Source organism: Macrobrachium nipponense, chromosome 24, assembly GCF_015104395.2.
Source record: "Macrobrachium nipponense isolate FS-2020 chromosome 24, ASM1510439v2, whole genome shotgun sequence".
Taxonomy (NCBI): domain Eukaryota; kingdom Metazoa; phylum Arthropoda; class Malacostraca; order Decapoda; family Palaemonidae; genus Macrobrachium; species Macrobrachium nipponense.
Window position 1 is genome coordinate 64,023,079 of NC_061091.1, and position 72,089 is coordinate 64,095,167.

Sequence of the window (72,089 nt, forward strand, 5' to 3'; positions counted from 1 at the left end):
TAGATTCAACGTCAATCGTAAGGTCCTCCAGACATTTCTCCTTGGATTTGGCCCTGATAAGCCAATCGTCCCAAGTAGAGGGAAATCCTCACTCCCTCGAGATGAAGCCACTGAGTAACGTTCTTCATCAGCCCTGTGAATACTTGGGGGGCCGTGGAAAGGCCGAAGCATAGGGCCCTGAACTGAAAAACGTTCCCTCCCCACATGAATCTTAGAAATTTGCGTGAAGAAGGATGGATCGGCACATGGAAGTAAGCGTCCTGAAGGTCCAGTGGACACCATCCAGTCCCGGGACGAAGAGCTGCTAAGACTGATGAAGTCGTCTCCATAGCGAACTTCCTCTTCTTCACAAAGACATTCAGGCCGCTCACGTCCAGAACCGGCCTCCATCCTCCTGAGTTCTTGGGAACTAGGAACAGACGGTTGTAGAAACCCGCGGAAAGAGGGTCCTGAACCATCTCTATTGCCTCTTTCTCTAACATCAGCTCTACTGCTAGAGCGAGGGCTTGATTCATTAGTCTTTGTATTTGGCCACCAGTTCCCTTGGAGTGGTGGTCAAAGGTGGTCTCGAGATAAAGGGAATGAGGTATCCCCTCTTGATAGCGAGGGACCAGTTGATCCGACCCCCCTTTCGTGCCCAGAACATCTGCAAAGTTCAGAAGTCTGGCACCCACCAGTTGTCTGGAGGACACACAAGCTACTTCTTGGCCCTAATAGACCGAGAAGGAAGGTCCCTTCCTCTTCTAGGTGGGTCTCGAACCTCTGGAGGGAGAAGAGCGAGACGAAGGGCCTCCTTGAAAGGGTTCTTGCCTACTCTGAGTCTCTTCGTTCGTCTGTTGGAACGAAGGTTTCGGGATTCTAGCAGAGCGAGCCAGCATATCCTGCGTCGCTTTTGCTGACAACGAGCTGGAGATGTCATTAATAATCTTCTTCAGGAAGAGTTGCGGAGAAAGTTGGGAATACAAGAAGGAAGCTCTCTGTGCGTGAGAAACAGCCTTGGTAAGAAAAGAGCAGAAAACGGCCCTCTTCTTTACTACTGCACCAAAAAGTGAAGCAATCTCCCCGGATCCGTCTCTCACTGCCTTGTCCATACAAGACAGAACTGCGTGAAAGTCTTCAGGTGAAAGAGTGTCTGCTCTTGAGTCCTCTTAGCCAAGACTCCAAGGGTCCAGTCAAGAAAGTTAAAAACTTCTAAGACTCGGAACATTCCCTTCAGAAGGTGATCCAACTCGCTCATACCCCACGTCGTCTTCGCAGAATTCAGCGCCGAGCGACGTGCGGAATCAACCAACGAAGAGAAGTCCGAGTCTGCTGAAGAGGGAAGAGTCAGACCCAAGGGCTCTCCTGACTCGTACCAGAACCCATCTTACCCGTTAGTTTGGACGAGGAAAAGAAAAAACGGTCTTGCCTTTCTCTTCTTTTGATACCAACCAGTCGTCAAAGTTCTTAAGAGCCTTCTTCATCGACACTGTCGGCTTCATCTTAACGACTGAAGACTTCTTAGCCGTATTGGTCATTGAAAATAAGGACGGAGGAGACGGAGGAGACGGAGGAGCACGGCCGAAAGAGACTCCCCAAAATCTTGCAAGAGGAGGTCGGTCAGTCTCTTATATGAAGAAACCGAAGCATCCTTGGGCAAATCTTCCTCAGAATCCCCAATAAATTCTTCCGAAGAATGACGTTTAGAAGTCTACTGCCCGTAGGAGAGCTAATCTTGGAGAGCGCCTGTTCGGAGAGCGCCTACTAGGCGCAGCGCCTACTGGGGAGAAAAATCCCACTGGGAGAGCGCTTACATGGGGAGCGCCTACAAAAGAGAGAGCGGCTACTAGGAGAACTCCTACCAGGAGAGCGCCTACTTGGAGAGCGCCTACCAGGAGAGCGCCTCCTAGGAGAGCGCCTACTTGGGGAGCGCCTGCTAGGAGAGCGCCTACTTGGGGAGCGCCTACTAGGAGAGCGCCTACTAGTGGAAGCTCGCCTGTCGGAAACAAAGTCTATATCCACAGAAGAGCGTCTGGATAAGGGAGAGCGCCTATCAGGTCTCTGTGCCTGCTAGGCTCTTGGCGCCTGACATCCTCAATACGCCTGCCAGGCTCTTGGTGCCTATCAGGCTCAAAACCCCTACCAGGCTCTTGACGCCTGCCACGGGGAGAGAAAACATCCACAGGAGGATTCCCTGTCAGAAGCGCAGCGCTTACAAGGCTCTGAGCGCCTATCCAATCGGGAGTGATCCAACGGAGAAGAATGCTTCCATTGCCGCCTACAAGGCTCTTGGCGCCTACTAGGCTCTTGGCGCCTACTAGGCTCGAGCGTCCGTCAAAAGGAGAGTGGCCCACCAGGCGAAGAACTCCTCCGCTCCTGACGAAAAAGAGGCTCTTGACGTCTGTCAAGCTCTTGACGCCTAACTGAAGAGGAGTACGGAAATCCTGAGGAGAGAGCCTGTCCCGGCTCCTTACGCCTGACATGCTCACTAACTTCTTGCTGGGGAGAGAGGAGAGCCTACTCGGAGATTGATCCCGAACTTTCAGCCTGCACTTCTGACTTCCTGCTACGAGGCTCAAAAACTTCTCTAGCCGAGGAGATCTAGCAGAAGGAACGTTCTTAGACTTCTTCACCGGAAGAGAGGCGTCCTTCCGACGATGAGAAGTCCCGGCAATAGACTCCGCTAAAGCCGCAATTCTGCGCCTGCAGACCCGCCAGGATATGCGCAGGAGACCTCTTAAACTCCTCTACAGGAGACGAAGTCCGAGACCGCCCGAACAGGAGAAGGCCGTAAACAGACGAAATCTTGGCTCTCTTGCGCTCCACTTCTGGTTCTTCCGCGAAGGATTCGGGGCTGGAAGGAAGGGCGAAGGAGCTTTACAGGGCCTCTTGAGAGGGCAAGACGACTGCGAGGCGCTCCATCTACCGCTGAGGGAGAAGGCGAAGAAGAAGACGAGAAGCACTGGTGCAATAACTCCTTCTTGGCTCGATCCAAGGCAGCCTGGAACGAGCAACAGGATCTGCCGAGGGGACGCCTGTACCGGTGGGGGTTCTCCCTAACCTTCCTGCGGCTTTCGACTTTCCTCCTCCACTGGGTCTGGGAGTCTGGAAGAGGTCTAGGCCTGGAAGCGTTAGTGAGCGGTCAGACGCACCCTCCACTGCACTAGGGGCACTGCACTGATCACTTGCACTATCATCACTCTTACCTTGTCGAGAGCGAGCGAGGCTCTCCTTACTCCTGATCGAGGCTCTCCTTGGAAGCAACTTCTGAAAACGAATCTTCGGGTTCAAAGCTGGCGCAAGGGGCTGAAACCGGAGAAGGAACTACTTCTACTACAGGATTCTCAGCATCAACTTCACTCACCCTCGATCTACTAGAGCTTGAAGAAGCCTTGCGCGCCCTATCCTTCTCTAACTTTCTCACATAAGAGGAAAGAGCCTTCCAACCATCCTCATCCAAATTCTCACACTCTTTGCAAGGGTTATAAAAGAGCATTCATCCCTCTACAAGACGTACATACAGAGTGAGGATCTAATGCAGCTTTGAGGAAGCCTAAACTTTACATTCCTTCACTGAACAAACCTAAATAAACTAGGTTTCTTAACTTCAGAATCATCCATGATATATTCTAAGAGAAATCCAAAAGAAAAATCCAAATAACAATCCAAAAAGGTAAAAAAGCGTATGCCAAGCCAACAAAACAAAGGGTAATTCACGAAAATCCAAATCGTCGGCAACGAGAAAGAATTTAACTATTGTAAGGACTGAACAACAGGTGTTGTCCAGCCGGCGACAGAAAATAATCTGACAAGAAAGGGGGGGACTGGTTTGTACATCCGCCACCCAGCGGCAGGTAAGGTAGATCACCTGACCTACCTGTAGCGTGTGCCGCGAGTTTTTGAATTTTCTGTCGTGACGTCAGAGACCTAAGCTAAGTATATATCTGGCAGGGAAGTTCATGTACAAAAATAACATTTTGAGACTGAAATACTAACTCCAGGATCTCTGGAATCAATGCTTTCATTTGCTACTTAAGTACAGAGTAAAATCAATCCCATCACACTTTTTCATGTTTTTCTTTTCCTTAAGCATGGTACACACTATGCCATCATGTATCAGCTATGTGATGCAGTAGTGGTGTTGAAAAAAATTAATAGCAGCCAAACTGAACTGCAACACTGCTCACTTGTTCTCGCAGTTCAGCTTTCAACGGCAGGATGTCTGCCAATGATGTACTTTTCTAGGAGAGACTACTGTGGGGTGTAGTTGCTCTGTGTGCTGCAAAAAAAAACTTTTGAGGAAGAAACTTAGAACCTTGTGGTGTAAGCAATGGCTTTCTCGGTGACCTCTGAAGGGAAGCTTCAATGAAATATTTTTGGAGTTACAAGTAAAAAATCCAACAGACTTTGAAAATTATACAAGAATGCCAATTCATGCATTTTATAAATTGTTGGAAAAAAATGGAACCGTATATTTGTAAGCAGGACACCAGCTTTCGAGACAGCATATCATCAGGAGCTCGTTCTTGCAGCTGGAGGAGCGTATGCAAGCCTCCAATATTCAACCAGGATTTCAAAACAGAGCCTCGGTCTAATCATCCCCGAAACCTGTGAAGCCATCTATAATGTCCTTAGGGAGGATTATTTGGAAAGTAAGGTTCAATTATAGGTACAAAGTACACAAATATTTTTTTATTACAAGAAACGCAGCTCATCAAAACACCATAACTTCGGAGTGTAGAGATCTTTCGTGCCAGCTCCAGACTTCTGTGATGCTTTGATTGCAGACATTTCCCTGTAGAATTGTCTCTTCAGGGTGTGCAGCTTTTTAGTAATGTCTTCATTATGGTTTCCAAGCTTGCACTCCTGATGTTTCTCATCTTGTAATACTTGCATTTGATGTTCCAAACAGATGGATGTTCCTTCAGTAATTCAATAAAATGTAGTGTTAGTCCTTGTCCACTCAAGGGGTTTGGCGGGTGGTGGTGAGCGGACATCCTCCCCCTTTGAATGTTCGTGGATCACTGAGCTGCGTAATGAAATGGCTCTGCCCCATCAACACGTTGGTGATGCAGCTTCATGTTGAAAAAGTTGTTTTTTCAACGCATCCATCTAACACTGCGAGCATCATGATGCATAGTGTGTACGGGGCTTTACTGATTATTGTTTATATATTAATGATGTATGTGGGAAGCAAAATTTAGGGCTATGTACTATATGTATGATGCATACTCCAGTGAGACATTATTAAAGGAAACTGAATCTTCAAGGAAGGAACATTGTATAATATGACTTTCTCTTTATTCAGTTTTGTTAAGTATACAGTATACATATTTAACTTCATTTATGAGTGTGAATGTAGCTTTATTATCCTTAAATTTACAGATATATGGGAGAGGCATGCATTAAAATAAAAATATAAGAAGAGCAGTAGGCATCTTGAGTATTTGGGTAATTTTAGATAAGCATAGTGTTCATCTTTGGGAATCAAATACATTACATACACTAGTTAATTTTAAGCCCACATAGAAGAGGTTCTTTGCAATGACCCCCAGTTGTATTGCTTTCTATCTTCCAGTTCTCCTGTCTAACTTATTTTACCTTGAGTGAGATCCTTCACGGGAGATCTAGTAGTCTTGTAGTAAGACATCTATTTTACTAATACTACATAGATAGGTCTGTCAGCCATTGTAGTGCCATATTATCTATGTGAATCTAAAATTTCACTCAAGAGATTTCTCTACCATATAGTTCTATAAATAAGTCTTACCTGAGCACAATACAAAGTATGTATTTTACCAAATATGTCACCTGCATTTAAATTTTAACCATAAATATTAAAACTCACAAAATGATATGGCCTACCTGTACAAGTGCTCGGAGAACTGTGTCTAGGTTTGAGAAAGCTGCTCTGGCATTCACATAAAAATCCAGTTGTTGTTCAAAATCTCGACCAAAATCAACTTGTCGAATAAAAGTTGTAATAAGATGAGACAGCTGCCTTCTTTCATCATCTGTCGTGAGGGCACTGCAAAAATATAAAATATACTAGTGGACACTTTCTGTAATAAAAAAATTATAGTATTAAAAGTCATTAGTTTACAATTTGGGAATTACTGTACAGTTCCTCAGATTTAAGCTTAAAACAGATATTAGAAAATACAACAGTTTACTGGCTTTACATATGTGAAAAGTGAATATTAAACATACTTTATGGAATCATGGAGTGCTCCACAGAGGGTTAAAAGATGTTGGACTAGAGTAGGATCTGTGAATTCTCCGGGATGATTATTTAGCAAGGCTTCTGTAACACCCCAAGTAACACCATCACCAGCACCAACGGTATCTCGCTGAAACACACTCAAGATACCCTGGAAATTTGTCTGTAAACAAAAATAACAAAGTTGAATTCTTATACGGCAGAAGTTGGGGGTAACATTACAATATGAAAAATAACATTGTTATGCAAGGAGTAAGACACACTTTAGGACACTTCTAAAATTTACCAGAGATCCCAAAAACTTGCCAAGTTAAAATTCTGTAGCTGGTGAATGGTTATCTTACCCTGGGTTGGATATGCGTCTTATAGCAATCACAGGATTAAGAAGAAAACTCTTACACTTCATTTGAACATGGCTATGATGACAAACATCAAGTTAAAAGCTTTATCTATTCAAGAAATGACTTCCACATGGAAAGTTTTTCACATCACCTTCTTTTAATTTGGTAGATAAACTTTCTTTTATTGTAAATTTGTATAACTTATATACCTGCTAATCCTCCAGACATATCTTTGGGAGGATCACTGCAGTCCTTACTAATAGTTCTTAAAGCATATCTTTGGTTTTGCTACCACCTAGCTATTCAACTTGATTGTTTTCGGGCTGGCCTAGCCTAGGAGAAATCTAGTGACTTCTCTTCTGCCTACTTTATACGATACTAGTTTATCTGACCTGCCATAAGTAATGGCTACATTTTTATCTGACCTGTCATAAGTAACGGTTATATTTTCATCATTTTCATCACTGTACTACTTATATCAAGTAAATTATGTTGCTCTACATTTTTTCTCAGTCTAATATCTTTCATTTTGCATAACTGAAATTTTTGCCTTTTGCTTTCGAATAAATCCTCTGTGCAGACCCTATTGGTGTCTACAAATGGGACTCCGTAATCTTGTTAAACTACTAATGTGTAATAACACATCGATCCTCAATAGTGTAGCTTAAGACTAAGATAAGTGAGGAACATCATTTTAAGAGTATATAATAATAATAATGTATTTCAAGGATCAACCTAATAGGTACTACTGAATCAAGCACAAAGTTGATCTACACACCAGCAAGTAATGTAAATATAAAAACAAATGGACAAACTCACATTTTGCTCATGATGCTGACACAATCACACATACCACCACCAATGATGATGATATGAAAAATGCAATCAATATGGCGAGAGAGAAAAATAGAGATAACTGCTGGCTGACGTGAAGCATCCTCTTACTACTGGACTATGAGAAAACTGACAAGCTATAAAGTGTTCCTGCATTACATGATAGCACACTTGCCAACTGAAGTATATACTGTAGTACCACCTAAACAAACAACATATTTAGCTATTCAAAACACAGTAATTATTTTTTTTCAAAGGGTCAGTTTGAAATATGAAAGTGAAAGATTATGATATTTATTTCACAGCATAAGAAAACCTTCAAAGGAAATTACTGGAAGGTGATTATTGATCACTTACTGTGTATCACCAAAGCTAATCCTCCATTGTCAATATTTTTTAAAGAATATTCTTTCATTCAGAAGATTGCCATTGCTATGATTTTAAACAAGTGTCATTCTCCTATTACTTCATACAAGATATATGTGATGACTTATTCCTCAGTTCAAAATTTTGGCTTCTCATTTTTCATTATCTTTTAAATTGTATTTATGGATATACGTACAACAAAAACTACATACTGTATTCCAACTTTCTCTGGCTTTGATTACACCTGATATGTACTATTGTGCACAAAAGTCTGCTCCCTTAGCCACCCAGGGAGTGAACAGTAATCCACTGACTATGAAACACTGAAGCAGTTGAACAAGTAATTAATGGAAGACCCAAAAGATGTCACACTGTAAGAGCATACGGGAACAGGAAGGGTGGGTTGTGGGAAGCCATTATTTTTCTTGAGCCTATTCTAACATCATTAAGAAAGTGATTGTGAAGCTTTTGTTGTTGACCATACTGGGTTTGAGTGTATAATGTGCACTTAAGGAAATATGCGAAATAAATATGAAAATAAAAGTGCTTAGAAAGTCAGTATTCATGAATTAGTATTTCCTATAGATTATCGTATCTTATCAATAGACATGACTTCCACAAGATCGATACAAAACATTTCAGTAACAGTGTTTATGGTGGTGTTCTATAACCTGCAAGCCACCTCTTATAAAAAAAATAACATTTATAGCAGCAAATTAGCAAAATTTTGAGTTCACTTGTATTATTGAGGTAGCAACCACAAACTGCTGTTGGAGCATTCTCTGTATGAAAACATTCATAGATCTGTTATATTTAGTTCTATTGCGTGATTGGCCAACGACCACAGTGAAGGTGGGCGATATGGGTGATGAAAATTGAATACCAGTTTTTAGACACTAAAATTATGCCTATATGTAATTTTTTTGAAATACTAACACAATATGAAAGATTCAGATATATTAATAATTTTTACAGAGATAGAGACAAAAAATTGAAAGGAAGAGAGAGAGAGAGAGAGAGAGAGAGAGAGAGAGAGAGAGAGAGAGAGAGAGAGAGAGAGAGAGAGAGAGAGAGAGAGAGAGAGAGAGAATCTTGGTAAGTGGTAGTCTAATAGACGTAACTAGCAAGCGATTTATTCAGTATATGTACTGACTGGTGGTTTTGTTGTTGTGTGAGGTTTGAGCAACAAAAATGCTTTGTGAATTGAATAATCTTCTACCAATCCAATTGTGATTATTGTTAATGTAGAATGCCATGGTCATGGAAACTATTAATCAACAAACAATATTATGGGTTGACACTTTTTAAATTAACCAAAGGTTTAAGGATGACACTACCCATACCTGTGGTAAGAGGTATTCCTTTGGTAGGTGACTTGGGACACTCACAAATGCCAGTGACTTATTCCGCACCTTACCACCTATTGCTACTGACTTAAATCACTTGATACCCCGGCAGCAGGAAATGTAACATCATATTTACGGAGTTCTTTACCATTATTCACCCCTTTCAATTCTGATCAAAGCAAACCAGTGTTGTGTGAATGGGCATTGATCAGTGTTAATATTGCTTGAGCAATGACTAGCTAGTATCTAGAAACATTAAAACATTTAGAGCCTTAAACAGCTATAAGAGCTTTTTTTCTTTTGTGTGAGAAGGTTGCACATAGTTCTCTTCTTTATTGAACATTGTTACTGATATGTTTTGCATCAATCTTATGGACAGTCATGTCTATTGATAAGATATGATATAAGAAATGCTAATTCATGAATGGACTTTCTAAGCACTTTGTTCTCATTTTACACTCAAACCCACTATCGTTAAAAACAAAAACTTTACAATCACTTTCTTAACGATATTAGAATATGGAGAAAAATACCTGCTTCCACCTCCTCCTTCCCATTCCCAAGTCACTTTATAGTGCGACATCTGCTGGGTCTTCCATTAGTTACTTATTCAACTGCTTCGGTGTTTTGCAGTCAGCGCATTCATGTTCACTCTCTGGATGGCTAAGGGAATGGAATTTTGTGCACAATAGTACAAGATATCATAAGCTTTTGTGATTCTTTTGACTGGTATTGTAGCAAGAGTCATCCAAAACACAAACAATGCTTCATGAAAAAAACTAACATTCCTGCAGAGAATGATATTCCAAATTAGCTGTTCATACATAACACGGTGCCATGAAAATACAGGTAAAAGTCAATTCACTTGGTTCCATAAATGTTACTGCATCATAATAAAATCTACTTACCATTGGAAAAAGGGACTGAGGATCGGGAGAATTGGTAAGAGCTGTAGAAATAAGCTTTAAGAGGACAGGATAAGGCACCTGTTCTTGATTGTGTGCTGATCTCACACGTTTCAATACATCTCCAAGTAAAGTGTTTACTTCTGTTGCCTGCAAAATGAAGACCAACATTAAGTATAAAGAGCTAGTTATCGTTCTTAATACAAACTGTAACAACTTACTCTGCAGAGCTACAAATCTATCAGATAGGTTAACAATCTTACATTAGAATAAAGCAAAGAATGCCTAACATTAAATATAAAAATATTTTTCTAGCTTTAAGTTTCCTAGCCTAATAAAAACCTATTCAACATATTAAGGATAAATGAGAATATAACAATGTCCTATAAAATTTGCTGAAAAAAACTTATTATTTAGCAACCTGATTTTTTCAAGCATCTACTGTATGTTAGTAACAATATGATAAAATAAGCCCAGACAACAAAGCAGTTTGCGCTGCATTACCATGCCAATGCGTATCAGATTTATTTAAAATTTCAATGTGATGTATTTATGACTGCTAGCTTTCATGCTACTGGTGCCATGTATTGTTACATATTCTGATATACACAGGTAATTTTGTAATACAGTAGTACCTCGAGATACGAAAGGCTCTGGTACTTACGAAAAACTCGAGATACGAAAGCCAATGCGAAAAATTTTACTGCTCTACATACGAAAACTTTTCAAGATACGAAAGGTTGTTGCTGTAAAGTCCCACGAGATTCGCCGGACCACGAGAACAATTTTTAAAACTCCCGCGCTGCCAACTGAGTAAACTCGCCACCATCCTCCCGCTCTCATTGGTTCCTGATGCTAGTCACCCCATAAGGTCCTGCTCTCCTATTGGTCAGCATCTACCCCTTGTGCTTTAAGTATTCTATTGGTAAAAGGTTGCTGTAAGTTGAAAAACTTATTCATGCAATACATTTAAAAAAAAAAACATTAGGTAAAGATAGAATAAAGAATAGAAATGAATGGTTATTATACTGTTTGGTAGTTTCAGTAGTTGAAGAGAGATAATGAAAATTTATGGCTTACTGTGTAAAAGTGATTGCTTGGCGATCGTTCGATACTCGTAAGTGCTGGATGTAGACAGACGTTTGGAAGCTTTTTTTTTGTTTGTTTATTATAGTTAATGGTTACTTAATAATTATTTGAAATGAGTACATGCAATACTTTATAAAAAAAATTGTGAATTAGATATCATCAAATATAAAATAAATCAGACTGCCATCAAATACTACGTATTTTTTAGATTTCTTCTTCTTGTGTTTTATTATTACGTTACGTATTAGTATGTTTCATTATAGCTGGTCATAAACTCGGTATCTCCATTAGGTAAAGATAGAATAAAGAAAGAAATGAATGGTTATTATACTGTTTGGTGGTTTCATTAGTTGAAGAGAGATACTAATGACAATTTATGGCTTACTGTGTGCTAGGAAAAATGATTGCTTGGCGCTTGTTCGATACTCGTAAGACGGGTAGAGCTCAATGTAAACAATCGATTGGAAGGTTTGTTTTTTGTTTGTTTGTGTATTATAGTTGATGATTAATTAATAATTATTTGAAATGAGTACATACTGATTATTTATACATTTTATTGGCATATTCTAAGCTTTTAGCTCTTAGGTTTAGATGTCAGAATCATAGACTAGCTACAGTAGCAACCGCTAAACATAGGCTAGGCTTATTGCTAAGGGGACATATGCTAAAGTCCTAATATATGCAGTAAAAATGGGGTTGTGAAAATCATTACATCCAGTTGAATATTATTCAAGTATGTACAGTATTTTTGCCTTTTTGGAGTCATATTTCTTCCGTCGTAACCCTAGAACATGTGTTTTAGGCTGGAAATATAATTTACTGGGGTGTTTTTGGAGGGCTTGGAACGGATTAGCCATTTTACATGTAAAATGTATTCCAAGATACGAAAAACTCATGATACGAAGGCCGTCTCGGAACGGATTAATTTCGTATCTCGAGGTACCACTGTACATTTCATAACACTTGATGTTCAATTTCCACAGATCTCAAAATCACAGCAAAAATCTGAAAAGTTTTGAGATCCATTTTACAAGCTTTCACTTCATGAAATATCTGTACATATTAAGGAGACCTTTTACATCTACATTACAATATTTTCATAAGCAAGTGAAAAACTTTAGATGTATGAAGATGATTGAAGATTTTCACATTGTAAAATATTTTGTTTTCCCCTCATTCTAATATTTTATCAATCTATCATACATATGGCAACTGCCTTGCAAATGTGTAAAATACAGCATATAATCAAACTTTCTGTAAAAATTGATAATCAAGAGACAATTGATTTTATGCTACATTTATCAATACGTAGTTTGGAAAATACAAACCGTAAAGTGCTTGCAGTAATTCAAGCCAAATGCCAGCAGTGGAGAGATAATCCTTGGTAAGTGGAATTCTAGTGATGAGCTTCCATACAGCATTAAGAAGTGGCAAGTGCTGCTGTGGGGCTGGAACAGCATCATTCACACACAAACACCAAGAGCTGAAACCAGCTCGTGCTGACTCTTCCCTGTCAATATCAAATGAGCTAAACCTCTAACCACCACTTTCTAAATGAATACTTCTAATATGCATCATGTTTTAAACTGAGCAGTGTTTCTGTGATGCTTCACTTTTACGAATGTTACTCAGATACTAACCTGGGTAAGAACAACCTGCTATAAGGTGAGTGAGAGGCATAGCATTGACAGCAATGAAGCCATGTGGGAATGTAGTAAGTAATGCTGCAACTAACAAGTTCTGTCCGAGTCCTTCCCCTCCTTCACAATGCTGTAACACAGTCTGAGGAAAAATAAAAAAAAAGAGAAAAAATACTTTTAAAAATTTAGGTAAGTAGATTCACCAAAATATGACTTTTTTATGACAAAATAAGATTTTATGTATACTTACCAAGTAGTTACATAGCTATAGTTTCTAAAACCGTCAGCAACTAGAATTTTTGAAATTAGCGGAAGCACTAGTTTGTTTTGGTCAGGTGATACCCCCAGCCCACTATCAGGGGAGTGAGGAACCAACACCGTCCGAAAATCAGTTGTTTATGCCCTATTATCCATGTGAGGGGAGGAGGGCGGGCTTTGATCATGTAACTACTTGGTAAGTATATACATAAAATCCTATTTTATCATAAAAAAGTCATTTTTATGTATACAACTTACCAAGTAGTTACATAGCTGAATCTCACATTGTAGGAGGTGGGATCCATGGATATGCTCAATAACTTTTTAAAATTTAATATACAAAATATATTTATTTTGAGCTAGCATCCATGCAGATGCTTGTTGGTTCCTTACCTGTTAAGACAGCTGAACAGTTGATTACTGCCTCTGGAAGTCGCTCGTCTTAACTCTAAAACAGTGGGACCCATGCAGCTAAGGAATGTCCGTGGCTAGCATGGTCAACCAAATCATGCCCCTGCCCAGGGCGTGGTACCAAATAATCAAATGTTACCAGAGTAAAAAACATATCACCTCAACCATAACCATAAAATTCATATCCAACTCTACACTTGACTGCAGGGTACTCCTAGTACATACATAGTACCTCCAGGCTCCCGTAAAAACTCAACAACCTTGTTCAAGGTGAAGAGATAGGCGAGAAAGGTATGACTTCCTACACATCCTTACCCAATGCTGTGCCCGCCGCTAAATACGGACCTAGGGTACTGCAATTTTCATATATGTACTGTTTCAATATCACGCAAGTAATGCGAGGCGAACACCGATTTACATTTCCAACACGTTGCTTGAATAATCTAGTCCAAAGAGAGATTGTGTTTAAACGAGAGAGAGGTTGCCACTGCTCTTACCTCGTGAGCTTTCACTTTAAGTTTATTAAGGTCGGTTTCTTTCACTTGTGAATGAGCATCTACAATCACACTAAGCAAGAAGAACGCCAGGGCGTTTTTAGACATTGGGCGCGCCGGATTCCTTACCGAACACCATAAACGGTCGGACAGGCCCCGAACCTTCTCTGTCCTTTGTAAATAACATTTCAGAGCTCCAGGCAGAGCAACTTCTCCTCATCTTCCGGTCCTACCAAGTCCGTGAGGTTTTTTATACTGAACGAACGAGGCCATGGTTTGGACGGGATCTCGTTTTTTGCCAAAAACCCAACGGTTAATGCGCAAACCGCATTACCCTGTGCAAAGCCTATTCTCTTCTCCATGGCATTTATTTCACTCACTCTTTTAGCTGTAGACAGAGCTACTAGGAATAAGGTTTTCTCGTCAAATCTCTTAACGATGCTCTTTGCAATGGCTCACACGGAGTTTCCTGCAACCACGTAAGTATTACATCTAGGTTCCAAGATAATATCTTTGAACCTTTGGGTTTTTCTATATCGAAGGACTTAATGAGATCTGCAAGATCTCTATTCGACGACACTTCCAATCCTCTGTGCTTGAAAACAGATCCCAACATAGCCGTATAGCCTTTGATAGTCGCAGTAGACAGATTTCTATCTGTTCTCAAATATAAAAGAAAATCTGCTATTTCGGTTATAGTTGTTTTAGAAGACGAAACATTATGCTCTTTACACCAGGCTCTAAACACAGCCCACTTTGCCTGATAGACTTTACTTGGAGATTCCCTTCTGCACCGCGCAATAGCTATCGCCGCTTGTCTTGAAAACCCCTTTGCTCGTAAGAGTTGTCGGACAGTCTGTAAGCAGTTAGAGACAGAGTGGATAGTCCTTGATGGAACCTCCTGAAGTGGGGTTGTCTGAGTAGATCTGTTCTCTGAGGAAGTAACCTTGGCCAATCCACTAGAAGATCTAAAAGATCTGGAAACTATTCCTGCGCTGGCCAGAATGGAGCAATGAGAGTCATCGAAACTTTGTGATGCGTTCCGAATTTGTTGATGACTTCTCTCACCATCCTGAATGGAGGAAAAGCGTACAAGTCTTTGTTCGACCAGTCCAAAAGCATCGCATCTGTCAACCATGCTTTCGGGTCCGGTGCTGGTGAACAGTAAAGGGGGAGACGATAGTTTCTTGCTGTGGCAAACAGATCCATCATAGGTTTCCCCCAGAGTTTCCACAATTCGAGGCATACCACTAGATTCATCATCCATTCTGTGTGAAGCACTTGCCTCCTGCGGCTCAGTTTGTCCACGAGAACATTGAGTTTCCCCTGAACGAACCTCGGAATTAATGTGGTTTGATTCCAATTCGCCCATACCAGCAGGCTCCTTGCCGTCTTGCAAAGAGAAAACGAAAACGTGTGGTCCCTCCTTGTTTCTTTATGTAGGAAAGCACTGTTGTGCTGTCCGAGTGTATCGCCACTACTTTGATGCGAACTTCAGCAATCCCCAGTGGATAGCGGTCAGTTCCTTTCGATTTATATGCCACTGTTTTTGTTCTGCATTCCAATTTCCTGATACTTCTTTTTCCCCCAGAATCACTCCCCAACCTTGATCGGATGCGTCTGAAAAGAACACTAGGTTGGGGGATCTGCGGAAGGAGGGATCTCCCTTCCGCAAGTCTGTCTCTTAACTTCCACCATTGCAGGTCCTCTTTTATTTCCTGTGTGATAGGGAACACAAAAGAGTCCGGAAACTTCTTTCTGTTCCAATTCGCTCTGAGGAAAAACTGTAGGTTCCTCATATGCAGTCTCCCTAGTGTCACAAACTGTTCTATTGAGGATAGAGTGCCCAAAAGACTCATCCATTCCTTTGCAGAGCATTCCTGGAGAACTAAAAATTTCACTACCTTCTGCAGGCACAACTCGATTCTTCGTGGGGATGGAAAAGCCTGAAAACTCACTGAGTTGATCCTCACCCCAAAATAGACTAATTCCTGACTGGGGAGTAACTGCGACTTTCGTTCGTTTGTTTTATTAACAGTTCTAGATCCTGAGCTAAAGTCAGGGTTTTTCTGAAGGTCCTCCTTACGTGCACCTCTCCTTTGTTTGTGACCGGAGAAGCCAATCGTCCAAGGTTAAGTAAGGGCCATATCCTTATCCCAACTAGATGTAACCACCATTTCGCAATGGGAGCTAGCACTCGGGTGAACACTTGTGGTGCGGTTCGAAACCCCGAAACACAGCGCTCTGAACTGGTATATTTTGTCCCTCCTGAAGACAAAATGCAGAACCTCTTTGAGTTTTTGGTGTATTGGGATGTGAAAATATGTGTCCTCCATATCGATGGGAAGATCCATCCAATCCCCTTGACGGATTGATGAAAGGACAGACTGATTCATCTCCATCTTGAAACTTGTCTTTTGTTTTTGCACATACAAGTTCAGAGTGCTTACGTTCCAATACGGGTTTCCATCCCCCCCCAATGACTTGGGAAACAACGAACAGACGATTGTAAAACCCCAGTGTTAGTGGCTCCTCTACTAAATCTATTGCTTTCTTTTGCAAGAGAGACAAAACCTCCTCCGAAAGGGCGATGAACTTCTTTGAATTTTCTGAGTTAGGCTGTCAAAGCTATCGGAGAGCCCCATGATAACAGTGGCTTTCTCTTGAAGGGAATATCGTAACCTTCTCTTAAAACCTTTACGATCCAAGGTTTCTGCCCCTCTTGCTTCCCATTCTTCCCAAAACTGATGGAGCCTCGCTCCTACTGGCGCACGAAGGACTGATACACTACTTCTTGGTCGAGGGGTTGGTTGAGGATTTTTTAAAAGATTTAAGGGTGAAACGTGCTCTGCCCCTTGATCTTGGGAAATATCTACCAAATCCCCTGCCCCGAAAGAGTTTTTGTCCCTCGGCTGGCTGGCGAGGAGCGTACACTAGGGATATTTTCTCTAGTCCGTTTAGTGGAATGCGAGAGAAAATCCTCCGTGTTGCTTTCTTCTGCAATTTGGAGGCAAACTAGCACTACTGTCACTTCTGGAAAACAGGTCCTTCTTATCCAAGGGCAAATATAACAAGGCAGACTTTTGGGTAAGAGAAACTCCCCTTGGATGTAAAAGAACACCATAGCTCTCTCTTTTTTAGGATACCTAACATGAAGAGAGAGGCTAGTTCCGCAGAACCGTCTCTAATCCCCCACTTATCTAAACAGGAGATCACTCCCTAAATGTTCTGTAAAAGCTTCCTCACTCAACATTGAATAGCTCTTCAGTTTACGTCCCAAGGCTCTTACTGTCCAGTCCAGGAAGCTAAAAAAACTTTGAATACCTAAAATGATATTCGTTAATGAGGTGGTCTAATTCTGACGCCGTAAAACATAATCTTGGCCGAGTTGAAAGCCGATCTTCTCGCCGAGTCAATAAGCGCGGAGAAGTCTCCCTGGGCGTAGGCAGACACACCCAAAGAGAGAGCTTCTCCTGTTTTGTAACACAAGTGTCTCCTAGTTGAAAGACGAGAAGACGGGCAAGTAGAAGTTGACCTTGCCTTGATCCCTCTTATCCTCAAGCCAAAGGTTAATTTCCTTTACACTTTTCGAGCTGAAAAAAGACAGTACTAGTTTCGGTAATTTCCTGGAATCTTCCTGGTTGTCCTCATGTAGAAGACACTGGAGACGTGGGGGTGGGTTTACTGGCGGAGAATGAATCATAAAAATTGTCTACAAAGTAAAAAAGCAATGCTTTGTAGGCAGTGAGAGAAGACTCTTTATTCTCCTCTTCTTCCTTCCTCTTCTTCTTCTGGCTGAAGAAATAGGTGAAAAACAAAAAGTCTACAGGTTGGATAGGGGGTGGGGGCGCCGCAGATTGAATAAAGCCCAAAATGCTGTCTAAACCTTATTCTGGATGGCTGACAGAGAATGATTGGGGGCAGCCATCACCTGAAGTCCTGTCGGTAGGCCCGAAGCTGAAACTGACGACATAGGCTGTCCGAGCGCTTCAGACTGGTCCCTCTGTGCACTTGGCTTGCATATTACCTGTGGATGCTCGGGCCACTAGCAGATGCTCGGGCGCTAGCGGATGCTCAGGCGCTAGTGGGCGCGGGCTCGGGGCGCTAGCGGACGTTTTGGGCGCTAGTGGGCGCTATTGGACACTCGGGTGCTCATGGATTCCTCGGGCGCTAGTGGGCGCTCGGTTGCAACTGTATTCCATGGGCGCCAATGGACGCTCGGGAGCCAAAGGTTTGTTCATAGTGTCGCTGCGGAAGTTCCGGGCGCCAAAGGCTGCTCTGGCGAGCGGGCAAACTGTGGCGCCGATGGGCGCTCAGGAGTCGGCATGTTCTCATGCTCCGAATGTTGAAGATGTCTCCCAGGAGTCTCGGGGATTACAGGAGGGACTGGTGGCAGTCTTACCTGTCCTTCAGTATTACATGTGCGGACCGGTGCTGAAGACATCTCCGAGAGTCTACTCTTCCCCATACTCTTCACCTCTGAACATCTGCTAGAGAAAGACTTTCTCGATGACGACTTCGACTTAGAGGATGTAATCCTCTCACTACGACGTCCCTCTCCTGCCATATCCTGAGTCCCAAAAACTACACGAACGCTGTTCCTTCCGTAAATGGCTAGCCTTTTTACAGGGGACTGGAGAGGGAGACAACTTACGAGCCCTCCTTTTCAATGGATGGGACTTGTCATGGAATTGCCACTGGCGCCTGGAAGAGGACTCCCCGGAGCTGGAAGCACTAGACGATGGCGCTCTGTTGTGATCTGGGATTTGTCAACAGAATCGCCTGAGGGGGCGACTGCTCGTGGGCAGACCCCACTAACCTCCCTTGGGCTACCAGGTTCTGGGGAGTTTGACAGGGACCTTTGCCTAGGAGAATCAGTGGGACGAACAGCCACCTCCTCTACAACACTTACACTTGCACTCACTTCACCACTTACCTTATCCATTAGAGTTTTTACAGACGCTCCTAATTTCTCCATCGCTTGGAGCATGATAGAAAATTTCTGATCGACTCTTGCCTCTAAATTGGTCACAGCATCGGGTACGGGTGTGAGAGAGCCAAGATTAGGACTGGGAATGACAGGTGGAGGGGAAGGTTCAGAAAGACAAATTATCATTAGACAATTCCTGACTAATTAAGTTTTTTGCTTTAGCTCTAGAAGCTGCTTTTCTCTTTTTATCTCTCTCTAACTTTTGTTCGTGTAACTAGTCAAGATCTTCCAATTTCTTTGATCCCACCTTATACACTCCCCCACCAGTTTGATCTGGTGTACAAGTCTGTCCCCTACAACCTGTGCCAAATTGAATGTGGATCATTGCCCACTTTATTGATCCTAGTGTTGCAGCCTTACTACAATACTAATCATCCAGATGAACTAGTGTCTGAACCAATTATGTAGACCAATTCAAAACTAGTGAATTTTGGTGCAAAACTATTTAAAGCTATTATCAATTCCTAAATAGCTATCACCAAAAACAAAACTTCCAATATTCAGAGTACTTCACCAAATAACTCCAATAAAGAGTGACGGCAAAGAATTCCAAAAATTCCGCCGCTACTGAAACTGTGTTGACAGTACCAGCCGGCAGAAACAACTGATTTTTAGATGGTGTTGGTTCCTCACTCCCCCAATAGTGGGCGGGGGGTATCACCTGACCAAAACAAACTAGCGCTTCCGCGAATTTCAAAAATTCTAGCTGCCGACGGTTTTAGAAACTATAGCTATGTAACTTCTTGGTAAGTTGCATACATATAACTTATCATTTCAAACAAATTTGCAATAAACAATTCCTACCAAACTAGATAAATGGACTGTTTAAATCTACAGATTGTTAACCGAAGTCAGAAGCGTAAACATGGTTTCCACAAGAAAGACAATGAACAAATGGGCATCCTTCTCTAAGGCAGCTAAAGTATAATGGTAATGAGAATAAGTAAGCCAAAACAAAATACAGTACTCACAGTGAAAAATGATATTGTTATGATACGATAAAGTTTGTTCATACTTACCTGGCAGATATATATATATAGCTGTATTTTCCGAAGTCCGAACAGAATTTAAAAAAACTTACGACACACGCAGTGGGAATCAGGTGGTTAGTACCCATTCCCGCCGCTGGGAGGCGGGTTATCAGGAACCATTCCATTTTCATCTCATTTTTATTCCCATTTCACTGTTCCCCTGAGGGGAGGTGGTAGTGGGTACTTGAATTATATATATGTTCCAGGTAAGTATGAACAAACTTTTCTGGGCTCAGTTCGTGTCGCTGCGCGAAATATCCTTTAATCCATTATTTCTAAGGTAAATGTACTAACACATACCAGAGAATAAATAAAATAAAGCAAAAGGTCAGTATTACTGACTCGCTCACCCTCCAAGAGGGTGTCGGTATGAACAACTATGGCGAGTGAGACCACTACCACGAACCACTTGCCAATAGAAATCTCTACTACAAAACCCCCCACTAGAGGGAGGCCGACCACAGAGTGGGCAGCAACTAACTACTACTCCATTCCCATGCTGCCGACTGCTGCGCCTCTGGTGGCCATCCTTTTCAGTTAGCGCACCGCGTACACACGTGCCCTTTTTTGCTCTGTGTGCCCCTGGCCCCATCTTGGAGGTTTACTAATTATGGAGCGTGCAGCCATCGCAGCAGCTAAGTTTAAGTAATAACAGTTGTTATTGCTATTGGGTTTTTTCCGGCTTGAGTCAGTATTTGTTTGCCGTTTTTTTTAGGTATAAATACAGGCTCTGGGTCGGAAGCATGCAGCATGGTTCTGCCTCGTGGCGGGTTCGTTCTTGGTCTTCCATACCTAGAACCTTCCCTTATTTCCTTACGCTCTATTGTTAGTTATCTATTTTATGTTAGAGGTACCAGCCTACTGGGTTTATGTCATGCATGCATGTCTTCTTTACCTTGCGTTAGGCATCTTCCATCAAGACCCTAGCCACAGCTCTTAATATCAGGCCCCGGCTAGCTTTGAGTGGTAGACTTTCTTTCGGGTTAGTCGTACACTCCTGGGTTTTTTTTTCTCCTACTGATTTATTTCTTACTTTACGTTAAGTGATTTTTGATTATTTATATTTTAGGTTAGCCTACGGCGTCTGGCGTTTCACGTAGCCTAGGTTCTGTTTTGCTTGGTATCCACCATTACTGCTTCCGCTCTTCAGTTCGGTTGCTTCTGTATAGCATCTCCACTGATTAGTTGGTTGCTTTATTAACCTAGGCTATGTTGTTCATTGTATTCGCATGTTACCGCTCCGTGGTCACCATGTGATCACGGAGCAGCCAGGCGCCTGTCCAGTCACCTTACCCTCCTCAAGCTTCCTTCCATAGGGCCGGGGGGGGGGTTAGGTGGCTGTCCTCGCTCGCTCCACATACCCGTGCCTGCCTCCCTCTCTCCCTAGGCGGAGGGAGTAGGGGGGGCTGGACAGACCCAGGACTGGACCTGACCGTTATCTGGCTTCACGGCGCGCCTCGGATGACTAAGGGGGGGGGACTGGCCTTCCCCCCCTCCGTCGTTACTCCGTCGCTCCGTTACTAGCTCTGAGTCTGTTTCGCCCTCTCGCTCTTTCCCGGCTTACTGGTGCTCTTTAATTTACCGGAGCTCCGGCATCCAACGTGGAAAGGTGCTAGTTCACCCTTGCGGGCGGGGCCACTGCAGGCGCACAGTTGGTCTTTCCTACCACCACGTCCTCGCTGATATCGCGACACGAACACCGCCGCGCACCGGATTTATTCCGGCGTACGTTTCTGGGGCTTTAGGTTTAAGTGTTTAGTATTAATTTAAACTATAGTAAGTTTAATTTAAGCTACCTTAAGCCAAATCCCTCTGTTACCTATCGGTTATCACACCGGATCTCCTCCGGGGAGTCTAGCCTATTCAGGCGGTAAGGGAGGGGTTGGGGTTATGCCCAAAATTTTTTCGCGCTCCAGCATGCAGCGGAGTTCTTTTAGCCTCTAGCCTGTAAGTGATATCTTTTACGATGCTCATGGTATCTTTTCACTTACAGACCACCAAACTGTGAGCATCCAGGATGCAATGCCATGCTCCAGGACCCCTGTGGGCATGAAGTCTGCAGATCCCATGCTCCATATGCGCGACTCCGCACGGGGATCTACAAGTCTGGTTCCACGAGACCTGCACCATTTGCTACGATCTGGTCAGCCAGCTCTTGGACGGGGTAAGTATTCCCAACTCCGTTCGCTAATCCCTACAAGGTTATAGTTCTTAAGTTTAATTTTAATCTCTTATTTTAAAGCTTAAGCGTGTTTTATATGGGATCTCGCATCCCCTATGTTTTTAGACTAAGCCTATTACTTAAGTTAAGTTTTAATCTTAAGTTTAAACTTAAAAACTAACAAATACCCTCTCTCCTTCCAGGCTCCCGCCGTTAGAGACACCGCCCTGGCAACCCTGAGGGCGTTGGGTCGGCGGTTTCGGCAAGAACGCCGCCAAGGGACAGCCCTACATTCTGGAGAAGAGGTTGGCTGTCCTGATCTTCCCCGGCGGCAAGTCAACGGGTTACGTCGACCCGGCAGAGGCAGAGGCAGCCCCGACTATGGCGGCGATTCATCAACAGCTCGCCGCTTCGTTGAGTGAACCAGGCCAAGATATCTCGTCGGAAGTCGCGACACTTGATTCTGAACATTGAACCAATGGTAGGTGTTGACGACTGTTGGTCGACGGTAGGTACATTGGACGCCCAAGGGCTTCCCTTGGGCGCCACCTACGGGTCTCCTCTACTCCTGCTAACTCTCCAGCTTCCTTCCAAGGCTTTACAGGAGCTGAGCTCCGTTATACTTCCTCCTGATGCTTCCGTAAGACCTAAGGTCAAGGGACAGAAGGTTGTGAAAACCCAAACCCTAAGCAAGACGTCGTCGTCGTCCAAAAAGACTTCGTCGGCGTCAACCATCTCGCAAGTCTCCGGCTACGAACCCCGGAGCAAAAAAAGAGAGGGTCTAGAGCTTCTGGGGTCCGGCTCCAAATCCTCAAGGAGCAGGTCTTCCAAGGAGAGACCACATACTCCTTGGTACCTGTTCAGCAGTTACCCCAACCACCTCCGCAGCAGCTCCGGTTTTGGATCCCAATGCTGGTCTGTTGCAACACATGGGGGATTTGGTCGGTTCTCTCAAAAAACAAGATATGGAGCAGATGTTCTCCCGGTTGTCCCCGACAGGATCACCTCCCAGGATAACATCATCGCCGAACTTAGCCCAGGCTCCTCTAGCTACTCCCCCACCTTTCGGCCACAGGTATGGCCTCAGCCTTCCACCTCATGACTCTCTCCTCCGTTCTCTATGAATAAACCCCTGGAGGGTGGTCGTCATACGCCCCCTTCCAGGACGGGCTTATTTCCATTCCGGAGTGTGGTACTCGAAGGATGAGGACTTCGAGTTCTACCCAACGGAAGGGTTCTACAGCCACCGTTCATTGGCTACGCCAGACTCACTGACGCAGCCATGACTAGAGATGACAAGGTCCCGAAAGGAGACAGTCCTCTACTCACGTGACCAGCTCAAAGAGAATGGCTCAGGTGTTTAGAGGACATGGATTGTTTCAAACACGAAAGATTCAAACCTTTTAAGAGTCCCTTCAACCATTTTCACAATGGAAGAGGGAACTCGCTTCCCTTCCTTAACCAAAATAGCTACGGTCACTATCCCAGCGGCCCAGAAGGGGGAGTCGTTACCACAGCTAAAGGAAGCAGACCCCCCACACATCTCCTTTGCTTCCCTCACTCGGAGAATTGTGGGAAGACCTGCCCAACACTTTTTCGGCGGGCAAACTCAAACCAGACTGGTGCTATGGATCCAGTTTTTGGTGAGAAGCTGCCTAGACTTCCGACAGCCTCATACAGGCGGAGTTTGAGGCCAAGACTAGGCTAGCCAGTCCATTAACACCATGGCCATGACGGAAGTGGCTACCATTTCTTACGGTTCCGAGCCACTCTTTAAGCTTCTCACCAAGTCACTGACACAAAACGGTTCAGTCTGACATGTTTGAGTTCGCCACAGCCAGAACGAACTGTCGGAAGCATGTCCTCCAGGAAGCAACTATTCGGCATGAAACCGAATAAGTTGCTTTCATCAAACATCTGGGGAGCAGACCTCTTCCCGATGCAATGGTAAACAAGGAGGTCAGGCGGAAGCTACAAGGCTTAACCAAAGCCTTAAGGATCGTTGGGGTCCTCACTGCAAAGAGACGCCAAGACCAGGCAGCAAAGGGTAAGGCTCAAAGGAAACCCAGACGTTTCCAGCCTTACCAAAAGAAACAACAACGCTTCGCCCAGCCTGTTTCGGCTGTTCCGTTGGTGCAGCGGCCCAACCCTCTACCTCCAAGGCTCAATCACAGCCTATCTATGTGATTTACCCCCCACCCCCCAGCCTCAACCTTCCACCTCTTACGCCTGTCTCCCCAAGCCTTCAACCAAGTTGTTTCGAAGGCCAGGCCTTTCAGCAGTATGGACCGCTCAGGTAGGGGAGGCCAGAGTAAGCGGTCCTTTCGTCCATTTGAGAGGATCAGGAAGGTCCCTTACTTAATAGGGAAAACACTTCCGGGGCCGGGGAGGCCGCGGAGGTTACCAGCAACAATGAGAACTTGAAGGTAGGAGGGAGGCTGTTTCTCTTCCGGCCACCGGTGGGGCTTCAGCAAATGGGCACAAAGTATTGTGTTGAAAGGCCTGGGTTGGAGTTGGGTTGCGAACCCGCCCCCACCCAGACCTTTCCTTCAACTTCCATCAAAAGAATTGACGGAGTGATGCGGAGGACCTCCTTCAGAAAGGAGCAATAGCGAGATCAACAGATTAAAATTTCAAGGACGCTTGTTCAGCGTTCCAAAGAAAGGCTCACAAAAAAGAAGGGTAATCTTAGACTTATCCCGTTTAAACTTGGCCATTCGCTGCGACAAGTTCAAAATGCTGACCATCTCGCAGGTGCGGACCTTACTTCCCCGTGGGGCCGTCACCACCTCTATCGATCTTACAGACGCATACTATCATATCCCTATTGCAAGACACTTTCGCCCTTATCTGGGCTTCAAGATAGGAGACCAAGCATTCTCCTTCAAGGGTAGTTCCCTTCGGTCTGAACGTGGCACCCAGGGTGTTCACGAAGTTGGCGGAAGTGGTCGTCCAACAACTGAGGGCGCAGGGGATCATGGTAGTAGCGTATCTCGACGATTGGTTAATTTGGGCTCCAACAGTCGAGGAATGTCACAAAGCCACACTGAAAGTAATCCAGTTCCTGGAATATCTAGGGTTCAAGATAAACAGGACAAAATAAAAAAAAAAAATCAAGACTCACTCCGGAGTCAAACTTTCAGTGGCTGGGCATTCAATGGAATCTATCCTCCCATACTCTGTCGATTCCATCAGCCAAGAGAAAAGAAATAGCGAAGTCAGAGTAAAGCAATTTCTAGGACACAAACTTGCTTCAAGGAGAAGCCAGGAAAGAATCCTGGGTTCACTCCAATTTGCATCAGTGACAAACATCTGATGAAAGCCAAACTGAAAGACTTAACCAGAATCTGGCGCTCACGAGCAAATGTCAGGTCCAGGGACAAGTATCATCAGTCCACAGATTCTGCGGAATCGTCTACGCCCTTGGGCAAAAGTCAAGAACCTGTCAATATCAGTACCCCTTCAGTTTCCTCCTCCGGGATTACCATCCACACAGACGCTTCATTAAGCGCTGGGGAGGATATTCTCAGTTCAAGAAGGTTCAAGGAACCTGGTCACCCCACCCAGTTCCGCCAGCTTCACATAAATGTACTAGAAGCAATGGCAGTGTTCTTGACTCTAAAAAGGTTACGTCCGCCAAAGAACTCCCACATAAAGCTAGTTTTAGACAGCGCAGTGGTAGTCCATTGTGTAAACAGGGAGGCTCCAAGTCACGACATCTGAATCATGTCATGGTAGCCATCTTCTCCCTGGCGACAAGTTCAGTTGGCACCTCTCCTCCACCCATATAGCTGGAGTGAGAAACGTCATAGCAGATGCTCTATCCCGATCAGTTCCTCTGGAGTCAGAATGGTCACTGGACAACAGTTTTTTCGTTCCAATGGATTCTCCGGAGGGTCCAGGTCTACAAGTGGATTCTATTCGCATCACAAGCGAACCACAAACTCCCATGTTATGTGGCCCCCAACCTGGACCCTCTGGCCTATGCCACGGACGCTCCCCTGTCCATAGACTGGAACAACTGGGAGAAGATTTATGTCTTTCCTCCAGTGAATCTTCTCCTGAAGGTACTGAACAAACTCAGGACGTTCAAGGGTCAAGTAGCTCTAGTAGCCCCAGACTGGCCGAAGAGCAATTGGTACCCTCTGATTCTGGAACTGGGTCTTCGTCCTCTTCGAATTCCCAATCCCAGGCTCTCCCAGTTTAGTACAAACGAAGACTGTGTTCGCTTCCTCAGGATTCTCAAAACCCTAACTTTATGGACTTCATGAAGTTTGCGGCTAAAAAGAGACGCGAATATTGATCCTCGAAATATTCTTTTCTTGGAATCTGATAAGAGAGATTCAATTTCTTTGAGACAGTATGATGCTGCAGTCAAAAAGTTGGCAATCTTCCTGAGAGAATCAGATATTAGAATCATGACAATCAATTCAGCTATATCCTTTTTCAGATCTTTATTTATTTGAAAAAGGCTTAGCAGCTAGCACTATTACGACAAACAAGTCGGCCTTGAAAAAGATTTTTCAACTCGGGTTCAGCATAGACTTGACAGACTCTTACTTCTCGTCTATTCCCAAGGCTTGTGCTAGACTTAGACCTTCAGTGAGGCTACGTCAGTATCGTGGTTCTTAAATGATGTTCTAAAGCTGGCTTCAGAAACAGATATACGACATGTTCATTTATAATGCTCTTAAGAAAAAACTATTTTTATTAAGCTTGGCTTCAGGAGCTAGAATTCAGAACTGTTGGCGTTATCCAGAGATCCGAATCATATAGAATTTCTTCCCACAGGGGAAGTTCTACTTTTCTCCGGAACGTAGTTTTATAGCAAAGAAAAAAAATGAGGATCCTTTGATGAGGTGGGAACCGTGGAAGGTTTGTTCCCCTTCCACAGATGTTTCTCTGTGTCCAGTATCGACCTTACGAGCCTTTCTGTCCAGGACATCCTCATCCTCTTCGGGTCCTCTCTTTATGAGAGAAAAAGGTGGTACTTTATACTACTAAAGGTATCAGGCAACAAATCCTGTACTTTATTAAGCAAGCCAACCCTGATTCCTTCCCTAAAGCACATGATGTCAGGGCAGTTGCCACCTCACAATTAACTATTTCCAACACATGAATTTCGATGATTTAAAGAAATATACTGGATGGAAATCGCCGACAGTATTTAAGCGTCATTACTTAAAGTCCTTGGAAGCTCTGAAATTTTCAGCAGTTGCGGCGAGGTAACATAGTTTCCCCCGACTCTGCTTAATCTTTAGTAGAAGATCCAGTTCTCCTTTCTACCTATCTCACCCAACAGTTTGTCTATACCTACCATGTTCATCTACGTTTACCTTGAGTCTTAGCTGCTCTTATGATGGTACAGTGGGTGCCCCTTATTTTTTTTGCTATGGTCACTCACAATTGATTGTATATAATGATCTCTAGATGTGGTCCCCTTATTTTTATGCTAGGGTGACACATCTTATTTACAATGGTTACGGGTTTTGTATACTAAGTCATATACATTTCTTTATTATATTATTATCGAAGTTTGTTCTAATTCAATTTATTATTATAATTGCTTTAATTACTTGTACATATTAACATATACAGATGTTAAGCTCAACATATATTCCATGTAAGCCCTGTACATATATGTTAAATTTAAGTTAATTTTAAGGAATATTATTAACTTTAAGTTAATTTTAAGTAATATTTCTATTCTGTATCATTGTGTATATGTATATTTCTTAGCAATTATATTTCTTTATTTTATTTTATGTTTTATTGAGACCTTTTTTATCTGTTTTATTTGTTTCTTTACAATCTTGTGCTATTTCTCTGGTACGATTTCGCGCAGCGACACGAACTGAGCCCAGAAAAGGGATTTTGACGTAAGGAAAAATCTATTTCTGGGCGATTGGTCGTGTCGCCAGCGAAATCCCACCCTACCCATCACAGCTCAAGATTGTCTGCTAACTTCAGGATGGCCACCAGAGGCGCAGCAGTCGGCAGCATGGGATGGAGTAGTAGTAGTTGCTGCCCACTCTGTGGGTCGGCTCCCCTCTAGTGGGGGTTTTGTAGTAGGAGATTTCTATTGGCAAGTGGGTTCGGGGAGTGGTCTCACTCGCCATAGTGTTCATACCGACACCCTCTTGGAGGGTGAGCGAGTCAGTAATACCGACCTTTTCTTTATTTTATTTATTCTCTGGTATGTGTTAGTACATTTACCTTAGAAATAATGGATTAAAGGATATTTCGCTGGCGACACGAACCAATCGCCCAGAAATAGATTTTTCCTTACGTCAAAATCCCTTTATTGTATCATAAACAATATCATTTTGTTTCATAAAACTTACTACCTGTCCAGATATACAGTGGACCCCCCACGTATTCGCGTTCTCCAGATTCGCGGACTCACACATTTGCGGATTTCTCTGGGGAACGTTTCCCCGCATTATTCGCGGAAAATTCGCGCATTGGCGGTATTTTTCTATGAAAAATATCCACAAATTCCTGGTTGTTTTGATGAATTTCATCATAAAATGCACTGTTTGTGATAAAACTATTAAAAAAACCAAGTATGAAAATTTTTAGTGGTTTTTCTTGAGTTTTTAACTACAAAATAGGCTGTTTTAGCATTTTCATAGGGGTTCCAAACATTCGCGGGTTCTAACTATTCACGGGGGGTCTGGTACGCATCCCCCCGTGAATACGGGGGGACCCCACTGTATATATAGCTGAATCCCACCGTTGGAGGTGGGAAGGGGGGACAGAATAGAAGGATTTTGGGGGGAAACAAATTTGGCATGCAGATGATTTACATCTTGGTTCCACCTGTTAGCATAGCTGACTTCGTGATTACTGTCACCCAAGTCTGCTTCTGCTTTACTAGAGTTGCCAGCAAGGTAGTGACCTGTGTAGCTGGGCGTGACCACAATGTGACTAGACCATATTGACCATACCATGAGGGCTAAGAAGTAAAATAAATATATATCACCACCTGACCAACCTAGCCAAAGTTAAGGTGTTTTAACTAAGGCTTAAGAGTTAAGAAGTCCGCCATTGGCGGCGACTCAACAACTAAAATTAAGAGCTCTTCCTAACCATTTTCGACAGGATAGGATGAGTGGTACTTCTTGCCCCCAAGATTGTGTCTGCGGACACGTATGGCCCTAGCAAGCAGCAGATCCATATGCGTCTTCCCATCCCTCAGGGGAGTGTGAAGCGAAAAAAAAAACACAGAGTTGCTTCGCTAAAACACGGTACTCAGGATATAACTGAGTGCCATGTTCTGTTGAAATGCTTCCGAGGCCGCGCCCTCACCTCGTGAGCATTCAGATGAAAAGATTTCAAATCTTTGTGCAAAACAACGAAAGAGCCTCTTTGAAAGAACCTCCTTAACAATAAAGCCAGGGTGTTCTTTGATGTGGGCAAGTCTGGTCTTTTTCGGAACACTGCAGATTGTCCGAAGGAGTTCGACTTTCTTTAGTTTTATGTAGATAAAACTTGAGAGACCCGACAGGGCACAGGACTCTCTCTGGCTCTTGCCCAATAACTTGTGCCATCCCTTGATTCCAAGCTCCTGGCTCAAGGATTAGACGGGTTTCCATTCTTAGGCCACAACGGAAGGCTTAGAGAACACACCGCATTGTGTTCTCTAAAGCCCAAAACGTCTGACGATGGCTTAAAACCTCACTAGCCCTCTTTGTCGTAGCTAGAGTGGTTAGAAAATTAGCCTTTCTGGTCACGTGCATTAAGTTTACAGAAAGGAGAGGTTCGAAATGCTTTGACATCAAGAACTTCAGACTACGTCTAAGTTCCATACCGAAAGCTTCGATCTGGACAGTTTCGAGATTCCACAGACCTCAAAGATCGTGAAGGGTTTTGTGTTTGACAGATGCAAATCTCTGAGCCCAAAGGCCGTCAACAACATATTTGTGTATTCTTTAATAGTTGTGACTGCCAGCTTATCCCATTCTTCAGACGGAAAGGGAACACGGTAATGTAATTTACAGAGGTCGAGGTGGAGGAAAAGCCATTCTTCCTGCACTATCTCCAGAAACGGCCCACTCCGATTGGTACCCCACAAGAAAGGCAGCATTCTTTGCCTTGGCAATGACACTTGCCATTAGTCTTGAAAAACCTCTTATTCCGGTCAACTTCTCGACAGTCTGAACGTAGTCAGACTCAGAGCGGAGAGGTTTAGAGGTACCTTTCGAAGTGAGGCTGTTAAGAGTAGACCGACTCTCTTGGAAAAGGTCCTTGGAAAGTGTTCTAGGACGGATGTGACCTCTGTGAATCCAGCATCTTGAATGCCAACATGGGGCGATCAGCGTCATTCTCGCTCCCTGTGACGTCATAAATCATCTTATTACATTTCCTAAGTTTGAAAAAGGGGAGAAGAGACTAAACATCCATCCCCGTTCAATACCATAGGATGATGTGTAATGCTACCGCTCCCGGATCGAGAATAAGGGAGCAGAGTAGATGAAGCCTCTTCATCCTCAACATAGCGAAGAGATGTATCAAAGGACGTCCCTAAAGTCTCCACAACTCTCAACATACTTCTAATCAAAGATTCCACTCAGAAGTCAGTAGTTGCTGCCGTCGATCGAGAAGATTCGTACGGACGTTGTGCAATCCTGTAACGAACCTCTTGAGGATCATTACGTTCTATGCCTGTTGTCATAGTAGGCTCTTTCTCGTTAACTCGAACAGGGACCGAGAGATGATACTTCTTGAGATATGAGAGAGCTGTGGAATTGTCCGAGTTGATCTGGACCACTGGTTCCAAAAACTCGTTCTTCGAGGGACTGGAGGGACGACCGAATTACTTCCAATTCTTTCAGATTATGTGCTAGGACATCTGAAAAACCCTCTCCAGAATGCCTGGCACCTTCTCGCTATCACCTCAAGGTGATACTTGAAGCACTGAGAGATGTTCAGAATCATTTCTAGATCTTGGATAATATTTCAGTTTTCCGGCAGGAAAAAACTGTAGAGGTCTGAAGTGCAGTCTATTCAGGGAAACAAACTTCTTCAGGAAGAAAATGTTCCCCAGCAGGCTCATCCATTCCCTCACCGAGCATGCTTACTTCCCTAATAAGGCTGCGCTTTGCCTAAGCAGGAGAGCATATAATAGTGCGATGTCGCGGTAGACTCGTAGAGTCCTATTACAGTGCGGTAATGAGCACCGAAAGAAGTAAGAGATATCTCTGTTGAACATAGTTTTGCAAAACGAAGGCAATGTTTATTCATGCATGTTAGAATTCCCCTCAATCTTAGGCTAAAGTCCGTGATTGTAGGGCAGAGAGACAGTTAGTCAGTCAATCCCGCAGGAGAGAGAGACGTAACCGCCCGCGCAGAGATACGGTTAGTCAGTCAATCCCGCAGGAGAGAGAGACGTAACCACCCGCGCATGACAGCGAACTAGCTGGTACTGGCTCGGTTGGAGTACAGTGACAGCAGCTTACGTTCGTCGTCTCTTACTCTTATGCCTGGGTTGCCAGGTACTCTATTCTACGAAGGAATAGGTCTGTTATTATTTGAGCAGAAAGACTCTCACGCTGGTATATTTAAGCGAAACAGAAATCGCTAAATACAGAGCTGCGTTTGTGTTGTCATAACACTACTATAAACAGGTAAAAAGATAAATCGGATATCTCTGGAAGGTTGCAGGGATGAGTACCGATTAACTGCACTTTAAAATAATAGTCCCTCTCGGTTGCCATCCGTAGAGGTAACTACAGTATGCGTATATGACTTGAACCAAACAGTAGTAATATAACGCAAAGGGAAAATATGATATTGTTATGATACAATAAAGTTTGTTCATACTTACCTGGCAGACATATATATAGCTGAATTCGGAGATACAGCTATATATATATCTGACAGGCAAGTTTCATGAACAAAACGTAGAGTATTGCAGTCCCTTAGACAGCTAATTCTCTACTACATTCTTTCCTCGACGAGGGAGAGAGAGAATGGAAATCGAATGCCTTCGTTCTCTTCGGCAAGAGAACGAGATAGAATTAGCCAAATGGGATCTTCAAGTGAGAACCAAGAACCGAAGCGGACAGCTCAAGCTTCTTATGTTATTGGACATAAGCGTTCATGGCGTAAGTAGGTCTACAAGTCTTTTTCTTGTACGAGTCTGCGATTGATGAATGAGAGCTCTTCCGCAACTTGTCAATAAGAGCTTATCCGCTTATGCAATATAAGTTATTGATATCTTTGTCAATGAGAACTAACCCATTTACGGGGACAAAGAGTTAGTTTTGTCAATGAGTGGATACCCACTTACTTGACAAAACGAAAGTATCTTGTCAATGGGGGAAAGTCACTGAATTGACAAAACGTAATCCAGGAAGTCGAGCATATAATTTTCTCGATTCCCGTATCAATCAAGGAAGGGGCAAGATTCCTGTTAAGAGACTGGGCTTACGGCAGGTAGGACCCCGATGTTCACCTTCGACATTCTCGCTCCCCGAAATACTAATCTAGGAGCTAACAAAATCTATCATCTGAAAAGCCCTTTCAAATGGACTAAAAGTCTGACAAAATTATCCTGGGAAGAGGAAGGAACTCTCCAACCAGCTTCCTCTCCCGTATCACATCGAATGCCTGCTAACTCTTAAATTTATTGGCAGTATGGCAAAGGAAGTCCTGTCTTGCGCTTTCCTGAAGTTCATCAAGTCATGGATTCTAGAAGTTGTCAGGAAAAGAGTCTTACAGAAGGCGTATTCATTACGGTAAAAGAAGCTTCTGTAGAGCATTCTAAGGAGCCGAAGGCGCGTCCCGTGGAGCGTCCTGAAGAGCGTCGTCTTGATGAGTGTCCTTGCAAGAATCCTACTGAACGTCTTGTCATGTAGGGCGCCTTGGCAAGTGCTCTGTCGAGCGTCATGACATGCAGGACGCCGAGCTTCTACATACCACATACCTGCCTTACGGCAAAGTCTTGACGGCGGTAGTGCAAAAGAGATCTTCTCTTGAGCTTTCCTTAACTCCATCCAATCCTGGACTTTGCGAAAAGCACTATTAATTGACAGAGACCTCTTGATTTCACGAAGCCCGTGGTCTTACTGGGTTTCGAAGACGAAGTTGCTTGTTCATTTTAAGCTTCCTCCGAAGCACTGCTTACTTCACATTCTTTTGCAGGTGAGGTAGAAGGGATTACCGAAGGTAGAGGTAAAAGACCTTTAGGCCCAAATCTTAAACAAGAGCGTGTTGCGAAGACGAAGGCAAAGCAGTAGCGAGAGTCTTTTAAAAAAAAACTCCGAAGCATGAACAGGTACAGAAGTAGAAGCTTGCTAAATCAAAGAAACACGGTGCGCCTCTTGAAGGCGAGGAGAGTTTGGAGAGTTCAACAGAAACGTTCAGCCAGGCGTAACGCCTGAAGTGCGCTGGCACGCTCCTGGCGTCCACTGGCGTCCACTGGCGCGCGCCCGGCGTCCATCCGAGCGTCCAGTTCAAGCCGAGCGTCAACAGAAGCGTGCAGAAAAGCGTCAGTCCTCCCTGACAGGCAGTCAAAACAAGCAAGCGAAACTGCCTTCAGGGAAGAACGAGAGACATCTCGGAGAGAAATCCGACTGCACGAAGCAGTCTCAGGAGAAGGGCTGATCATGTGAGAATACGAGGGGCGAGGGGACGCCTTCTTACTTCTCACAGTAACAAAGCTCGGACGTCCGCGCTCAAAAGCGTCCTGCTACGATGACTTCTTTTTCCTTTTCTCGGTGGAAAGACGTACACATGTTCAGGCGACGTCCGCCTTCTTACTTCTCACTGCAACGCATGACGAGAAGGAGAGAGAGGACGTGAAGCGTCCTCTCTATAAAGCTTCTATTAGGGGAGGGCACGAGTCCTTCCGAAAGCTCCAACCCTTGCGCGGGAGGACGCTTCGGAGGACGAGAAGCAATCCTTCAGGATTCGTGCACGTGCACGCACTTTGGCAGCCTGGGAGTGTCTTCAGGTCTGCCGAAGGGACACCAGATCGGTGGGGAGTCCCCGTAACCCTCCTTCGGCTTTCGACTTGCCCACTCCCTGTGTTCCTGGGAGTCCGACAGAGGTCCAGGCCTAGAGGCGAAATGGGGCCGATCTGACCGCCCCTCCACAAACACTAGGGGCACTACACTTCACAACAATGATTGGAGAGCGAGCACTTAAGATTCCAAGATACAGATGGAATCTATAATAACATAAAAGGCATTACCTCTCGCAGACATAAGCTCATAGCCCGTAGGCCATACTACAGGGTTAGGCAAAATAAAGTCTACAGGAAGGTTAGTAGGTTCACTACCCTGACTTTTGTTTACTGATGCAGTCTATGAGGAAGACCACCTGATTCAATCACGCTCTAATTTGCGTACATACGAATCATACGTCTTCCTTACGGAATCAGACAAAGTCTCACACTCCTTACATGACATATCTCAACAAAGAAGCAAGACCCGTACCCCTCGTGCATACCAAGTGCGGATCTACCGAAGCTTTCGGTAGCCACACCCTATCTTTGCAGACAACACCCTCTGAAACTAGCCTAACTAGATTCAGATATCTTATGCAAAAATGAATCAAATTCAAATCAATTTATGATAGCGTATGCCTAACCACAAATCCAAGTAAATAAATCAAAAGACAATTAGGATATTTAGCAGTAATGAAGTTTCAAAATCCTAAGACGGAGGTACTGAAAACAGGTGTTTACAGTACCGGCGACAGAAAAATATATGAATAGAAAATGGGAATGGTTCCTGATACCTGCCTCCCAGCGGCGGGAATGGGTACTAACCACCTGACTCCCACTGCGTGTGTCGTAAGTTTTTTAAATTCTGTCGGACTTCGGAAAATACAGCTATATATATATCTGACAGGTAAGTTTCATGAACAAAATACAGTATCACACAATAAGCTATGGAGGAACAGAGAAAGCCAAACAAGAAGTGAGTGGCCTAAGCAAACATCACTGTGCAACCAATGAACCCCAATTAGGACCAAGTCTGGGGACAATTGACACCAATAACTGGCAACATGGTAAATTCACCCCAAATCAAAATTATATGAACATCAAAAGCATCACAATTGAATAAACTATGATGTCACTGAAATGAACATCATTAAGTGGAGGCAAAAACTGCCAAAAATGAAACAGACGAGTAAGAGGCTATACACATTAATGACTCAGCAATATAATAATTGAAAGCTGAAATTGGTAACAAATAAAAAAAATGACAATGTCTAAAATTGCATTTTTCCTAACTATACAAACCTGAGGTCCTTTTACAATAGGAAGGTACTAGCGGCAGCTGGATAGGTCGTAAGCTTTCGAACAAGGGGTTTCGGTAGTTAACTGCTTGTCCGACAGGCGCGCGGCGCGCGACTGGGAGGTAAACAAATCACTTTTGCTTTTGCCCAAGCAAAAACTGCAGAGTGAGGGGTGGCATGAGGTGGGGCTATGTGTAAAAGGACCTCAGGTTTGTATAGTTAGGAAAAATGCAATTTTAGACAAATTGTCATTTGTTCTCCGACACGGCATACAAACCTTCGGTCCTTTACAATAGGAAGACTCACTTCTTGGTTGGGTGGAATCTGAGTCTTTTGTGAACAGACTGGTGTTCGCCCAACCCAACCTTTGGAAGCCTCCCTGGTCGTAAGAGCGAGGGAGGGATCCAAGCCTCTGTCCGATTGATCGGGGTGTGCACCGCAGGATCAATGGTCAGACCTCTGGACCGAGTACTAAGAGGAGAGGCAAGCGTATCTCTTCGTACCAGCAATGTAAGAACTTGTTCCTGTACAGGAGCAAATATAAAGTCATGGATTTGACTCCTGTAGGCATCCACCTTTCCCCACCTTGTAGAAGGAAGTGGTGGATATTCTGCTCCTATCCCTAGTGAAAGGGATAGGATGGGCTCTGTCATATAGCTCACCGGCATCTCGTCCTTATCCAGCAGGGTAATGACGTATCCCTCTACCCACAGGTAGAGGGTTAGAAAAAAGATAGAAGAGAAGCCAGTCACTTTCTCATTCACTATCTATTCAACAGTCACAGACCAGGACTCGATGCTGTTCAGCCTGCTAGGGTCTGGGTTAGCTAGACGACGTGTTGAGCACCACCACGGGTCCTAAGGAAACCGATTCCAAGGACCTATGGGCAATATCCAAGAGGTATAAGGAAGGTGCCGGTAGTCTGGTGTACCAGACCCCTGCCTTCCATACCTGCGCCACGGAGAAGTTTTCTTACGAACGCCAACGAGGGGCCAATACTTGTGACTTCGTGAGCTCTCGGACGGACGTACGGATGTCGTCACTACCATCAGCCTCATACGCCCTCCTGAAGACCTCACGCAGCCAGACGAAAGAGTATCCTTGATACTTCTTTCTTGGTGACCCCGTTGCTAACGAAGAGCGTCGACACTCAGGCCCGAGGTGTCGAGTTCTCTTCGAATAGCGCCGTAGCGTCCTCCCAGGACAAAGCAGCATCTCATCCACATCATTATCTGCATGAAGTTCCCGTACTCTCTTCGCCGATTGCCAGGTCCAGCAAGAAGAGGGTCTTGTGAGAGTCCTGGTTTGGCAAGACCTTTGGAGGCTGCTCTTAAGCAAGGAGATCTCGAACGAGTTCGAGATGTCCAATCCGTCAGTTTCAGGACGAGCGTCAAGGCGGCTCTGTATCCTTTGACTGTGGGAACTTAGAGGAGCTTCCTCGGCGAAGAAAAACGAGGAAAACCGCTACCTGCTGAAGAGTGGCTCTGAGAGGATATAGGCCCCGTCTACGACACCAACCACAGAAGACGGCCGACTTCCCCTGGTACACAGCTGCAGAGGACTGACGGACGTTTCCAGCCATCTCTGTTGCTGCGCTACGAAAAAAGCTTCTCGTTCGCGAAGAGATGGTGGATAACAGCCAGCCGTGAAGACGTAGGGACTGGACTGCTCGGTGGTACCGCTCGCACGTGTGGCTGGGCGAGAAGGTTTTGCCAATGGGGAATTCTCTCTGGTTCTCTTGCGAGAAGAGCCAGCAGGTCCGGATACCAAATGGCCCTGTGGCCATTTGGGAGCCATCAGGATCATCCTGAGATTCGGGGTGACCAGTGTTCGACTGATCACCATGCGAATCAGGCTGAACGGGGGAAAGGCATAGGCGTAAGAGGTCGTCCCACGGGTGTTGAAGAGCGTCCTCTGCAGCTGCCCATGGATCCGGCACGGCCGCGAAGAACACCTGGAGCTTCCTGTTGTGCCGGTGGCGAACAGATCCTCGACTGGTCGCCGCCACAGGTCGACGAGCCTTTCCGCCACGCCCGTCCTGGTGTAGAGACCATTCGGTCCCTATCACCTTATCCCGACGGCTGAGCGTGTCTGCTACTACATTCCTTCCCTGGATTGTAGCGTGCCGACAGCTCTATTGAGTGCGCCTCGGCCCACTCGTGCACCTGCCGAGTCAACTGATACAACGGGAGAGGCACTAGGCCCCCCCTGTTTGTTGACGTAAGCCACCACCGTGGTGTTGACGTACATCAACACCACTGAGTGTCCCATCAAGCGGACCTGGAACTCTTGGAGAGCGAGGAACGCTGCCTTGAGTTTCAGTACATTGATGTGAAGGTGCTTGTCGTTCTCGTACCACACCTCCTGAAGTCAGCAACTCCTCCAGGTGTGCGCCCCACCCTCCCTCGGTCCGATGCGTCTGAGAGCAGCTGCATGTCCGGGGGGGGGGGGAGAGTGCGCAGAGGCACTCCTCTTAATTGAGGTTCCTGTCGTTCCAGCCACCAGGCTGGGTCCTGCCTCACCTCCTGTGTCAGTGACAATGGAAAGCTTGGGGGATCCGTCGCCTGTGACCAACTCTCCTTTAGTCCTCCCTGAAGAGACCGCAGGTGAAGACGCCCGTTAGGGACTGCCTTCCCGAGTGACGACAGGTGTCCGATCACGACTTGCCATCGCTGAGCTACCCGTTCCTGCCGAGACAGGAACTGGTTGACTGCCTCCCTGAATTTGCTAATCCGCGAGTCTGCGGGGAAGACTCGCCCTGCTACCGTGTCGATCAGCATACCCAGGTACTTCATCCTCTGCTTGGGCTCGAGATCGGACTTTTCGAAGTTCACAACGATCCCCAGATCGCGACAGAACTCGAGCAGTCGATCCCTGTCCTGTAGCAACTGCGAGCGGGAGCTCGCCAGGACTAACCAAACGTCGAGATACCCCATCAGACGTATCCCGTGCGAATGGGCCCAAGCAGACACCAGAGTGAACACTCGCGTGAACACCTGTGGGGCGGTTGAGAGACCGAAGCAAAGTGGCCTGAACTGGTACACCGTCCCGTCGAGGATGAAGCGGAGGTACTTTCTGGAGGACTGATGAATGGGTATTTGGAAATACGCATCCTTCAAGTCCACTGAAAGCATGAAATCGTTCTCCCCCCCCCCCTGATAGAGGTCGAGCACTGAGCGTGCCGTCTCCATCGTGAACCGGGTCTGGCGAACAAACCGTTCAGGGGAGAGAGATCTATCACCGGGCGCCAGCCTCCCGTAGACTTTTCCACCAGGAAAGAGTCGACTGTAAAAGCCCGTGATTGATCCGTGACGATTTCTACAGCTCTCTTGCTCAGCATGGTCTTGATCTCCTGTCTCAAATGCTACGTCCTTCGATGCCCCTGGAACGTACGCCTGCTGTTGGACCGTGTTGGAAGTGAGGGGTGACCGAGATTCGAAGGGTAATAGATCTCCTTCCCGAAGGACATCTACAATCCAGGTCTCGGCGCCGTAGCGCTGCCAAGTTGCCCAATGGCTGGCCAGGCACCCCCCCACTTCCGGCAGCAGGTGAGGGGGAACGCCGTCCCTAGCGTTTCCCCCCTTTCTTCGACTTCCTCCCAGAGCCTCCACGGGAGGAGGAGGGCTGGGAGGAGGGCTGGTTACGGCTCCCTTTGCTCGAAGTCGAAGAGACAGAGTCATCCCCGGGGCTTCGACGCAGCTAAACCGTCTTAGCCACCGAGGAAGCGCTAGCCGAGCCGTTAGACCTTGGCCGCAGTCCAAGGCTGCCCATAGGCCTTCGAGACTGCCTGGTGAACCAGACGGTCACTGTCGTCAGTGCGCCGTCTGTCCACCGCAGCGTCCACCATCTCTCCTGGGAAGAGAGACGTGGAACTCCGTAAAGGTCCATTGCGAGAATCCCGACGCCGCTTCACGCCCGGGCCGCCCTGGAAACCCGATAAGGACAGCGTCCCTTCGTCGGAGAACCAGGTTGGCCCACAGGTTCACCGTCTGGTGGGCAAGGAAGGAGTGGCTCCTCCCCCAGACTGGCAAAAGTCTCCTGAAGGCCGAGTCATCTTCGGAAGAAATCCCCCCCGGAGTTGGCTGCGACCTTAGATACTGTGAGGGACCACAGATCTAGCCAGGAGACGGCCTGGAAAGCTGCCATGGCGGTAGATTCCAGGCCGAATGTCTCTTGCTGCGAGAACCACAGGTTCTCGGACAGGAGCTGCTGCAGAGACACACCCGAAGTCAGCCTGGCTAACTCCGGGTTCACCTGTTTGGGCGGCATCGGGTCTTCAGATGGCACGTAAAAACGCCGCTGTCGCCGCAGAGGAGGTGGAAGCAGCTTGCTCGACCTGCTAGCCTTGAGCGAACCGTCTTGTCCGGAAACAAGCGATTCACCTGGTCCAGCAGTGAGTCGGCAAGCTCGGAACGCGGCAAACCCCCCACCCGTCGGTCTGGGTTCCTCCTTCTTGGGACCCAGAACGACTCGAGCCGAGACGTGGGCTGGCGGATGGTGGGGAGACGCGATCCTTCCCCGAGGTCGCTGTGCTTGACGAATCAGCGCAATAACCTCGCAAAAGTTCCTCTGGATCTCAGGAGTGCTGCTTTCCTTCGGAGTCGGACCGTCCAGTCCCTCAACAGGGGCAACTCCCGAGACCCTCCTCCCTCAAGGAGAGGAACAGCGACAGACCCCTCTCGGTCTGCTCCAACCACCCGTGCGTACGACCTGGCTGGTCCGAGAACCGTGCCTGGTACGTACGACGCCGTGGTGGGATCCTGAGGGGCGCACCCCTCACGATCACTCCTCAATACCTCGCCCCTCCCGGTGTAATCCGAGGAGGTTGAAGGTATGGAAGAGGCAGACCTGACGCTCCTTCCTCGCTCGCTGGCAGAACCAGCGGGCTTGGAAGACTGCAGGCGATCGCCAACCCGCGGTGGCGATCGAGCTGCAGACCTAGTCGAGCCGTCTCGCTGTGTGGGAACGGCTGGACCGAGAACAGCGGCTCCGGTCGTCGTGTGTCAGAGACTGGTGCTGTCGCCGTACCCGATCGCTCTCTGTGAGTGACGGTCAGGCGACCGGCGAGCTCCACTGTCACGGGTGAGTCGGTGCGTATCCTCACGGTGCGTCAGTTCGCTGGTACCAGCCGTGGCTGGTGCCGGCGAACGGGGGGACCTCTTCCCCGCCTCAGCACGTGGCCGGTCATGGACCGTCACGTCCGCCCGGGTAGCCAGCTGCTCGCCGCGAGAGCGAGAGCTGGTCTGGTGAGAGTCGCGTGAGCGGCTGTCACCAGTCTTCCGCCCCGTGCCGTGAACCTGACGCTGAGCGAACTCAGAGGTCTGGTTCCTGGCTGCACGGTCGCTGGTAAGCGACCGTACACTCGGTACCTCTCGCGAACGAGAGGCCGAGACGGACCCTGCTGCTGTGGCCGAACCACTGACAGCAGGTGAGGAAGTGCCGGTGTTAGCCGGCACTCCTCTGGTCCCCGTAGTCTTCTTCCTTGCGGAAGAAGAGACGGGTCCTGCCCCCGAAGGAGCTGGGTGACCAGCGGAAGAACCCCCCGTCTCACCAGAGCGAGACGGGCCCTTAGAAGTTCCCGAAGGAGCTTCTTAGGGGGGGGAGGCGACCTTCTTCTTCTTAGGCAGGGGAGCCTTAGAAGACGAAGGGGAAGAGGCGGCAGACGACGACGAAGACGAAGAAGACGATGAAGACGACGACGACACCTTCCTCCTCCTCTTCTTCTTCCTCGTCAACCTTCTCAGGACCGACGTCAGATCTGTCATCCAGAGCGGAGCCGGGGCTGCTGTTGCCGAAGCAACAGGGCCCGGACGCACCTGTCCGAACAGATCAGCATCGGGAGCAGCGGCGCCAGGAAACAGGAACAACATCAGCAGGCGCAGGCATCACAGGAACGGCAGAAAACCGCAGGAGCAGGTACAGGAACGTCAGCAGTGGTCCACGTCACGTCCGTGGACAGCAGCTGGGCAGGTACGGCAGGTACGGCAGGCTGTGTAGGCGGTCTAGATGGGCGGACCAGCGGCACAGACATCCTAGGTACCGGTGGGAGGTCCAGGGGCGAGCTCTTCGGGCACACGAAGTCCTGGTCGCGGCACGGCAAACACAGGCGGCAGCATCACACTCCCCCGAGTTACGGCGACTGGCCCCTGCACCGATGTATGTTGTCACAGAGACCGCGTGCTGGGTGTACACCAGGTGAGGAGGTGAAGCGTAGCCGGGTGTTGTAATGGTCGTGGTGGTGGTCGTGACTGTTGCATGGGTGACCGCCACGGAGCCAGCGAGATGGAAGAGCAGCCCCTGGACACTCGGCACGCCCTGCAGCCCCAACGATGCCCACACCTGTCCGAGGTCATCCTTACGGCAACCGCACCTGAGGAGGCAAAAGTCGGGTGATTAGGGGGATCCCCTACCCGTTCGCGCGAAGACGAACGGATAGAGGACCCAGAGTACAACTCGACGTCAGGGTCTCCAGCGCCCTCCTCCACACTCGACAAGTCAGGAGAGGAGAAGGACCTAGAAACCCCCCCCCGAAGGGGAAGGCGCGAGATGTGGAAGTTGAGCGGGCGGCAGGAAAGAAGACGAAGTGTCCGTCACCAAAGGAGTCGCGGGAGAGCTTTCCGACGACTCCTTTGCAGGCCTTCGCTTCCTCCTGCCCTCATACAAAATCCACTGCGCCTCCGACCAATTAATAACACATTACAAGGCTCGGCTCGGGAGCATTCGCGCCCCCGACACCGAGCATACAAATATGAGGGTCTATCTCCGGGAAAGAGCATAACTTCCCGCATTTACGCCCTTCGGTACCCGGGCATAGTCTCCGTGGGGTAGCGAGGCGAGGAGATTCCATCATTAATTAATTGCAGTTCAATTAATATGAAAAGAGAGAGAAATGATTGTACTTACAATGAATTTTTTCATACACAAACACAACCATATACTCAAGAAAGCAATGACGAGAAGCGGGCAGAGAGCGTCGAACACACACGTCTACTCGCTGTGAGGCCGAAAGCAAAAGTGATTTGTTTACCTCCCAGTCGCGCGCTGCGCGGCCTGTCGGACAAGCAGTTAACTACCGAACCCCTTGTTCGAAAGCTTACGACCTACACCTATCCAGCTGCCGCTAGTACCTTCCTATTGTAAAATGACCGAAGGTTTGTATGCCGTGTCGGAACAAACTCACAATATTATATCACATAACACAAGAATATGGATATGCACTGAAAATAGAATCCTGTCAATGGTAGGCAGAAACACTGGTGGTAAGCCATGGAGAAAATGGCATCATGTCTTAACTTTATCAGGGAGCACAGAAGAATGAATATCAGTAGCATATCTTCAAGGATCTGGTCGTTGGCTAAGCATGAGCGCTGGAACTGTTTTCATTTGCGATGCTTTGCTTCATGTACCAAGTTGCACTCTGCACAGTTAAAAGACTATTTCTTGATTTGTAATATGTTAATATAATGGAAAAAAGCTAACCTGCAGGACATGATGAGGAGCTCGACTGGCAAGACACTGCATCATCCACTCGAGGGGAGGAGACAAGACGCGTACTGCCAGAGCATCCTTGTCTTCTCCCATGTTGATATCAGCTTCCCCCTCAGGCCACAACCCCTAGTAAAGGACAGACATTATCAGATACCAATTAGGACAGATACATAATCCTTTTATGAACTCTTAACACTTTGATATTAGAAGTTTGAAGGTTTATGGATGTAAATGAATTGCAAAAATTAGGTTTACAGATTGAAATGAATTGCAAACATGACATCTCAATGAACTATGTACAAATGTTAAGAAAAGTTAAGCCCTATACAGCACAGCCACTTACTACTAAACACATTCATATGCTCAACAAATTAGATGTAAATATGTTTGGTTCAAATGTGCAGTTAAAGCTTTAAAAATATATTTGAGAAAATGTTCTAACATTATTAACAATAAAGTACATTCCTTATCTCGATCAATATAGGTTAATTATGTACGTACTTTCATGTGAATGAAACATTTTTTTTAAAACCAAAGTTAGAGAAGCAGGCTGCTAAACGGTTACCACTATACGTATAAGGCATTTCCTATTGAGACTCTTAAGCAATACCTGTTTCAAAGTCTGCAAAAAATCTTCGACGTTCTCAGTGATATACTGTGTCAGCTGAGGAGCTACCTCCACCCCCATTCGGCATAGAAACATTCGCGCATAGGAAGCAATTAAAGGATCCCCAATTCCTCTAATCATGCGAGTCAGACAGACAAAGCCTTCTTCGCCCTCTCTGAAAAAGTCAAGCTATAAAAACCCACACTTGGATAACAATAACATAATTTAGGCTAAGTATTACGCTAAATTTAAGGAAATACTAGAAAAATTTCAGAAAGTACCTGATTTGGCTTTTGATTATATAAAATCAAATCACAACTGTGGTCAACATGTCACAAATACAATACTCTCAAGAAAAGAGATATGAAGTAATTAATTAAATATCCTACAATAATAGTATAAATGTTTGTTATCTTCTATGCCAGATTTTTTATAAGGATACTTGTTCTGACTACATTACAGTCACACCCCAGTAGTCCAACTGCCTTGTGACTTTGGTATTGGATAACTGAAAAACTTGGGTGATGGGGACAGCCTACAAGTAGTGGCTCACGTGAATAATAATATACTTTGTTTTCATAAACTTCATCCTGAATGATATATAGCTACAATTAGGGATACTATAAAACTTTGCTTATCCTCTCCACTGAATGCTATTAAAAGCCCAGCTTATGATAGGCTAGGCCAACTATTATGATTAGAAGCAAGATGGGAAATAGTTACAAAAATGACCAAAAACTCATTGAGACATCATCTCTTCTCTCAGGATATGTATCAAGTTAATGAATGCCAAATCAAAGTTTACCTCTCTCTGCGCAAGCAACTGAGAAACAAAAAACTTTTGCCTAGTAATAATTTTCTCATGAAATGTACCAGCTTTCTCTTGACTTGCTGGGCCAAAATTATATACTATGTACTACTTATTCAGACCTCTTAACAAATAACTACTAAACAGCATCAAGTTTAACTACTTTTATGTCAAGAACTTCATAAGCTCAATATCAAAATCTGCTTAATCTATGGTTTCTCCTTTCTTTGAGTTCACAAAATCTCAAACTCCCTCTGTATATAATATAATATCCACTTACTGGACACTAAGAAGAGCATAACAAGGTAAGTAAGAGAAGCTTCAAGGTATAGCCTCGGAAGCAACTCTCTTCATTGATGCCACCTTGTAGAACCAATTGCGTGCTGTTTCTTGTGCTTCTAATAATCCATAGTCACTGCTACCATTTGTAGAACTGCAAGCAAGTTAAACAGAATATCAACAGATATTTGTAGACAATCACACACACTATTAAAGTGTGTTTGAAATTATTTTATATATTATAAATAATAATATAATACAACAACACTCTGCACTAGTTGCTCACAGTACAGCCTGTAAATTGTAAATCAACAAATAAAAAATATGTTCTTTACGTAAATTCTTATTTCATTTATACATGAACATCCACCTGGTAAGAATGGTTAGCCGAGTTCTAATTGTTAACTTGAATGAAGGGAACCGATGATTTCAGAGCAAGCACCCACAACTAAAACGTTCCAATTTTACATGCTACATCCATCACTTCTAGTCTTTTGTGGGGATACAAAATTTACAAACAAAACAACTAAAACAGACGAGACAATGAAAAAACCTGAAAGGTAAATATAGAAAGTTGGTCTGCTCTGTTGATATTTGCAGTGAAATAAAACTTTATAAAAAAATCAATATATTGATGTACCATTCACCTTACTCATCTTCAATTTTCGCCTCTCATTCAAGATCAAATCGTTCAGAAGAAACTCAAACGTGTCTAGGAATATTTCAGTTGTAATGACATAATCCTGATTTTCTGGAGTCTCCAGCCAGCATGCTACCCCTGCCATATATCTAATATTATTTTTCTTAACTAACTGTTCATATATCCTCATCACATACCCAAATCACTCTAACAACTGAGAGAGTACGTAACTGATTTTTATGCCTCTAAGCAGTCCATATTTTTGCTAATTCCCCATCTGGAATACCATCTTCCTAGCCTACTCCAGTCATGAATAGCAGCAGTCTGTCACATCTTTCCAGTCTCTATTTGTTCATAAAAGTGTCAGTCTTGCATCATGATCACAGGTCGCACTTCTGCCAAAAGTTTACAATGCTATTTACCAAAGGAATACATAATCTTTTTCGCCAGCCTTCTCATTTTTTTTTTATTTTCTACGTCAATACCTCCCAATGCCAGACTCACAATGCAGCATGTCACTAAGTTAACAGAAACAATCCTCCTTCTAGTCTGCCTGTCCATCACTGCATAACCAGCCTTATCCATCTCTTCACCAGTAACTTTTCAAATATATACTTGGCATTAAAATCCTTTACTTCATTAAACCTTGCAATCCTGAACATTGCCTGTGACATTACCAAACTACTCATATCACTAAACTTATTTTAATCCTTTCTGATTTTGATGACAAAAGTGCACCATTGCTTTTCCCGCATGTATATGTGCTTCTGATTATATAAAAGTATGAAATATCAGTAGTATAAGATTTTAAGTAATTTTGAAATCATCATTTTGACTTCTTACTTTTGATGTTCCCTTTTTTTAACATCCTATAAGCATGTAAAACTGTTCACATTGAAAATTAAACAAAACTAGCATTCTTCTTCCTAGCTTAAACCCATTTCTGGGCCTACCCTGTGTCGCTCCGTGAAATGGTTCCTTTAGCACTCATTTCTAGGTATAAATATTGCTAAATATACCAGAGAAAAAAGCTATATGGTAATGCCAGAATATTCTGGCTCTCTCACCTTTATTTAAGGTGTCGGTATGGTATCTGGGGCGAGTGTAACCACTACCAGAAGTCCCCTGCCATTTAGTCTCTTCCTTTCTCAATGTCCCTCGTCTACAGAGGAGCCGTTCTAGGACCCCGCTACCCACTACTGCTACGGCTAGTGCTTTGTTTACCATTCCTTTCGTTAGCACTCTCCACGTTGCACGTGTTTTTTCGTACTGTGTTTCCATTTGGAATTATCTCTTTCCTCATCGTCATGGAACGTCAAGTTGCTGCTTCATATAAGTTGAGTACTGCAATTAATGTTTGATCTTGTTTTAAGGTAGCGATAGGCGATAAAAACATTTTTAATTTGATTATATATGAGGGAGCGGCAGCCTGCGCGTTGCCATCCCCACGCCGCCATTTCGTGGTTCGCTACCCGCGTATATTTACGCTCCTTTAGATTCCCAATTAGTCCCCTATACTAATTGGAGTCGATTTTCAAACATTTAGCAGTTCACCATTCGTTTGTTAGATGCTTTCATTATTGACTGACGTCTAAGATTTTGTCCGATCGCGGGGGATAACCTACTGACCGAACCGTATACTCTCAGGACGTAGCCTAGTTCAGTTAGCCTTATTTACATCTTGAGGTGGGCATCCCAACCTATATTATAATCAAGGTGTATTATAGGCTATATTATATATTTCTGGGCTCAGCTCGTGTCGCTGCGCGAAATATCCCTTTAATCCATTATTTCTAAGGTAAATGCACTAACACATACCAGAGAATAAATAAAATAAAGAAAAGGTCAGTACTACTGACTCGCTCACCCTCCAAGAGGGTGTCGGTATGAACACTAGGGCGAGTGAGACCACTACCACGAACCTACTTTACCAATAGAAATCTCCTACTACACAACCCCCACAAGAGGGGAGCCGACCCACAGAGTGGGCAGCAACTACTACTACTCCATCCCATGCTGCCGACTGCTGCGCCTCTGGTGGACATCCTTTTAAGTTAGCGCACTGTGTCACACCGTACCTTTTTTGCTCGTGTTTTTTGTGCCCCTTACAAGGATTTTACTAGATAGGAGCGTTCAGCCATCGCAGCAGCTAAGTTAAGTAATCCGTTAATGTTTTCTCTATTTGGTTTTTTCCAGCTTTGAGTCAGTATTTGCCATTTTTTAGGTATAAATACTGGCTCTTGGTCGGAAGCATGGCGGCATTGTTCTGCCTCGTGGCGGGTTCGTTCTTGGTCTTCCATACCTAGAACCTTCCCTTGTTACTTTACGCTCTATTGCTAGTTATCTATATTATGTTAGGGGTCCAGCCTACTTGGTTTATGTCATGCATGCATGTCTTCTTTACCTTGCGTAGGCATCTTCCATCCAGACCCTAGGCCAGCTCTTAGTATCGGCCCCGGCTAGCTTTGAGTGGTAGACTTTCTTTCGGGTTAGTCGTACACTCCTGGATTTTTTCTCCTACTGATTTACTTTCTTACTTTATTTTAATTTAATTTAGTAATTAAGTATTTTAGGTTAGCCTACGGCGTCTGGCATATTACGTAGCCTAGGTCCTGTATTTCATGGTCCCCACCAGTTTATTGCTTCCTCTCTATCAGTTTCGGTTGCTTCTCTATAGCATCTCACTGATTAGTTGGTTGCTTTAACCTAGGCTATGTTTTTTGATGTGTTTTTCTTATGTTACCGCTCCGTGGTCACCATGTGATCGCGAAGCAGCCAGGCGCCCGTCCAGTCACCCTACCCTCCTCCCGCTCTAACCATAGAGCCGGGGGAGGGAGGTCTGTCCTCGCTCGCTCCACATACCCGTGCCTGTCTCCCTCTCTCCCTAGGCGGAGGGAGTAAGGGAGGCTGGACAGACCCAGGACTGGACTTAAACCGTTCTCTTGCTTCATGGTGCGCTGGGGTGACGGTAGGTAGGGGGATTGGCCTTCCCCCTCCGTTGTTACTCCGTTGCCCCATTGTTTGCTCGAGTCTGTTTCGCCCTCTCGCTCTTCCTCCTTCCCGGATTGTTGGTGCTTTTATCTTACCGGAGCTCCGTCAATCACGTGGAAGGTTGCTAGTTCACCCTTGCGGGCGGACATCAGGCATACAGTTTGGTCTTTTCTAACCATCCCGTCTCGCTGATATCGCGACACGAACACCGCCGCGCACCGGAATTATTCCGGTACTTAGTGCTATTAGCTTAAGTGTTTTTGTGTTTATTTTAAGCTATCATAAGTTTAATTTAAGCTAGCTAAGCCGAGTCCCTCCCTTACCCACGTTGTCACACCGGACCTTTCCGGGGTTATAGCCTATTCAGGCGGTAAGGGTGGGTTTTTATGCCCAAAATGCCCAAAATTTTTTCGCGCTCCGGCATGCAGCGGAGTTCTATTAGCCTATTAGCCTGTAAGTGATGTCTTTTAGGGTACTCATGTATCTTTTCACTTACAGACCACCAACTGTGAGTATCCAGGATGCAACGCCATGCTCCAGGACCCCTGTGGACATGAAGTCTGCAGGTCCCACGCTCCATGCGCGACTCCACACGGAATCTGCAGGTCTGGTTCCACGAAACCTGCACCATATGTTACGATCTCGTGAGTCAGTTCTTAGACGGGGTAAGTATTCCCAACTCCGTTCGGTAATTCCAATAAATGTTTTAGATCTTAAGTTTAATTTTAATCTTTTATTTTAAGCTTAAGCTCTTTTTATATTGGATGGTACATCCCCTATGTCTTTAGACTAAGCCTATTATTACTTAAGTTTTAATCTTAAGTTTACACTTAAAACTAATGAACGCCCTCTCTTCCAGGCTCCCCGCCGTTAGAGATACCGCTCTGGCAACCCTGAGGGCTTGGGTCAGCGGATTCGGGAAGAACGCCGCCAAGGGACACCCGCCCTACATTCTAGAGAAGAGGTTGGCTGTCCTAATCTTCCCCGGCGGCAAGTTGACGGGTTACGTCGACCCGGCAGAGGCAGCCCCGACTATGGCGGCGATTCATCAACAGCTCGCCGCTTCGATAAAGGAACCAGGCCAAGATATCTCGTCGGACGTCGCGACACTTGATTTGAATATAGAGCCCATGGTAGGTGTTGAACGACCTGTTGGTCGAGGTAGGTACGTTGGACGCCCAAGGGCTTCCCTTGGGCGCCACTGGGTCTTCTACTCCTCTAACTCTCACTTCCTTCCAAGGCTTTAAGGCAGGAGCTGAGCTCCGTTATACTTCTCCTGATGCTTCCGTAAGACCTAAGGTCAAGGGCCAGAAGGTTGTAAAGACCCTCAAAAGACGTCTCGTCGTCCAAAAAGACTTCGTCGGCGTCAACGTCTCGTAAGTCTCCGGCTGCAAACCCCGGAGCAGAGAGGTCTAAGAGCTTCTGTTTCAAGCTCCAAATCCTCAAGAGCAGGTCTTCCAAGGATAGGCACGTACTCCGGCTGAGCCAGCAGTTTCTCCTCTCCCCTTGGTACCTGTTCCAAGTTACCCATCCACCTCCGCAGCAGCTCCGGTTTTTGGATCCCAATGCTGGACTGTTGCAACACATGGGAGACTTGGTCGGCTCTCTGAGGAGCAGCATGGAGCATATGTTCTCCCGGTTGTCCGACAGGATTACGTCTCAGGACAACATCATCGCCGGACTTAATCAGGCCCCTCTAGCTACTCCCCCAGCTTTCGGCACCGGACTAGCTCAGCTCCCTCCTCATGACTCTCTGCCTCCGTTCTCTATGAATAACCCCTGAGGGTGGCGTCATACGCCCCTTTCCAGGACGGTCTTATTTCCATTCCGGAGTGTGGTACTCGAAGGATTGAGGACTTCGAGTTCTACCCGGAGGGTCTCCAACCACCGTTCATTGGCTACGCCAGACTCACTGACGCAGCCATGACTAGAGATGACAAAGTCCCTAAGGAGACAGTCCTCTACTCACGTGACCAGGCTCAAAGAGAATGGCTCAGGTGTTTAGAGGATATGGATTGTTCAAATACGAGAATTCAAGCCTTCAAGAGTCCCTTCACCATTTTTTACGATGGAGGAGGGAACTCCTCTTCCCTTTCTCAGCAAAATAGCAACGGTCCACTATCCCAGCGGCCCAGAAAGGGGAGTCGTTGCCACAGCTAAGGGAATGCAGACCCCACATCTCCTTTGCTTCCCTTCACTCGGAGAATTGTGGGAAGATTTGCCCAACACCTTTTCGGCGGGCAAACTCAAGCCAGACTGTGCTATGGATCAGTTTGGTGCGAAGAACTGCCTAGGCTTCCGGACAGCCTCATTCAAGCTGAATTTGAGGCCAAGCTAGGCTAGCCAGGTCCATTATACCATGGCAATGACGGAAGTAGCGACTATTTCTTACGGTTTCTGAGCCGCTCTTTCAAGCTTCTCACCAAGTCACTGACGCAAACAGTCCATCTGACATGTTTGAGTTCGCTACAGCCAGAACTAACTGCCGGAAACATGTCCTCCAGGAAGCAACTATTCGTCATGAGCCGAATAAGTTGCTTTCATCCAACATCTGGGGGCAGACCTCTTTCCTGATTCAATGGTAAAGGAGGTCCAGGCGGAAGCGACAGGCTTAACCAAAGCCTTAAGGATCGTTGGGGTCTCACTGCAAAGAGACGCCAAGACCATCAGCAAGAGGTAAGTCTCAGCGGAAACTGAAACGTTTATCACCTTACCAGAAAAAGCAACAACGCTTCACCCAGGCTGTTTCGGCTGTTCCGTTGGTACAATCAGCCCAACCCTCTACTTCTAGGCTCAATCACAGCCCATCTACGTGATTTCCCCCCCAGCCTCAACCTTCCACCTCCTACGCTGTCTCCCCAGCCTTCAACCAACGTGTTCGAAGGCCAGGCCTTTCAGCAATACGACCGCTTTGGCAGGGGAGGCAGAGGTAGGGGATCCTTTCGTCAGAGAGGATCAGGAAGGTCTCTCAACAGGGGAAAACACTTCCGGGGAGGCCGCGGAGGTCACTCAACCCAGCAGCAGTGAGAGCTCGAAGGTAGGAGGGAGGCTGTTTCTCTTCCGGCACCGGTGGGATTCAGCAAGTGGGCACAGAGTATTGTTGTCGAAAGGCCTGGGTTGGAGTTGGGGTTGCGATCCCCCTCCATCCAGACCTTTCCTTCACTTCCATCAAAAGAAATGACGGAGTATGCGGAGGACCTCCCTCAGAAAGGAGCAATAGCGAGAGTCAACAGATTAAATTCAAGGTCGCTTATTCAGCGTTCCAAAGAAAGGCTCACAAAAAAGAAGGGTAATCTTAGACTTGTCCCGCTTAAACTTGGCCATTCTTCGCTGCGACAAGTTCAAAATGCTGACCATCTCGCAGGTGCGGACCTTATTCTTCCCCGTGGGGCCGTCACCACCTCTATCGATCTTACAGACGCATACTATCATATCCCTATTGCAAGACATTTCGCCCTTATCTGGGCTTCAAGATAGGAGATCAAGCATTCTCCTTCAAGTAGTTCCCGTCGGTCTGAACGTGGCACCCAGGGTGTTCACGAAGTTGGCGGAAGTATCGTCCAACAACTGAGGTCTCAGGGGATAATGGTAGTAGCGTATCTCGACGATTGGTTGATTTGGGCTCCAACAGTCGAGGAATGTCACAAAGCCACACTGAAAGTAATCCAGTTTCCTAGAGTATCTGGGGTTCAAGATAAACAGGACAAAATCAAGACTCACTCCGGAGTCCAACTTTCAGTGGCTGGGCATCCAATGGAATCTATCCTCCATACTCTGTCGATTCCATCAGCCAAGAGAAAGGAAATAGCGAAGACAGTGAAGCAATTTCTAGAACACAAATTTGCTTCAAGGAGAAGCCAGGAAAGAATCCTGGGTTCCCTCCAATTTGCCGCAGTGACAAACATCTTGATGAAAGTCCAAACTGAAAGACCTAACCAGAATCTGGCGCTCACGAGCAAATGTCAGATCCAGGACAAGTTGTCATCAGTCCCACAGATTCTACGAATCGTCTACGCCCTTGGGCAAAAGTGAAGAACCTGTCAATATCAGTACCCCTTCAGTTTCCTCCTCCGGGGATTACCACATCCACACAGACGCTTCATTAAGCGGCTGGGAGGATATTCTCAGTTTCAAGAAGGTTCAGGAACCTGGCTGGTCACGCCCAGTTCCCGCCGGCTTCACATAAACGTACTAGAAGCGATGGCAGTGTTCTTGACTCTGAAAAGGTTACGTCCGCCAAAGAACTCCCACATAAAGCTATTCTGGACAGCGCAGTGGTAGTCCATTGCGTAAACAGGGGAGGCTCCAAGTCACGACATCTGAATCATGTCATGGTAGCCATCTTCTCCCTGGCGGACAAGTTCAGTTGGCACCTCTCCTCCCCCACCCATATAGCTGAGTGAGAAACGTCATAGCAGATGCTCTATTCCCGCTCAGTTCCTCTGGAGTCGGAAATGGTCACTGGACAACAGTTCGTTCCAATGGATTCTCCGGAGGGTTCCAGGTCTACAAGTGGATCTATTCGCATCTCAAGCGAACCACAAACTCCCATGTTATGTGGCCCCCAACCTGGACCCTCTGGCCTATGCCAACGGATGCCCTTGTCCATAGATTGGAACAACTGGGAGAAGATTTATGTCTTTCCTCCAGTGAATCTTCTCCTGAAGGTACTGAACAAACTCAGGACGTTCAAGGGTCAAGTAGCTCTAGTAGCCCCAGACTGGCCGAAGAGCAATTGGTACCCTCTGATTCTGGAACTGGGTCTTCGTCCTCTTCGAATTCCCAATCCCAGGCTCTCCCAGTCAGTACAAACGAAGACTGTGTTCGCTTCCTCAGGAATTCTCAAAACCCTAACTTTATGGACTTCATGAAGTTTGCGGCTAAAAAAAGATGCAGATATTGATCCACGAAATATTCTTTTCTTGGAATCTGATAAAGAGATTCAACTTTGAGACGTATGATGCTGCAGTCAAAAAGTTGGCACCTTCCTGAGAGAATCAGATATTAGAATCATGACAATCAATTCACTATATCCTTTTTCAGATCTTTATTTTGAAAAAGGCTTAGCAGCTAGCACTATTACGACAAACAAGTCAGCCTTGAAGAAGATTTTTCAACTCAGGTTCAACATAGACTTGACAGACCTCTTACTTCTCGTCTATTCCCAAGGCTTGTGCTAGACTTAGACCTTCAGTGAGGCCTACGTCAGTATCGTGGTTCTTGAATGATGTTCTAAAGAAAAAGCTGGCTTCAGAAACAGACAATACGACATGTTCACTTATAATGCTCTTAAGAAAAACTCTATTTTTATTAAGCTTGGCTTCAGGAGCTAGAATTTCAGAACTGTCGGCGTTATCCAGAGATCCGAATCATATAGAATTTCTTCCCACAGGGGAAGTTCTACTTTCTCCGGAACGTAGCTTTTTAGCAAAGAATGAGGATCCTTTGATGAGGTGGGAACCGTGGAAGGTTATACCCCTTCCACCAAGATGTTTCTCTTTGGTCCAGTATTGACCTTACGAGCTTTCTGTCCAGGACATCCTCATCCTCGTCGGTGAAGTAAACCCGGTGTAACCAGAATCAAGGTTTTATTCAGTAAACAATTCCACTACAGTAGTACACTGCAAATAAAAAAAACACATTGTTGAACACAGACATAAACATAAATAAACACTTGAGTTAACTAAGAAGGTACATAAATCACACTCCTTATGAAAGACAGTTTAACCAAGAATATACAAAAACACCAAAGCATAAAACTACAAAGGGGCATCATAAGTAACCTATACAAAGAATCAAGCATTGTACCATAATCTGGCAAGTCTACTGCTGTAATACGAGACACGTCATCAAGGAACCACAAAAGTAAACAAAAGCTATCGACCACTATGAGAAACGTTTATTTTTAACCACATTCTTCCCTTCTCAGTTAAGTTCACTTGGAGTAATCCTGAAGGTACTTTGAGGTTGCCTCACTCTCTCTGACCTTCGAAGTGGAGGAGGTGAGGCTACCTGTTGAGGACTGTACGGGATTCCTGAAGAGTGTCATGCTGGAGAAGCAATATCCACATGGGAGAGACCGCGTGCAATCTCCTGAGCATTTGCAACCGACAATTCCTCAGGAACCTCGGACTGAGATACAGGAACCCCAGCATCTGTACTTTCACGTTGTCACTAGCCATAGGAGCAAGATGTCTTAATGAAACCGTAGTCACCCTACCATCTGGAAGCTTCACATGAGCATACTCGGGGTTCGCCTCTACAATTTCAACCTCATCCACTAAGGGGTCGTTCTTGCTGTATCTTACATGACGTCTCAGGAGAGCAGGGCCTCCTTGGATGAGCCAAAGCAGGCAACGATTGGCCAGTGGTGGACCTTCTACTATGCAGGAAAAGGCGCTCATGAGGAGTACAGTTCGTGGAAGTGCACAACAAGGAGCGTATACAATGGAGAGCATCTGGAGAGCAGTTTCCCACTGAGACAACATCAAGGTTCCTTGTCTTAAGGGCTAATGTCAGAGTTTTCCATATAATTCCGTTATATTTTTCAGCCTGACCATTCCCTTTAGGGTTATAAGGTGTAGTGCGACTGGTAGCAACACCTTTCTTCATCAGGAAATCCTTCAGCTCTTCAGACATAAAACATGCACCCCTGTCAGTTTGGATGTACGCTGGCATGCCAAACAAAGCAAAAGTTGCACCAAACAACTGATGACAGTTCTAGTGGTCATATCTGCACAAGGGAAAACAAACGGGAACCTTGAAAATTCATCCACAACAGTGAGGAGGTACTTGTTTCTAGATTGAGAGGGAACTGGGCCTTTGAAATCTAAGTTCAACCTCTCGAAAGGCTGGGTTGCTTTGATCAGGTTGTCCCGAGGATTTGATGAATCGAGGTTTGTTTGAGCTCTAAACACACTTGGCAAGAGGTGGTAATTTTTCTCACTTCAAAATTCTTACCGAGTAAGGTAGATTCCGCCCCCGGACAAAATGCATCATGCGAGATATCCGGGCCGGGTGACATAGGATTTCATGAAGTTCTCGGAGTTTATCAGAAGTAGTGGCACCACAGATTCGGGAGAGAGCATCAGCTGGTATGTTTTCTGTTCCTGGACGGTATACTATGTCATAGTGAAAACTTTAGAGTTCAAACTCGCCACCTTGCTATTTTGTCATTCTTTATTTTACTGTTTGATTTAGAGTCAAACATAAACTTTACACTACGTTGGTCAGTGATGAGCTTGAAGTGGTGTCCAATTAAGTAGTGTCTCCACTTCCTCAATGCCTCCACTATGGCATAAGCTTCCTTTTCCACTGAGGAATGTCCTTGTTCACTGCGAGTGAGAGTGCGGGAAAAGAAAGCCACTGGGCGATCATTCTGTGTCAGAGTAGCTGCTATCGCATGATCAGAGGCGTCCGTTTCCACAGTGAAAAGAGAGGAGGGATCAATGGCCATTACCACTGCACTAGCAATGTCTTTCTTCAAGTTCCCGAGAGCTAGCAGTGCTTCAGTGGACAAAGGAAAACCATTGGCTTGTGTGAGAGGCGGATTTTCTCTGAAAATTTTGGTATCCATCTTGAGTAATGTGCAAGCAATCCCATGGTCATGCGAAGAGAAGCTGCATCTTTATGGGGTGAAAGATTCCACAGTGGTTGCAAGCATTTCGGATCAGGTTTGATTTCCCCATCCGTTACTGAATACCCAAGTAATCTAATGGATCTGACTTTGAAGTCACACTTCTTGTGGTTTAGAGTGAGATTGTACTCCTCAGCCACCTTCAAAAACCTCCGTAAATTCTGGTCATGCTCCTCCTCTGTCTCACCACACACAGTAACATTGTCAACATAAGCAAAAGTACCTCTTACTTTTTCTTTCTTAGGATTTCGTCAAGCACACGTTGAAAAGCTGCTACTATCCATTTTTCACTCCAAATGGAATGCGACTGAAACTCATAAAGTTTGCCCCCAGCTTCAAATGCAGTGTATGGTCTCTCTTCTTCTCTTATTGCAACCTGATGGTAAGCACTTTTCAGATCTAAGGTACTGAACACCTTGTACCGTGCAATGTTGTTCACCATCTCGTCGATATTTGGCAAGGGGTAGGCATCAAGCTCGTGAACCTGTTTATGGTACGAGAGTAATCTATACCATCCTCCTTTTCTGATTCTCCCCTGATGTCACCAGCACTTGAGCCCTCCAAGGAGAATTACTAGCCTTATTATTCCTTCCGACATCATACGCTCAGTCTCGGCTTCAATGAACTTCTTGTCACTCAAGGAGTATAATCTTGACTTATTAGCCACTGGTTTACAATCTGGTGTCAGGTTCTTGAAAAGAGGAAAGGAGGGGTCACCTTAACAACACCTAGTGAACATATCTTCAAGGGAGGTTTTCTCCTCCTCCAAAATCCATTTCCAGACCAAGAATGTTTCCTCGGAAGTCATGCCCTAGTATCACATCACTACATAAGCTTTGTAACACCTTCAGTTCAACACCGTGATAAGTCTCTCCTTGCAACTCCAAGTCCACAGTGACAGACCTAAGATGTTTGAGGACAGGGATTCATCAGCCATAGAGACTTTTCCATGCTCTGGAGACATAGTTAGTTTGTTTAGGTCCCACTACATCATGACGCACAAAGCTGTCTGAACTCCCAGTATCAATAAGGGCACTGACAGAGCTACCATTAAGCTTGAGAGGTGTTATGATTTTTTCAAGACACTTAGGGGAGGCCCCCACTATTGAAGCTAGCATTGCTGCGGAATGTTTTGGGGCTAGAAGAGCCACTCACCTGTTTCACAGAGCGGCACACCCTAGCATAATGCCCTTGCTTCTTACATTTCAACACACTGCGTCTTTAGCAGGACACTGAGTCCGGGGATGCCGGTTGTTCCCACAAAAAAAAACATCGAGCACCAGAGTAGCTGCAGAAACAGACTCACTGTTATTTTCAGCACTAGATGATTCCTCCTCTTGACTCACTGCTGACACAGCAGCATTGACAGGTTCTGCTGAAGAGTAGGAGGCTGAATGCTTCTGGGCCATTTCCAGAGTGCGGGCCTGTTCATAAGCAGTATTTAGGTTCAGTGTCCTATTCTCCAACAGCGCTGGCGTATTGCACACGAGACCAAACCATTAATGAAGGCATCCCGAACATAACTGTCCCACGCTTCCTCCGCAGTTACACTTTTGAATTGGCAGTCCTTAGCAAGTAGCTTCAGTGCCTGCAGGAACTGATCCAGGGACTCCCACCTGAGTTTGCCTGCGAGTGGCAAGTAAATGTCTGGCAAATATTTCATTCTTTGGTTTCACGTACAAAGATGTCAGAACCTCTTCAGCCTTCTCATAAGTCTCACACTCAGAAATAAAGTCATACACACTAGGAGCCACATAGTTAGTGAGAAGAACCAGTTTGTCAAGCGTAGGGGTAGTCACTGCACTGCTTGAACGAAGTTTGTAAATGTCCTCAGCCAGTGTGTCCACTCCTTGGCGGCCTGGGCAGAGTCAGGGTCCACCTCGAACCGGGGAGGGCGTAGAAGCCGTTCCATGGCATTGAATTGTTTTACTGAATAAATTGAAGTAAACCCGGTGTAACCAGAATCAAGGTTTTATTCAGTAAACAATTCCACTACAGTAGTACACTGCAAATAAAAAAACACATTGTTGAACACAGACATAAACATAAATAAACACTTGAGTTAACTAAGAAGGTACATAAATCACACTCCTTATGAAAGACAGTTTAACCAAGAATATACACAAAGCATATAACATACAAAGGGGCATCATAAGTAACCTATACAAAGAATCAAGCATTGTACCATAATCTGGCAAGTCTACTGCTGTAATACGAGACACGTCAGCAAGGAACCACAAAAGTAAACAAAAGCTATCGACCACTAATATGAAACGTTTGTTTATTTTTACCACACGTCGGGTCCTCTCTTTAAGAGAGAAAAAGGTGGTACTTTATCTATTAAAGGTATCAGGCAACAGATCCTGTACTTTATTAAGCAAGCCAACCCTGATTCCTTCCCTAAAGCTCATGATGTCAGGGCGGAGTTGCCACCTCAATTAACTATTTCCAACACATGAATTTTGATGATTTAAAAAAAGTATACTGGATGGAAATCGCCAACAGTATTTAAGCGTCATTACTTAAAGTCCTTGGAAGCTCTGAAATTTTCAGCAGTTGCGGCGGGTACATAGTTTTCCCGACTCTGCTTAATCTTAAGTTGAAGATCCAGTTCTCCTTTCTACCTATCTCATTCAACAGTTTTGTCTATACCTACCATGTTCATCTACTCTACCTTGAGTCTTAGCTGCTCTTGTGATGGTACAGTGGGTGTCCCTTATTTTTTTGCTAGGGTCACCCACAATTGTTTGTATATATTCTGATCTCTATGATGTGGTCCCCTTATTTTTATGCTAGGGTGACACATCTACATTTGCAATGGTTACGGGTTTTGTATACTAAGTCATATACATTTGTTTATTTATATTATTTTCTAAGTTTGTTCAAATTCAGTTTATTATTATAATTGCTTTATTTACTTTGTACATATTAACTATACACAAATGTTAAGATCAACATATATTCCATGTAAGCCCTGTACATATATGTTAACTTTAAGTTATTTTTAAGGAATATTTTCCAACTTGTATAATTGTGTATATGTATATTTCTTGGCAATTATATTTCTTTATTTTATTTTAAGTTTTATTGAGACCTTATTTATTTATTTATTTTCTTTACAATCTTGTGCTAATTCTCTGGTACGATTTCGCGCAGCGACACGAACTGAGCCCAGAAAAGGGATTTTGACGTAAGGAAAAATCTATTTCTGGGCGATTGGTTCGTGTCGCCCCAGCGAAATCCACCCTACCCACCCTTCCCTGCGCTCAAGATTGTCTGCTAACTTCAGGATGTGCCACCAGAGGCGCAGCAGTCGGCAGCATGGGATGGAGTAGTAGTAGTTGCTGCCCACTCTGTGGGGTCGGCTCCCCTCTTGTGGGGTTTTGTAGTAGGAGATTTCTATTGGTAAGTGGTTCGTGGTAGTGGTCTCACTCGCCCTAGTGTTCATACCGACACCCTCTTGGAGGGTGAGCGAGTCAGTAGTACTGACCTTTTCTTTATTTTTTTATTTATCTCGGTATGTGTTAGTGCATTTACCTTAGAAATAATGGATTAAAGGGATATTTTCGCTGGGCGACACGAACCAATCGCCCAGAAATAGATTTTTCCTTACGTCAAAATCCCTTTTTAGTTCTACTATAAGACACCCTTGTCTGCATACAGAAGAGCCTTGGCTCTTCCGTAGCCTTCACATTACGGTCCTCGAGCCACCCTGGTCTTCTAGCCTTTCGGTTGAATAAATTCGATTTGGCAAGCTAGGCCAGGCCGCTCAGAGTCTGCCAGTCAACCTGTTCAGATCTTTGCGGTTTGTCAAGGTTAGGCCGCAGTTCGAGAGGACTCGTTGCTTTCTCTCTCGCTCTATAATTATTTCTTTTCATTTCTCCCCGCGTTAGGACAGTATGTATATATATATATATATGTGTTATGTTTAGACCCGTATATACGGATATTTATTAGTAGCATGTGTTAGTAGGCCTAGGCCTTCTATTCCGATCAGTTGGATCCTTCCTACTGCGTGGTGGTACACCTGGCTGCGAGGGTTACCAGCTGATCACATGCAAGCCATCCCACTAGCCGACCTCCCTCCCCCTCGCACCAACCTCGGTGGGGTATAGGACTCGCTCACGCTACGCCACGTAGCTGATCCGAGTTCCTCACTTATAAGGGGGGGGGGGGGGGGGCAGGGAGTGCGATCGGGGGGTAGGTTCACATACCATGCTCTGTATGAGTGGTGGGGAGGGTGCCCTGCTTGGGCGAGCCTCGGCTGGCCACCTGGCTCAACCGGGCGGTGCGCTCTCCAGCCCACGTTGTCATATCCCTTTCCACGGTCTTCTTTCACCAATCCTGTCCCCCGCTCCGGCGGATCCGGGATCCCGGCTTCAAGGTATTGGCTATGCAAATAGCTCTGATTCCTTACTGACCAGATATGGGCTCAGGTTTTACCAATCCCCTGTTCTGTTCCCATGAAGCCGGACCCAGTATCGGGATAGCTAGGTGTATTTAGACACGGAATAGGTAACGATCCACTGCTGTTGGATCAGTTAGTTATGCATGCACACACATATATATGTACACATGTGGTTATGTACATTAGATACATATATACTGTTAGTTTTATCCAATAAGATATCTTATCTTATACTTCGGTTTGTTTACTACGGCGGACTTATTACTCCACTGGGTATTTCAAACCGAGGTACCTTGTTAACACTAGCTCACTAGCCCTCGGCCTTGTTCATTTGTTCTTGATTGTATCTTTCCATCCCTCACCCTAGAGGAATGGAGAACGGGCTTGAGACGCAATCCTAATTCACTAGATTTTACATCTCCGGCGCCACCGGAGTCAGGACAGGTTTTCACTTAACCTGTCCCGTTCCACCAGCCCTATACTTAAGGCATGACAAGAACAAGAGCTGCACCCCGGAGCTGGTGAGAACAAGGACGCATGATACCCTAGTAGTAAAAATATTCTGTCACCGGAGTCACCTCGATGACTGTAGAATAATGCATGCCCCACCGGACACACCTCCGGTCGGTTCTAAATAGTGATACTCATGTATCAATTTGACCTTACACATCTTGCAGTGTTTGGAGACGGTTGTACTGCCGTCCTCCAAGAGCCCTGTGGGCACATGGTGTGCAGGACCCACGCTGGTTGTGCGGTCAAGGTCGGGGATCTGTTGGTTTGGCACCACGAGGGATGTGAGGTCTGCTATGGCCTCGTGAATGAACTCACCTCCGAGCCGGTATGTACCATTCTTGATAATGATACAATGAGTGTCAGATGGACTATATCATGTTGATTCATACTGGACTAAGGATAGTATATTTAGTTTAACCCTTTCTTTACCGGGTGGGTGAGCAGAATGTAAACTGAATCTCTCGGTAGTGACTCCAGTTTGGAGGGGTGCCGATCGTAAAAATATTTGCCAAAAATACACTAATCAAGACATGCTAATGAAATTATCAGGTATTATTAGCATTGTAATAATGCATATTCTCTGTTAGTTTTATCATCCTACAGGGAAAAATACATGATTTTATGAAAAAAATAAAAAAAATGTGAAACTCAGTGTCCCCTTGTACAAGGGACACTGGTGGTCGGTGAGAAAACTACAGTCTTGAATAGAAATTCGGTCTTACAGAATGTTGGTATATCCACCTGGAACATGCACATAAAGTATTATCAAAATAGAACAGTAAATAAGCACGTAATAACAAAAAAAAGAGCAAAAACTAAGCGAAAGCCCCGCCAATAAATATGGAAATCGCAAATTTTATAGTATATCTTTCAAAAATTGGTCGATGTAATTTTCTACGTTTTCTAAGATTAGTTTCATCACAGAAAACAACTTTAGGGGCATCAGGGGTATCTAAACTAATTTTTCAAGTTTCTTGTCCTCAGAAAAAATAGCTTTTTCGCTTTTTCTCTGGTTTGGTTTTTTATATATAAAGATACTATAAGGCTTTATTTTTACCTTCATTTATCTGGTGTTCATATCTTTTATTTGTAAAATGTAATAAGTGAATAAATAAATAAATACAGTAAATGATTATGCAACTGGTTTTATACTTGGGTAGAAGTTATTACATGTTTACGCTTGTCTGGTTTTGTGATTTTTTGTTGAGACGCAGTTCATCTGTCACCTACACACTACTATAAGCAGTAATAAAAGGATTTTGACGTAGGAAAAATCTATTTCTGGGTGATTGGTTCGTGTCGCCCAGCGAAATAATCCTTTAATCCATTATTTCTAAGGTAAATGATCAAACAAATACCAGAGAATAAACATAATAAAGAAAAGGTCAGTATAACTGACTCGCTCACCCTCAAGGAGGGCGTCGGTATGAACACTAGGGCGAGTGAGACCACTACCACGAACTTCTTGCCAATCAGAAATCTCCTACAACAAAATCCCACAAGAAGAGAGCCGACCCACAGAACAGGGCAGTAACTACTACTACTACAACCCACGCTTAGGTGACTGCCGCGCCTCTGGTGGCCATCCTGAAGTTAGCAATCAATCTTGAGCGAAGGGTTGGGAAGAGGTGGGATTTCGCTGGCGACACGAACCAATCGCCAGAAATAGATTTTTTACTACGTCAAAATCCTTTTTCTGGGCTCAGTTTGTGTCACTGCGCGAAATTGTACCAGAGAATTAGCACAAGATTGAAATAAAGAAGGTCTCAATAAAACTTAAAATTCAACTACATGCTATAATTGTAAGAAAATATACATACACAATTGTTCATAAAGGGTAAATAAAGAACAATACTTAAAAGTAATCTTATAGTTAACATATATACAAGGGGTTACATGGGATATATGTTGAACTGAAACATGTGTATGATAAACATAGTCAAAACACTTTAAGCAAGTACAAATAAACAATATCCATAATGTAGAAAAGTATGTACATGATCAAACTTAAAGTAAAGACAAATTAAACAAGATCAAAGACATTAATAAACAATACAATAACCATTGTTATTGGTGATGTGGCACCCTAGCATAAAAAATAAGGGGAGGGCCACATCATAGATCATATTGTACATCAATGTAGGGTGACCCTAGCAAAAAAAAATAAAGGGGACACCCACTAACCTCACAAGAGCACTAAGACTCAAGGGCAAACGTATGAACATGGTAGCATAAGACAAACTGTAAGGCTGAGATAGTAGATTAAAGAAGTTGGAGATCTGGATCTTAACAACTAAACTACTGAGCAGAGTCGGGAGAGACTGTTTTTACCCGCTGCAACTGCTGAAAACTTTATAGATTCCAAGGACTTTAAGTAGTGACGCTTAAATACTGTCGGCGATTTCCATCCAGTATATTTCTTTAAATCATCAAAATTCATATGTTGAAAATAATTGATTGAGGTGGCTACTGCCCTGACATAGTGTGCTTTTGGGAAGGATTCAGGGTTAGCTTGCTTAATAAAGTATAGGATCTGTTGCCTGATACCTTTAATTGATAAAGTACCACCTTTTTCTCTTCTAAAGAGAGGACCCGAAGAGGATGAGGATGTCCTGGACAGAAAGGCTCGTAAAGTCGTTACTGGACAAAGAGAAAGATCTTGGGGAAGGGTACAACCACGGTTTCCCACCTCAATAAAGGATCCTCATTCGTTGCTAAAAAGTTGCGATCCGGAGAAAGCAGAACTTCTCCTGAGGGAAGAAATTCTACATGCCCCGGGTCTCTGGATAACGCCGACAGTTCTGAAATTCTAGCTCCTGAAGCCAAGCTTAATAAAAATAATGTTTTTCTTAAGAGCATTATAAATGAACATGTCGTATTATTTGTATTCGAAGCCAGTTTAGAACTTCATTTAAAAACCATGACACTGAAGTAGGCCTTACTGAAGGTCTAAGTCTAGCACAAGCCTTGGGAATAGACGAAAAGTAAGAATCTGTTAAGTCTATGTTAAAACCCAATTGAAAAATCTTTTTCAAGGCTGACTTGTTTGTCGTAATAGTACTAGCTACTAAGCCTTTTTCAAATAAGGATCTGAAAAAGGAAATAGCTGAATTGATTGTCATGATTTTAACGTCTGTTTCCCTCAGGTAGGATGCCAACTTTTTAACTGCAACATCATACTGTCTCAAAGTTGAATCTCTCTTATCCGATTCTAGGAAAAGGATATTTTGTGGATCAATATTTGCATCCCTCTTACCCGCAAACTTCATGAAGTCCATAAAGTTAGGGTTTTGAGAATTCCTGAGGAAGCGAACACAGTCTTCATTTGTACTGACTGGGAGAGCCTGGGATTGGGAATTCGAAGAGGACGAAGACCCATTCCAGATCAAGGGGTACCAGTTGCTCTTCGGCCAGTCCGGAGCTACTAGAGCTATCTGACCCTTGAACGTCCTGAGTTTGTTCAGGACCTTCAGAAGAAGGTTCACCGGAGGAGACATAAATCTTCTCCCAGTTGTTCCAATCTATGGACAGGGCGTCCGTGGCATAGGCCAGAGGGTCCAGGTTGGGGGCCACATAACAAGGAAGTTTGTGGTTCGTTTGAGATGCAAACAGATCTACCTGCAGGCCCGGTACCCTCCGGAGAATCCATTGGAACGAACTGTTGTCCAGTGACCATTCCGACTCCAGAGGAACTGAACGGGATAGAGCATCTGCTATGACGTTTCTCACTCCGGCTAGATGGGTGGAGGAGAGATGCCAACTGAACTTGTCCGCCAGGGAAAAGATGGCTACCATGACATGATTCAGGTGTCTTGACTTGGAGCCTCCCCTGTTTATACAATGAACTACCACTGCACTGTCCAGAACTAATTTTATATGAGAGTTCTTTGGCGGACGTAACCTCTTCAGAGTCAGGAACACTGCCATTGCTTCCAATACATTTATGTGAAGCTGACGGAATGGGGTTGACCATGTTCCCTGAACTTTCTTGAATTGAGAATACCCTCCCCAGCCGCTCAGTGAAGCGTCGTGTGGATGTGACTCCGGGAGGGGAAACTGAAGAGGTACTGATATGGACAGGTTCTTTAACTTCGACCAAGGGCGCAGACGATTCCGTAGAATCTGTGGTATTGCCGATAGCCTGTCCCTGGATCTGACATTTGCCCGCGAGCGCCAGATCCTGGTCAAGTCTTTCAGTTTGGCTTTCATCAAGATGTTTGTCACTGAGGCAAACTGGAGGGAACCCAGGATTCTTTCCTGGCTTCTCCTGGAAGCATATTTGTACTTTAGAAATTGTTTCACTGACTTCGTTATTTCTTTCCTCTTGGCTGATGGAATCGACAGAGTATGGGAGGATAGATTCCATTGGATGCCCAGCCATCGAAAATGGACTCCACAGTGAGTCTTGACTTTGCTCTGTTTATCTGGAACCCCAGATACTCCAGGAATTGAATGACTTTCATTGTGGCTTTGCGACATTCCTCGACTGTTGGAGCCCAAATCAACCAATCGTCGAGATACGCTACTACCATTATCCCTTGAGACCTCAGTTGTTGGACGACTACTTCCGCCAACTTTGTGAATACCCTGGGTGCTACATTCAGACCGAGAAGGGAACTACCTTGAAGGAGGAATGGTTGATCTCCCAGCTTGAAGCCCAGGTAAGGGCGAAAGTGTCTTGCAATAGGGATATGATAGTATGCGTCTGTAAGATCGATAGAGGTGGTGACGGCCCCACGGGGAAGTAAGGTCCGCACCTGCGAGATAGTCAGCATTTTGAACTTGTCGCAGCGAATGGCCAAGTTTAAGCGGGACAAGTCTAAGATTACCCTTCTTTTTAGTGAGCCTTTCTTTTGGTACGGTGCTGAACAGCGACCCAGAATTTTAATCTGTTGACTCTCGCTATTGCTCCTTTCTGGAGGAGCTCCTCCGCATACTCCGTCAGTTCTTTTTGATGGAAGTTGAAGGAATGGTCTGGGTGGAGGAGGATCTCCAATCCAACTCCAACACAGGCCCTTCGAAACAATGCTTTGTGCCCATTTGCTGAATCCCCACCGATGCCGGAAGAGAAACAGCCTCCCTCCTACCTTAGAGATCTCACTGCTGCTGGGTCGAGTGACCTCCGCGGCACGGAAGTGTTTTCCCCTGTTGAGGTTACCTTCCTGATCCTCTCTGACGAAAGGATCCCCTAGCTCTACCGCCACTGCCGAACCGGTCATATTGTTGAAGGAAGGCTTGGCCTTCGAACACTTGGTTAAAGGCTGGGGAGACAGCGTAGGAGGTGGAAGGCTGAGCCTGAGGGGAAATCACATAAATGGGTTGAGTCGGAGTCTTCGAGGTAGAAGGCTGGCCTGATTGTACAATCGGCACAGCTGACACAGCTTGGTTAAAACGTTGCTGTTTTTTCTGGTAAGGCTGGTAACGTTTTTAGTTTCTTCTGCTTCTTGCCTACTGCAGATTGATCTTGGCGCCTCTTAGCCGTGAGTCCCCAATGATCCTTAAGGCTCTGATTGAGCCTTGTTGCCTCATTCTGGACCTCCTTGACCATGGTTTCAGGAAGAGGTCTGCTCCCCAGATGTTGGAGGAAAGCAGCTTATTCTGTTCATGCCGAATAGTTGCTTCCTGGAGGACGTGCTTCCGGCAATTGACTCTGGCAGTCACAAACTCGAACAGGTCCGACTGGACCGTATGAGTCTGTGACTTGGTCAATAGCTTGAAGAGCGGTTCTGAAGCATAGGAAAGAGCCGCTACTTCCGTCATTGCCATGTTATTCATCGACCTGGCAAGCCTAGACTTGGCCTCAAACTCAGCTTGAATGAGGCTATCAGGGAGTCTAGGCAGCTTCTCGCCGAACTGGGGTCCATGGCGCAGTCCGGCTTGAGCTTACCTGCCGAGAAGGTATTAGGCAGATCGTCCCACAAATCTCCAAGCGAAGGGAGCAAAGGAGAGGTGGGATCTGCTTCCCTTAACTGGGGTAAGGGTTCTCCCTTCAGGCCAGCCGGAATGGTAACCGTGGCGATCTTCGTTAAGAAGGGGAGAGGAGTTTCTTCATCCATCGTAAAGATGGTGAGGGACTCTTAAAGGCTTGAATTCTAGTGTTTGGCGCAGTCCATTTCTTCCAGACACCTGAGCCACTCCCTTTGAGAGCCTGGTCCCGGGAGTAAAGTACTGTCTCCCTCGGGACCTTATCCTCCCTAGTCATGGCTGCCTCCGTTAGCCTGGCGTAGCCAATGACGGCGGTTGGAGGTGCTCCGGATAGAACTCAAAAGTCCTCAATTCTTTGAGTGCCGCACTCCGGGATGGAGATAAGTCCGTCCTGGAAAGGGGCGTATGAAGCCACTCTCCAGGGTTTATTCATTGAGAACGGAGGCAGAGAATCGTGGGGAGGAAGCTGTACCAGGCCAGCACCGAGTGCCGGAGGAGTAGCCAGAGGAGCCTGATTGAGCCGGCTATATGTTGTCCTGGTTGTGATCCTTTCGGATAACCGTGGGAGAACATCTGCTCCATACTATTCCTCAAAGAGCCTACCAAGTCCCCCATGTGTTGCATCAACCCAGCGTTGGGATCCAGAGCCGGAGCCGATGCGGAGGTGGAAGGATAACTCGGCAGAGGTACCAAAGGGAGAGGAGAGACCGTTGGCTCCGCCGGAGTACGGGGCCTCTCCTTGGAGGACCTGCTCTTTGAGGACCTAGAGCTAGAAGCCGGAGCGTTAGCTTTCTCTGCTCCGGGATTTGCAGCCGAAGACTTACGAGACGATGACGCCGACGAAGTCTTTTTGGACGACGACGACGTCTTCGTTAGGGTTTTTTGTACTCTTTGCCCCTTGACTTTGGGTTTAACCGAAGCACTAGGAGTAGAGTACTGGAGCTCAGCTCCTGTAAAGCCTTGGAAGGAAGCAGGAGAAGTAGCGGGAGAAGAAGATCCAGTGGCGCCCAAGGGAAGCCCTTGGGCGTCCAACGTATCTACCTCGACTAACAGGTCGTCAACACCTAACATCGGTTCCACATTCAGGTCCAACGTCGCGACTTCGGCAGAGATATCCTGGCCTGGTTCCTTCATGGATGCAGCGACCTGCTGCTGGATTGCTGTCATAGTCGGGGCTGCCTCCGCCGGGTCGACGTATCCCGTCGACTTGCCGCCGGGGAACAGCAGGACAGCCATCCTCTTCTCAAGAATGTAGGGCTGTCCCTTGGCGGCGTTCTAAGCCGAAAGCCGCCGACCCAAGCCCTCAGGGTTGCAGGGCGGTCTCTCTAACAACAGCAGCCTGCCAAGAGAGGGCGTCTAATTAGTTCAAGTTTAAAGTTGAAGTTCAACCTTAAACTAAAACAGAGCTTAAACCTACACTATTTGGGGATGTATTTCACAACATATGAGGAACTTAAGCTTAAAAGATACCATTAAAATTAAACTTAAGATATAGTACAGTATTTACAGTCTATATATACAGCTGGAAATACTTACCCCGTCCAAAAACTGACCCACAAGATCGTAACAGATCGTACAGGTCTCATGGTACCAGACCTGCAGATTCCCATGCGGAGTCGCGCACGGAGCGTGGGACCTACAGACTTCATGTCCGCAGGGGTCCTGGAGCATGGCGTTGCATCCTGGATGCTCACAGTTGGTGGTCTGTAAGTGGAAGGATACATGAGTACCATCCAAAGACACACTTACAGGGCTACTTTAGAACTCCGATGCATGCCGGAGAGTGAAAAATTTTTGGGCATAACCCCTCCCCTATCGCCTGAATAGGCTATAGCTCCGGTGTGAGCCGGAGTAGAAAACAGGGGGCAAGGGAGGGACCCAGCTTAAGATAGCTTAAAACAAACTTATGATTAACTTAAGCATAAAATAGCACAAAATTCCGGAAGACGATTCCGAATCGCGGTGGTATCCGTCTCCGCCGATGTGCCGGAGAGACGGGGTGGTTAAGCAAAGGAGACCAACTGTACGCCTGAGGTCCGCCCGCAGGCGGGATACTAGCTCCCTCCCTCGCAATCGACGGAGCTCCGGTAAGAAAACAGAGCACCGACAACCAGGGGAGGGGGCGAGAGGGCGAAACAGAACTCGAGCCTACAGCGGAGCAACGGAGTAACAAAGGAGGGGAGGGAGGCCAACCCCCCCCCCACTTGTCCAACGAAGCACCGTGAAGCAGAGAGACAGGTCACTCCCAGTCCAATGTCTGTCCAGCCTCCCCTACTCCCTCCGCGTAGGGAGAGAGGGAGACAGGCCCGGATGGAGCGAGCAAGGACGGACCTCCCTCCCCCCAACTCTATGGGAGAGCGGGAGGAGGCAGGGTGACTGGGACAGGCGTCTGGCTGTACCGCGATCACAGGGTGACCACGATACGATAACACGATATAAACAACGAAAACGGTAGCCTAGGTTTATGCGACCAAAGTAATCAGCAAGATGCAACAGCTGATGCAACAAAACTGATAATAAGGAAGCAACAAAACTAATGGGGACCATGAAACTATAAACCTAGGCTAAGATAACAAACCAGACGCCCTAGGCTACCAACACCAAACAGATAATAAAATTAACAAAGTAGTGGGGGGAAATAAATATAGTGAGAGAAAAAATCCAGGAGTGTACGACTAACCCGAGAGAAAGTCTACCACTCAAAGCTAGCCTGGGCCGATACTAAGAGCTATGGCTAGGGTCTGGATGGAAGAGAGAATGCCTAAGCAAGGTAAAGAAAGACATGCATGCATGACATAAAACCAATGCAGGCTAGATCCCCTTAATGAATAATAGTCATAAACAGGTCTAGAGACGCATAAAATAAAGGGAAGGTTCCAGGTATGGGAGACCGAGAACGAACCCGCCACGAGGCAGAACAATGCCGCCATGCTTCCGACCGAGAATCCGTATTTATACCTAAAAAACGGCAAATACTGACTCAAGGAAGGAAAAAACTAAGTAGGAACCTTTCGTAATACTTAACTTAGCTGATGCGATGGCTGAACGTTCCATATTATCCGAAAATCCTCCAGAAAGGGCACGAAAAACACAGAGTAATAAAAATGCAGCGTCTCGCGGACCTCTAACTTTAAAGGATGGCCACCAGAGGCGCGGCAGTCACCTAAGCGTGGGTTGTAGTAGTAGTAGTTGCTGCCCTGTTCTGTGGGTCGGCTCTCCTCTTGTGGGATTTTGTTGTAGGAGATTTCTGATTGGCAAGAAGTTCGTGGTAGTGGTCTCACTCGCCCTAGTGTTCATACCGACGCCCTCCTTGAGGGTGAGCGAGTCAGTTATACTGACCTTTTCTTTATTTTGTTTATTCTCTGGTATTTGTTAGATCATTTACCTTAGAAATAATGGATTAAAGGATTATTTCGCGCAGCGACACGAACTGAGCCCAGAAAATCTTCATAGTATTAAGGAAATTTATTAAGTATTGTAGATTGGCTAACTATTATTAAATAATATTTAATAATTATACAGGTTTCAATTTCCTTACAGTAATTTATCTACACTAACTTTCCAAGCTGGTGGGGCCAATTCTCTGTTACGATTTCACGGAGCGACACAGGGTAGGCCCAGAAAAGGGATTTTGACAAAGGAAAAATCTATTTGTGGGCAGTGACCTGTGTCGCCCAGTGAAACCAACCCTCTAATTTCCACACCCTAATCTGGCCCAAGCTTGGGTGCTATCTACAGGAATGGTAAACAAAGCGCTAGCCGTAGCAGTAGTGGGTAGCGGGGGCCTAGAACGGCTCCTCTGTAGACGAGGGATATTGAGAAAGGAAGAGACTAAATGGCAAGGGACCTCTGGTAGTGGTTACACTCGCCCCAGATACCATACCGACACCTTAAATAAAGGTGAGCGAGCCAGAATATTCTGGCTTAACCTATAGCTTTTTTCTCTGGTATATTTAGCAATATTTATACCTAGAAATGAGTGCTAAAGGAACCATTTCACTGGGCGACACAGGTCACTACCCAGAAATAGATTTTTCCTTTGTCAAAATCCCTTTTTTTATATGGGATCACCATTGTGAATGAGTCGTCTCCATCAATTTCTTTATCCTGTAAAAAGTCAATTTCTGGTCTTATGAGTAAGGCTCGCTATTGACGAGTTTCACTTCAACCCCGCTATTAAAAGGGTTAACTATGGTACCAATTTTCATGTCATAAATATAGGTAGCCCTCTAGATGCAAATCCATTCTGCTCTAAGAGCTTCTTTATAAATTCCAAAGACAAAATAACAATTTGTCGAAAATTGTATTTTTCCTAACTATACAAACCTGAGGTTCTTTACAATAGGAATGTAACTTGCGGCAGCTGGAACCGGTCGTAAGCTTCGAACAAGGGAGTTTCGGTAGTTTAACTGCTTGTCCGTTGGCATGAGGTGGGACTATGTGTAAAGGAAACCTCAGGTTTGTATAGTTAGGAAAAATACAAATTTCTGGGCTCAGTTCGTGTCGCTTCGTGAAATAATCCCTTAAGTTCATTATTTCTAGGTAAATGATACTAACATTACCAGAGAAAAACAAAAATAGGGGGATGTCAGAGTAACTGACTCGCTCACCCAAAATAAAAATAGGGTGTTGGTATGGTACTAGGGCGAGTGAGACCACTACCACGAACCTCCTGCCATTTAGAGTACTCCTTCACCAAAATCCCCCTCCCTGAGAGAGCTGATACACGGTTGGCGCCAGCAACTACTACTACACAACCTCCCACGCAAACCGCAGCGCCTCTCGTGGCCATCCTTTTCGTTAGCGAACTTCCGTACGCACGTGTTTGCCATTGCTCTGTGTTTTTGTGCACTTTTGGATTACCTTTTCTTTCAAGATGGAACTCCAAGCTATTGCCGCAGCTAAGTTAAGTACCCCGAAAGGTTATACACTAATTTTAGCCAGCCAGGAGCTGTTTTAACCATTTTTTAGGTCCAATAATAGTCATCCTGGTCTGGCGCCTGGCTCGCCTCGTGTTTTGGTTAGCTACTTCGGTCTCCCATACCGTGGTAACTATTCCTTGTGTATATATGCCTTTATCATGAGATATTTTATACGTGGTACGGAAGTTGCTGCTTCCATTCTATTGCTTTACATCGTACTATTCGGAAATCCTTTGCCTGTGCCTCAGCTTAGTGTTCATGCATGCATGTCCCTTTGTCTAGGTGTTTAGGCATGTGGGCTCTTTTATTTTTTATTTATTTTATTGCTATATTGCTCTTTAGTCCAGCCATCCTGGCCGTCGCCCTCCGTTTTACGTATCGGCTGAGGCCAGCTCCTGAGTTGTTAGCACGTTCCCCTTCGGGGAGACTAGCCTACTTCTCCTGGACGTCCCTTCTTTTTCTCCCACTCGTGATTTCCTTCTTTTCATTTTATTACGATGTAATTATTTTTGGGTTGCATGTTAAGGGCGATCAGTTTTGCCTAGGCTATGTTTTG

The 72,089-nt window shown here is 45.4% G+C and overlaps 1 protein-coding gene across 1 annotated transcript; it reads right to left on the minus strand.

Moving 5' to 3' along the window:
* Positions 1-4,528: 4,528 nt before the first annotated feature.
* Positions 4,529-45,328, minus strand: LOC135203227 (VPS35 endosomal protein-sorting factor-like). Its single transcript, XM_064232996.1, is given in 12 exon segments — positions 4,529-6,007; positions 6,190-6,362; positions 9,995-10,141; positions 12,409-12,424; positions 12,426-12,553; positions 12,556-12,590; positions 12,721-12,862; positions 42,796-42,930; positions 43,415-43,600; positions 44,583-44,652; positions 44,785-44,792; positions 45,146-45,328. Coding segments are annotated over 12 exon segments (1,407 nt in total). The 3' UTR covers positions 4,529-5,823.
* Between the last annotated feature and the right edge of the window lie 26,761 nt (positions 45,329-72,089).